The sequence below is a fragment of the Monodelphis domestica genome, chromosome 7 (assembly GCF_027887165.1).
Source record: "Monodelphis domestica isolate mMonDom1 chromosome 7, mMonDom1.pri, whole genome shotgun sequence".
Classification (NCBI taxonomy): Eukaryota; Metazoa; Chordata; class Mammalia; order Didelphimorphia; family Didelphidae; genus Monodelphis; species Monodelphis domestica.
The window spans coordinates 6,595,050-6,665,296 of record NC_077233.1 but is presented as its reverse complement, the minus strand read 5'-3'; the positions used below and the strand labels follow the sequence as shown (position 1 = coordinate 6,665,296).

Genomic DNA, 70,247 nt, shown 5'->3' with positions numbered 1-70,247 from the left:
CATTGTACACAGAGACAAACACACTGTGGTATAATCGAACGTAATGGACTTCTCCATTAGTGGCGGTGTAATGTCCCTGAACAATCTGCAGGGATCTAGGAGAAAAAACACTATTCATAAGCAAAGGATAAACTATGGGAGTAGAAACACCGAGGAAAAGCAACTGCCTGAATACAGTGGTTGAGGGGACATGACAGAGGAGAGACTCTAAATGAACACTCTAATGCAAATATTATCAACATAGCAATGGGTTCAAATCAAAAAAACATGTAATGCCCAGTGGATTTATGCGTCGGCTATATGTCTTTAATGAATAATGCTTGGAAATGATCAAATAAAATATAATTAAAAAAAAATAAAATAAAATAAATTTTTTACCCTCAATTACATGTAGAAACAATTTTTGACTGTGGATCATGAGTCTCTTGTGATTCTCTTTGGAGACTTGCTTTGCTAATAATGGTTGAGTCCTTCACAGTTGATCATCAAATGATGGTTCTATTATTGTATATGTTGTTCTCCTAGTTCTGCTTATTTCACATTGTATCAGTTCATATAAGTCTTTCCAAACTTTTCTGAGTTTCTCCTATTCATCATTCCTTATGGTGTAATAGTCTTCCATTATAGTCATATATGACAACTTATTCAGCCATTCCGTGAGTGATGGACAATCCCTCAGTTTCTAATTCTTTACCACTACGAAGAGATGCTAAAAATATTTCTTGTAAAAGCAGCTCCTTTCTCACTATCTCTAATCTCTTTGGGATACAGACCCAGGACTTGTATTGCTAGGTCAAAGGATCGGCATGGTTTTATGGCTCTTTGGGCTTGTTATTGTAAAAATTAAAAATAAATCTCAAAGAATAAAATATTACATTTTAGGAGATTTATTAGTGATCATTAGAAATCAAGGAATAAAGAGGATATAAAATAAAGACCATGTGCCCATGGCTGATCAGCCATTTCAAAATGCCCACTTTACCACCACCAAGCTCAAGACAGGAAGTAAAAAGGCAAGACCCTCCATGTCCCCACCTAATATCCCCTGTCTACAGGAAGTATGTAATGACAGAAAGTCAGAAGGCTCCCAGGAAATGTAGTTCTATTTTTTGGGTTACAGATTTTCAATTATACATTATGACTAGAATGGTCATATCAGTTCACAGTTCCACCAATAGTGCATCAATACCCCAATTTTCCAAAATTACCTCCAACATTTATCACTTTCCTTTTCGGTCACATTAGCCAATCAGAATAGGGGTGAGGTGGTACCTCGGTTGTTTTCACTTGTATATATCTAATAAATAGTGATTTAGAAAGTGTTTTCATCTGACTAGAGATAGTCTTAATTTCTTTATCTGAGAACTGCCTATTTATATCCATTGACCATTTAGCAATTAGGAAATGCTTTATATTTTTATGAATTTGGCTCAATTCTCTATGTATTTGGGAAAAAAGATCTTTGTCAGAGACATTTGCTATAAAAATTTTTTTCCCCAATTTTTTGGTTCTGTGCAGGAGGAAAATTTGCCACACCTGAGCTACATTCCCAGCATCCTTTTAAGTTACATCCTCATTTTACATAAGGAGACTTGGGAGATAAATTTGACTGAGACCCATGCTGCAGGGCTCTTTTTGAACCCCGGACCTCCCATCTCTGGGCCTGACTCTCAATCCACTGAACTACCCAGCTGCCCCCTATTTATTCCTTTTTTAATCTCACAGTTCCCTTCTAATCTTGATTGTATTGGTTTTGTTTGTACAGAAACTTTAGTTTAATTAGTGATTCCTCCTTCCTTACATAAAGTACATTTCCAAAGGTAGAAATCAGGCAGAAACTATAGGAAAAAGAGGACTTCTTATTTTCAATTCCTGATAATATAATCCCAGAGAGGTTTAGGAGAGGATGAATTATCTAAATTATTTTCTCAATTTTCTACTGTACCGTGATTGTACCAGTGGATTTAGCAACGTTTGCTCTCACTTTTACATGGGTAAACTACAAGCAGCTGGGAAACAAGGGCCTCCTGGTCCAAAACACTAGGTGTCATTAACTAAAGGCATAAATTAGGAGAAGCCCTGTGGAACTGCAGGTACGATTCGGTACTCAGCTTCAGGAAACTATAGGTTAGATCACCCTGCCAACACTTCCTATTTGTGGGGTCATGGGCAGGTTACTTAGTCTGTCCCAGCCTCAATTTCCTCATCTGTAAAATAGGGATAAAACACCCCAGGCTGTTGAGGCTCAGAAGAGATAATGTTACTACTAAGGAGTTAATGCTATTTTAAAAAAGTAATAATAATGAATATTAAAGCTGAAAATTATGTTCCCTTAAATTCACTTATAAAAAACACATTTGGTTAACTTTTTTTTTTTACCAATTATATGTAATAACAAATTTCCACATTAGTTTTCCAAAGTTATAGGATCCAAATTGTCTCTCTCCCTTCACCCTTTCCTCCTCCCAGAGCTGGCAATCAATTCAATCTGACATACATATATTGTCATGCAAAACATTTCCATATTGATTGTTTTTATAAGTGAATAATCTTGTAAAACCAAAATCCCAAAACATGGACCCAAATAAACAAGTGAAAAATCATCTGCATTCCTACTCCAGTAGTTCTTTTCGGGATAGCATTCTTTGTCCTGAGCCCCTCAGAGTTGTCCTGGATCATTGTGTTGCTGGGAGTAGTGGAGTCTCTCACAGTTGATCATTCTGCAATTTTGCTATTACCGAGTACAATGTTTTCCTGGTTCTGCTTACTTCACTCTGCATCAGTTCATGGAGGTCTTTCCAGCTTTTTCTGGAATCTTCCTGTTCATCATTCCTCATAGCACAAGAATCTAGACCACAATGTGTTCAGCCTTTCCCCAATTGATGGAAATCCCTTTAGTTTCCAATTCTTTGCCACCACAAAGAGAGCAGCTATAAATATTTTTGTACAAACAGGTCCTTTCCCATTTCCTGACTGGATCAAAGGGTGTGCACAGTTTTGTAGCCCTTTGGGCAAAGTTCCAAATTGCCCTCCAGAATGGTTAGTTCCATTCGCAACTCCACCAACAATGCATTAGTGTCCCAATAAGAAACACAACATTTTGTTTAAACAACAATGAAGCATGTTTGTAAGATTTAACATTTTAATGGTATCCTTTTAATTCAGATTTCAGGAAGTAGAAACAATAAGAACACTAGAAACTCCAGGAAGGTGTCTGTGCTCTGACTCACTCTGCTCTCACCCCCTGAGTACTTGACTACCTTGTGTAGTGCAGTACAGGAACCTATAAGTGCTTTACAAACGCTACTGTTACCTCCAAATTATTTTTAGTTTGACTGACTCTCTTTTCAGCATTACATGTGCCCCCTCCCAAAGAGACCCCCTTCTTACAGAGCAGTGGATAGGAGGCCAGAGCTGTCCAGCGTCCTCAGGCCAGCCTCTGGCTCCCAGAGCAGATTGCTGCCCAACCGTCAGAGCTCTGTGGCTGGGGCGTTGGCGGGTGTGTGGCCTTTGGTCTTTGGCACATGGGTCTCTGGGCCACTCTCCCAGGATGAAAGCACCTGCAGCAACCTTTCATTTGGTCTCAGCCGCTTGAGCTGGATGGTTATGGACTTTCACCTGAAGGCAAATATTCTGGGGAATCAATCCACTTTGCAGGAGAGATTAGGAGCCAGGGACAGGTGGGTGGCTCAGTGGATAGAGAGCCGGGTCTAGAGAGGGAGGAAGTCCTGGGTTCAAATGTGACCTCAGATACTTCCTAGCTGTGTGACCCCGGGCAAGGCACCTTACTTCTCTTCTGCCTTAGAACCAACACACAACATCGATTCTAAGATGGAAAGTAAGGGATAAAGAATCATGACTTGTCCCCCCATGAGCCTGGTGAGAAATTAAACCATGTCTTTATTTGCAGCGAGCTGTCCTTCCACTATGAACGCAGGCAACAAAACATTTTTCAAGATGGGGTCGTCGTCCTGCCGACGGGCTTATGACCCAGACACAAACTTAAGAGCCCAAGCTTAGCCTCCAGAAGGAGCGTAAGACATGGCCATAGATAACTCTTACGGTCACACTGGATGTTTTAAAATGTATTCATCTTTTCTATTGTTAATAGCAGCATTTCCAAATATATTCCTCTTTCCTGTGGTGGCTCAGCAGAGGTAAGGAGACCTGAGTTCGAATTCACCTCAAGACACTTACTAGTTGTGTGACCCCCCTGGGCAAGCCACTCTGCCTCCGTTTCTTTCCTTCCTCTAGTCCTTAAGAGAAGAAGAATATTAGGAGAAAATGGGGATTTTGCTTGTTATTCTACCCTTAAGAATCTTCTTAATTAAGTCCTGGGACCCCAGAATAGTAAGAGAGCCACGAGTGTTCCCATGGCACCTGCTTAGCTTGTCAGGGAGTGCAGGCAGAGAACAGGGATCCAGGGTCTGCGTAAAAGAGCTGGCATCAGGGAGAGAAAGGGCCAGTCAGGCGAGCCCAGTTCTTCTGCCCGCAAGGGGTGCGAGTGGCAGCAGGGAAGAGGCTAGAACATGAGCGGGTTCTCTTGTACCAGATTCGGCTGAGTTTCTGTGCTCTCTGGGATCCCTTCATAGCTGCAGTGGGTCCAGGGCTGGATGGTGCTTATGTATCATCTAACCAGGAAAGGCACACACAGAAGACAGCTGGGGCTGGGTCGGGGCAGGACTCTTGTGGGTACCATTTTGTTCTGCCCAGTTGAGACCAAGAAGGGGAGCGAGTTAACTACAAGCCCGCCTCCTGGCCTCTCTACAGGAAGGCTTTGGGGGCCCCCAGCGCTCTGGTCCAGGGCAAAGAGACCGGGTGTCCAGGGATGAGTCAGGGGCGCAGACGGGAGCTGAGCCGCTGGCCCCGGAGCGCCACCTCACTCCGTCAAGCTGAAGCCAAGCAGGGCTCCGGCCGGCGCTCTAAATTCCGATTCTGGCTTTGGGGTTCCGGCCAGTCCTCCGGGCCTCGAGGGATGGGGCTGCTCCCTTTGGAGCATCTGGAAGGCCAGAGAGCCAAGTGGACGACCGGCCCGAGGTCACACCTAGCCTAGGTGAGCAGGCCCCGTGCTGGGCCTGGAGCTCAGCAGCTGGCCGCAGGGAGAGCCGCTCCGGTAGCTCCACAACATGCTCTTCGTAAGGACGGCCCGGCGCGGGTCTGCGCTCAGGGGCTCCCTGAGAAACCCTGAGAGAGGCTACACAGGCAAAGCCGCGGCTGAGCCCCCTTCGCAGCCTCACTTCAGAAGGCCGCTTTCTGTAAGTCATGAATGCTCCGGCCCCTGCGTGGGGCTCCGTAACATGCCCGACCCCAGAGGAAACCTCGCGTTGGGGCCATCGGAGCCCAGGGCGCCGGAGCTTCTCCTTTAGGGCTTTTCGGGGGCTCCGGCCTATCCCGTTCCCACATTTGACCCCTGAACCCCCCAGAAAGGGGGAGACCTGTGAGAGCAGCTTTGGGTGGTTTCTCTCCGGGGACTTCCGAGGCGAGGGAAGCTGCTTTCAGCATCTGCGCTGAATTTTCAGGGGCCGCATCAGCGAGTCCTCTCGCCCTCCGTGAGGCCCTCCTCACTGGCCCTCTCAAGGGCCCCCTTCCACAGGCACTCAGCCGTTCAGCTTCAGCCGGGCCTTCCCCAGAACTTCCATCTCCCTGGATCGCCAGCTTCCCAGGCCGCCCTCTCGCTCCTCACCTGACGGGTGACACTCCGCGGTGACCGCCAGGCTCTCCTCTTCCTCCATCACTCAGCCACGCATTCAGGTCGTAACACAATTGTCATCTTCTGAGCCTCCTTCCCCAAGAGGAAGCCGGTGGCTCAGTGTCTTTCTCTGCCCCCGTATGAGGGAACTTCAGCAGACGTGCGATCGTCTGCTCGAGGCTCTGCCCTCCCAACACCCAGGCCTGCCCATTTCCCCTGGGCCGGCTCCCCTGCCCCACCCCAGCCACCCATGGAGGCTCCGAGGCTCCCGGGACCTTTCATGTTGCTCCTACCCACACGCGATGCTTCCAGGCCTTTGGCTTCAGATCTGGGGTCCCTCCCTGCCTTGGTTCCCCTCACCCTTGGGTTCTCCCTCCCAGAGGGTGAGGGCAGAGGTGGGAGAGGCTGTTCCCTCGGCCCCAGGGCCTGCCCAGGCCATCCCTCCACCGCCGCCTGCGCCCTCCTTCCTTCTCCGCCTTGACCAGCAGCTGACCCAGTTGGGCTCCTCACGGTTGTCTCTTGTTCATCTTATCCCAACAAGGCTCTCGCCCTGCCAAGCGTCTGCTGCCTTTGCTCTCATTCCCGTATTCCTGAAGGAAGCGGGAGGAGGCTTTACACGCTCTCCTCAGTTCACTCCATCACTCGGCACCCACCATGGCTTTTCCTATCTTTTCCACTCCTCCAACCAAAATTTCATTTTTCAAGTATGAAATTTCCCAATGGTGAAATTTCCAACATTTATAAGTCTAAGAAATTTTGAGGTTTACACATATTCATTCATTCTTCCTTCCTTCCTTCCTTCCTTCCTTCCTTCCTTCCTTCCTTCCTTTTTCTTTCTTTCACTCTTTCTCTCTTTCTTTCACTCTTTCTCTCTCTTCCTTCCTTCCTTCCTTCCTTTCTTTCTCTTTCTTTCTTTCACTCTTTCTCTCTCTCTCTTTCTTTCTTTCTTTCTCTCTCTTCCTTCCTTCCTTTCTTTCTCTTTCTTTCTTTCACTCTTTCTCTCTCTCTTTCTTTCACTCTTTCTCTTTCTTTCTCTCTTTCTTTCACTCTCTCTCTCTCTTTCTTTCACTCTTTCTCTCTCTTTCTTCCTCTCTTTCTTTCACTCTTTCTCTCTCTCTCTTTCTTTCTTTCTCTTTCTCTCTTTCCTTCTTTCTTTCTCTCTCTCTTCCTTCTTTACTTCCTTTTGCATACAATAACAATTTTAATAGAAACTTTCAGAACTATAAAATGAGCAATAACAGACTTTGAGCATATTCTAGAGGAAAACCACACAATATTAATGAAACATGTCGGTCGCCCTAAGGCAGCTCTACAAAGAGGAATCCTTCTTTACTGAAAAGGAAGAAGAGAAGATGGAAACATTCTCAGAAACAAGATGGTTCCGCATCCTCTCATCGAGTGATCTCAGCCACTTCCATGGTCTCGATGCTCTTCTCCATGCTGATGACTTTTAGATGTATTTGTCTAGCCTTAAGCTCTCCCGGCCTCTAATCTCAAGCTGGGTGTCCCACAGACATCTTAAACTCAACGTGTCTAAAACGGAATTCATCATTTTTCCTCTTCCTCCCTCGTCCTCGCTTCTCTGTCCCTGTTGACGGCGCCACCCTCTTTCGGACTAGGCTCTTGCTCAGGTTCCTCCAGAAAGAAAGACTGGGCTGAGGTTTCCGCGCACTCATGGCTGGTTCTACTCGGGCTGCCGCGCCGTCATCATTCTTGAGCCTCTCGGGGGGCCGGAAGGTGGTTCTATGAGCCCTGGGCAGGCTGGCAGCTGGGGGTGCAGGACGGCTGGGCCCTGCACATGGCTGTAGGCGCCAGTGACCCCGAGCGCCCCCCGAGCGCCCCTGGGTCTCCCCGAGGCTACCATAGCAGCGGCGCCAGGGCTTTCGGGGACAGAAGCAGGCGGCTCTTCCTGCCGCAGCACGGACCACCTGGCTTGTAGGCAGTTCGTGGGTGGGCGCTACCCTGAGTCGGAGGCCAAGGCCTGGCAGAGGAGAAAGAGGTTCAGGATGGCCCTCATGAAGACGGACAGATGAGGCCGGGGAGGCTCTCTGGCCGGTCCCTCAGCCCCTCCCCAACCCCGAGGCCCAGCTACATCATCTGAGCCGGCACCACAATGAGGATTCTGTTTCCCTGCTCACGGGATGCTGTGGCCCACACAGTGGAGCCTCCCTTCGATGCCTCCTTCCCTGGCCAGGCCATTGCTGCGGCACCCCTGAGGTCACTGCGGTCCTTGAATAGGCCGAAGGCACGCCGGCCACCGGCACAGGTAGCGAAGGACGCGAGGACCGTCCTGCATTGGGCATCTGACCCGAAGCACGATCGTCGCAAACTGATGGGGCTCCACACGCTGCTCGTGTTTGGCCTGCTGCACCTCTCTTGGATGGGCAAGCGCGGGGATAGAGCGGAACCGGCTGCTCTGCCAGCCTCTCCTTGCCTCCACCAGCAATAAATTAAGTTTCTCAGTGTGTAACACACGCACACACACACACACACACACACACGTGCACACACACGTACACACACGCACACATATACGCGCGTGCACACACAACACATACACACGCAAACACATGCATGCACGCACACATGTACGCACATGCACACATACATATATGCACACACGTGCACACACATACACACATGCATACACACACACAGCGTTTATTAAAGACTTCCTGGGTCCCCAAGTGTTGGGAGTACAAGCACAAAAGCCACTGAGAAACCTCCCCAAACAACGCACAGGTGAGGAGGCGACTCTCTCCCACCGAGAAGAGCCAAGTGAATCCGGGCTCTGGTCCTCACACGGGAAGGTGACAGGCTTCGGGCCCTGGGACAAACCGGAGCAGAGAGCAGGCTCCTCGGACACTCGGGTCCACCGCCGGCAGCGCTCCTCCTTTCCTCTGAGCCGAGCGGGCGTGCACGCCGCCAGAGGGAGGCAGGAAGGCCTGGCCTCTGTTCCTGCAGAGGAGCTCCTTGTCCTCCTCCATGGAGCATCTGTAAGGGCTGTCGGAGCTCCTCCTGGATGTCCTGGGCAGAGGCGGCTCTCCGGGCTCAGACAAGAAAGGCCCGGCGGCACCATCAAGCCTGTTCACGTGGGACGGGGGTGCCTTAGCATCCTTCTGCTCGCCGTCTCCGGGCCCAGGGGGCGGCCGGTGAAGGACAGGCCACGGGAGGCAGCGGCTCGGCGCTCTGTCTGACCCTGGTCCCCGGGGTGAAAAGGCCGCAGCACAGAGTCAAGGAGGCCCTTTGACCTCTCCTCGGCCTCGTGGAAGCGGTCCTGGCGAGAGGCAGCTGCCGAAATCTCGTGCTGTGGCGGCGCCGTCTCCAGTGGGAAGGCGAAGAGTCGCCCAATGGAGCGGACGCAGGACGTCGTCCTGTCTCGTCCCCGTAGCCAGGCCGTGTCCGAGCCCGGCTGTTTGCCTTGGTGGCATCTCTTCCCCGTGCTTTTCACTCACGAGTCACCGCTTCTGGCCTAATTCTGCCAGGCGGCTGCCCTCAGCCGTCCAGTTGGTCCCCCCGTCCGGCGCTCTGTGACCTCGGGGATGCACCCACAGGCCTCAGCTCTGAGCCCTTCCAGGCTGCGCCTCGTGGTCCGTCCCCAGCTCCACCGTCTGGTTCTCTGCCTCCTGCAGAGTCGGCTCCCAGAAGCCTTTCCCACAAGGCCGTCTGTGGGAGAGCCTGCTTCGCCGGGGCTGCTGCTTGAGCCCAGCACTCGGCCCCACTTGAGGAGATGCCCGCTGACCACAGGCCTCGGCCTGAGCAGACGCGCCCCGAGTCACGAGGGCCAGGACAGCTCCCTTCTGCCCAGTGCCGAGGCCGCTTCTCCCCTTTCCACCACGTGGCCCTGCCCACACTGCTGGGGAGAGGGAGAGCCCCCAGGGCCGGGAAAAGGGGCCGAGGTCGTGTGTTGGGTCCGTGGGGACCGGAAGGGTCACGGGAGGCTGTCCGGGAGCTGCCTAGAGAAGTCCAGGGCTGAGGAGCCACAGATTTCAGGCGTCTTAGAGCCAAACAACTCCCTCCCCAAAGGCTCTGCGGACTGCCAGGAACTCTCCTCGTCCCTGACAGCAGCTCCCTCGTCTGCGTGGATTCTCCCATTAGAACAGAAACTCCATGAGAGCAGACACACAGCATTTGTCCTAGGCAGCACCTAAGGTGATCAATTCTTTCATTCCATTGTCTCAGTTTGGAGAAAAGCCAGGCAGATCTCTTGGTTCAAGGCCCTGCTCACAGTCCCCTACTCTTCTCCCCTCTCTCTTCAAGAACATCCCAAATCAGGGTACACTTGGGGGGAAAAAGCCCTGATCTTTTGTCTTAGAACCAATACTATGGATCAGGAAATGGGGGCCAAACGACTTGCCCAGGGTCATACAGCTAGGATGTGTCAAGGTTAGATTTGAACCCAGGACCTCCCCTCCCAAGGCTAGTCCTTTATTCACTGAGCCACTGTAAGAATTTAAATTTAGGTTTTAGGCTAAATATGAGAACTCTAAAGTAATATTGTGGTCGCTGATGTAAAAACATTACAGCTTAAGTCAAAATGACGTTGAGCAGATTATTTGCAAAGGCGTGGAAAGAGTGAAAGTGGGGCATTTTGAGGTCTTGATTTGTTTCCCCACCAATGGACAAGCGGCCAGCTCATCCCCTCTTCACAGCCTGCTGGCTGTCCTGTGTGCCGGTCCTCACCCAGACAGGCAGCACACGCACAGAGGGCACTTCCGGCCCTCTTAACCCCGCTCTGCTCCTCCATTTTGAGCCCCGCCTCCCGGAGCGGTGGTAGGAGGCCACCGAGAGTCCGGGGCTGAAGCCCCCACTGGAGGCACCATCCATCTTCCGGGAGGAAAGACTTTGCCTTGCTCTGTGCAGCCCTGGAGGGGGGGGCTGGGAGTAGCGGGTCTACGTCCGCCCTTGTTTCTGGTCAGGTTTCCTGCCTTTCTCTTGAGTTCCGATAGGATGCGGGGGGACAGGAAGGCCAATAAAGGGACAGAGAGAAGAGGGCGAGCGGGCGGGCGAGCTCCAGGGAGGCTTCCGAGCAGGCAGGGCTCGTCCGCCTTTTGTGGCAGCAGGTCTGGCGCGCCTTCTCGGGACCCAACCGCGCAGGAGCCGACAGACCGACCCCCTGATATTCAAAGAGTGTTCACCATGTGAAACGTCCCCAGGGGCCAGGTGAACCCCCGCCTTAGTGTGGCCGTTCAGCCCGCGGTAGGCTTTGGGGATTCAGACTTCGAGCATTCGCCCAGAGTGTCCTCTTTTTAGCCACTAAGAGCGCATTGAAAATGTCAGGAGTGGGGCAGCGAGGTGGCCCATTGGCTGCCCCCCCAGGCTTCGGGGCGAGGACCCGCGTCCCGTTGTTTGCCGAGCCCTCGCCCTTCTGTCTTGAGGCGTCACTCAGAATGTAAGAGTTAAAAAAAGACAATGCCAATAACTCCGTCTGTCCTTCCGTCTGTATTTAGTTTGTACTACCAGAAGTTGGGAGGTGGCAGGGCCTTCCTGTCTCCCCTATTTATGGCATAGGCTAGCTTAGGCAAAAGGGACCAAAGAAAGGGGGTGCAGAGCCCCAGAGATGATTTCTGCCCTGGTGCGTGAGGGTGGGGGAAAGGGGAAGTGGTAGGACAGGGACACGGATACGCCCAGTTGCTCTACTGGTCCACCCTCAAGGTGTCTGCAGAGCCAGACTGTAGTACCCTGACCTTAAAGCGGAACTGTTCTGCAGAATCCAAATCTAAGACAACTGAGAAGTATCTGCTTAGCAAAAAAGCAAATCTGCCCAGCACTGGGTACGCCATATTTATCGATGCGTGTTCCATTTTTTTATCAAGTGCAACGGCAATAGACTTCATGATGGGCACCTTTACTTAGGGTTGGCTCTCCCACTTCTTCCAACTGGGGCCTTTCAGGGCTCACTTCCATTCTCATCGGAGATATTAGTGTATCTTTTTGTGCCCAGGAGCCTTTGAGCTGCTCATTGAAACAAGGAGCTTCCAACCCTGGGATTTCTGGAAAACCCTGAGGTGTTCCTACCCTCCGGTTAGCTTTCCCTTTATTCCTCAGCCTTATCTGCTTTCTCAAAGTGATATATTCTCTGGCGGCTGAGATCTCCATCTTTTTTCCCCTTTGTCTTTCCTCTGCATTGAAATGAGAAATGCTTATCTCCTGGCCAAGTCCAAGAACCTTCCCATTTTCCTTGACTACCGCTCTTAGCAAAGGAAGAAGAAAGAAGAAAGAAGAAATCTGCCCACCTGATAACAGAACCTAGACATTCAGAGGAAAGAAAAGAGCCAGCCAGAAAGTCCTTATCTCCTGGCTCGCCAAACCCCCTGAAGTGGGGTTGGGAGATTATCCAGAGGGAGGGCTACAAATGAGTAGAGAGTAAGAACAGCATCTAGCTTGGGAAGCTAGAAAGGGGGAAATCCCAGTTGTATAGGCCAGGAGAGCAGCCTCACAGATGAGGAAGGGGAGGCTTGGGGCAATGGAGACACCATTGGATTAAGCAATTAATTCAAAAATCTCCCCTAAATCTTGGGAAATGAAACCTCAGGGTGGGTGGCCTCAGGTTACGGATTGGGTGTTGAGGAAGTGGAGATGATTCTGAGCGTCTGACAGAGATGGTGAAAGAGCAGAGATAAAGGACAACTGCTGGAGGAACCAGCAAGGTCAAGTGAAGGGTTTTGTCTTTTAAAGGCTAATTCCATTTGACCCTGTTTAGGGAGTGGAGAAGGAGGCAGGAAACTGGGAGAGACTGAAAGTGAGACATGAATAAGCATTTGTTAAGCACCAAGTGTATGCCAGGTAGAGCCTTCCTTAGTGGCTGCAAGTGAAGACTTGATATTGTCTTGGCACCTAAGAGAGAAAGAGACAGAGATAGAGACTAGTACTAAGTACATGCCTAGAAGGGCTGGCCCTGACAAGGTCACCCTTCCTAGCATCCTGTGTCGTGTGTGTGTGTGTGTGTGTGTGTGTGTGTGTGTGTGTGTGTGTGTGTGTGTGTGTGTGTGTGGTTCGGTCTCACTTCCAAAGAATTTGTCACTCCAGCTCTGTCCATCTCAGACCAAGCTTTTATTGGGGTTACTGGGGAGAAGTGGTGCTGGCTGGTAGTGATGGAGCTACCCTCTCCCAAGCAGTGAGGAATCGGACTTTTATAGAGGAAAAAGTCAAGGTCCCTATGCCCGCCTCTCTAGGCTGGGCTTCGAGAGATGGTCAAGGGGTCCTGTGGAGTTCTACACAGGTAGGAACTAGCTGAATTTCCCCCCATAGCTGTTCCAGTGTCCTGATAAGCATCCTTGGGCTTGGACCTGGGGTTGAGCTGATGTCATTTGTAGCTCAAGGGTTAGAGCCCTCATAAACTCTCCTGGTCTTGGATGTGTGCAGGAGACTGGACCAGGGTCTAGTAGAATATCATTTTGTAAAATGGAGATTTGAACCCCAGACTTCAATTCTAAGCCCATGCGGCTCTCTACCTAACAGGCAAGATGTAGAAGAAGTGGTTGTGAATGGGCTCTGGGCCTAGGCATGTGTTTTTCTTATTTCGTATTTTCTTTATTTCTTAATTCTAATAATCTTTAATAAACCTCTAAAAAATAATACTTTTAGCAGAGAAACTAATTTTAACTGTCACAATTTGGGGCCTGTATCAAAAATTTAGAGGTTCCACCGCTCCTCCCCATAAGCATCCTTGGTCTTGGATATGTGCAGACGCCTAGTCCAGGGCCTAGTCTGATGCCATCCCAGCCCCATCACTTGGGCACCGCTGTGAGAAAGGCTAAGTCTGCTTGTAGATGAAATGGGGAGAGATGTAGGAGTTCCCAGTGGATGGTCTTTTTTTCTCACTAAAGTAGGAGAGGTCAAGGCGAGGGGGGAAGGTGAAAGCTCTGGGGACTTTCAGAAAAAGGAAAACGTTTCCAAGTGATGTCTGGAGAGCAGGATCAGATCACTCCAGAAAGTCTAACGTATGGCCACTTCACAGAGAAGGCATTGTTGACGGTAGCTGACCTCAGTTTATGGTGGATCCAATCAGAATGACTGTGGTAATCTATCCTTTAATGTTCAACTCAAGTAGGGGGTATTAAGAGAAGGCAGATGGTGGAGGTGAAGGTTAGTGAAGGGCCTGGGGCCAAAAAAGTGAAAGGTACAGGAAGATGCAGCCCTGAATTTGTTAACTAGTCAAGAAAGTGGTGGCAGGAAAGTGAGACCACAGTAGGGGACTAGACCAGCTCAGCAAGCTGGGGCTGAGGAGTGGGGTTGCAGGGAGGATGGAGAATAGGGTTAGGAGGAATCAGATGGAGAGATGAATAGAAATTCTAGAGGAATTAAAAGGAATGGAAGAATTTGGAGAGTATCAATGCGGAAGTGAAATCTCTACTTTTTAGAAATGTAATTTTGCCATCCTACATCAGCCACCTGCTCCTCCACTTGTGGAGAAAGTTGTCTGGGACAATGAAAAGTTCAAGGAGGGGCCCAGTGTCATCAGATAGAGTAAGTCAGAGGCGGATGTGAACCTGCTCTTCCGGAAGCCAAGGCTGCCTCTCTCAAATCATTTTCTTTGGGAGGTAAAAATGCGTGTGGATAATAAGTTCTGAGCATTCTTCAGTCAATTCAATTCTTTGTTATTTTTTGACATTTTATGTTGTTCTATACTGATATGCATAGTACTTTTATTATCATTTAAAAATATTCTTTAGAATCCTTTAACAACATTCTTTTCTTAAAAAAAAAATGCTGGGTGGGTAGCTTGTAGGTGGCTCAGTGGACAAAGAGCCGGGCCTGGAGAGACCAGAGGTCCTGGGTTCAAATGTGAACTCAAACACAATCTAGTTGTGTGACCCTGGACAAGTCATTTAACCCCATTTACCTAGCCCTTACTGTTCTTCTTAGAATTGATACTAAGACAGAAGGTAAGGGTTTTAAAAAAAAAGATATTATAGGGAAGGAAACGAGCATTTATTAGGCACCTACTATATGTCAGGCACTGTGCTAATAATGAGCATTTTACAAATCCTAAAAGTTTTTAGACTAGTGTCTTAAGAATTTTTTGGAAATGCATACTTTGATAATTGTATTTCAATAGAATTGGTTTCCTTTGTAATTCTATGGTTTTGATTTTATACAGTTAAAAATTCCCCTGAGAAGGGGCCCAGGGGCTTCATCAGACTGTTGCCCTAGACAGGTAGACCTAAAAAGGGTCAGAATTCCCACTGTAGACTCTCAATGTCAAAACAAGTCTGACATGCAAATGCTTTCAAATAAGCATATGGTAGCCTGGATAGTATTGAAATTACACTTCTCTCTTTTGGCCAAACCTACATTTACTAATAAGCTATGGTGGGACACCAAATATAAGCAAAGCTAAATGCATCAGAAGATCCAACGAATATGATTTTTAACAGAAGTCTTGTAAGGCTTTTCTTTTGGTAAATGACCAAATTCAGGCCTGTTCCAGGGGATTAGTGCTCCTTGTTCATAATACGCTCTTTAATTAATACCTTTCATCCAAGCACCTCCAAGAGCTTTTCAGGCACTAATTTGTTGTGCCTCCTAACATGCCCTATGAGGCAGGGTGGTAGAGACTTATTATCATCTCAGTTGCAACAGGAGAATTTGGGGCCCAGAAAGGTTTTGCCTTCATTGGGGTCCCGAAGGGTGCCAGGGGGAGGCGGAGTGTGGACAAGCTCTAAGTTTTATTTTCTCATTTCCTGTACAGTGGGGGCAGGCATTACAGTAAAGATAACTTGGTATGTGTGTGATCATTTAGAAGGGCTCCACTCCAGGAAAATTACTTGAAAAAGAAAATCGATGGTCTATTTGTAGATTCTTGAGGAGGGAGGGAAAAGGTAAGCAGGGAGCCAAGTAGCAGCCTTTCTGCAGGGCATACAGGGGACAGATGGTTTGCTGCTGAACTCTCATTTATAGGCATTTTTGCTGTCATGTGGCTTTTTATGAAGCCTTTGCTAAAAAAAGGATGAGCTTGATCTGGGGAAATCCATCATCGAGTTTCCTTGAAGTTGTGTCACCGTCTTCTCTTGGATTACTCATCGTCTCTTGAGGCCATCCCACCTGGCTCCCTAGGGGCCACAGACTTGGTCAGCATGCTGTCATCAAGGCACCAAGGTGTCCGCAGTTAGCAGACTGCAAGGACTAAAACTGCCATGAGTGAGGCCATTCCATGGCTCGGAGTTCACATCCAATGAATGAATTCCCAACGGGTTAAGAGCTACAGTGCATGTCCAGAGGTTGGCTGGAATGGATGCATTCAGTGAAAACAGCCTCTGGACTTGGCCAAAGTGCTGCATGGCTCATTCATTTTCATCCAGGCAAAGTGACTGGTTAAAAAAAAAAAAGACAAGAAGGCCTCTGGAAAGAGGCCGAGCCTCAGTCCGGAAGACCTGAACCCCCCAACTCTGGGGGGGCTTTATTCCATGAGATGGGGAGCTATTCTCTTAGGGGGGAGGGGCGATGTTCCTTCCTCACGGGCACACCGGAGGGTGATGGCTTCGCAGACCCCCCTCCTTTCCCTTAGGGTCTGTTTTAAGGGACCAGAGTTTCCTGACTTGGAGGAAGGTGGGAGGGTCCTCGGCTACCTTGGAGTCCAGCCCTTAAAGGCCAGGGGCAGGCAGGGGCCTCTGGGAGTGATAGGGCAGGCTTCACATCTTCCGCTGGTCCCTTATTCCCTCCCGTGCCTTAGGGCCCCACCCCTAGTCCCGGCCCAGCTCTTCGGCTGGTGGCCCTTGGGGCGGGGCGGGCCTGCGTCTAGATGGATAAGGATGGGAGGCAGAGGACAGATACGGAGGAGGTCGTCCTTTATGCCTCAAGCTGGAGGACAAGCCCTGACTGGCGGCCTCTCGACGCCCAAAATGGTGACAGCCCCGGAGGGAGCACGAGCCCGACGCAGCCGGAGACTTGTGGGCGTCGGTGACGTCAGCATCCGGGAATCTCGGCTGGGAGTCTAGCATCCCGATCGAGGCGGGGGACAGTGCTGACGTCACCACGGCGCAGAGGGCGGTGCTGCCCAAGGGGCCGGGGCGCTTGCACCTGCGCAGACGGGGCCGGCGCTCCCCGCCGCGGGCGGGGCCAAGAGCAGGGTTCCCGTCATTGTTCTCCGGTAGGGCGCGGGTCCTGGTCCTGGTCCTGGTCCGGGCTGTGCGCTCCGCCGGAAGTCGCTCCCGAGCTGGGGGCCCCCTCCTTGGGCGGTGCGACCCCGGCCCCCGCGCTCCGGAAGTGATCGGCGGCGGCATCGGCGGCGGCGGCGGCAGCTGCTGCCTGAAGGATCCCTCGGCGGTCCAGCCCCGATTCCGGCCCCGAAGCAGCGGCGGTGGCGGCGGCGGCAGCAGTAGCAGCGGTGGCCTCAGCCTCGCCCCGGCCGGCCGTGCGTGCGCGTGTGCCAGTCTCCGCTGCGCTCCGCTCGGGGCCAGCTGCAGGTGAGCGCGGGCTCGCGACCGTGCGGGAGGGCGGTGGGTGTGTCCGGGCCCGACCAGGCCGCGGGAACGCGGCCCGAAGGTCACCCCGCTCGCGCGCTCCCGCCTGTGCACCCACTAGGCGCCTGCTGTATGCCAGACGAGCGGGACGAGAGAGAACCGCACCGCCATCTAGTAGGCGCCTGCTGTGTGCCGACCCCTTGAGGAGTAAAGGGGCGCCCCTGGGGGGGAGCGGGGCGGGGGAACTCATTGCGTCCATCCCGTAGACGTCTGTTGTGTGCCAGACTCTGAGGGGACTGTAGAGGAAAGGGACACTCCTGGGGAGGAGGGGCTGCAGTGGCCATCCATTAGACGCCTGCTTTATGCCGATCCCTGAGGAGGAAAGGAGCACCCTCCCAGGGAGGGGGAGAGCTGCAGCACCCACCCAGTAGGTGCCTGTCATGTGCCAGCCTCTGGAGGGACCGCGAAGGAAAGGGGCGCCGCTTGGGGGAAGAGCCGCAGCCTCCATCTAGTGGGCGCCTGCTGTGTGCCAACCCCCGAAGAGGAAAGGGGCGCTCCCCTCGCCTGCGCCCTAGGAGGTTGGGGGCCCTGGGGAAGGATCTCCCAGGGAGGAGGGTAAAGAACAGGGTGCCACCTCTGCTGTCTTTATCTTGCGCCTACTGTGTGCGTGCGAGCCCCCGCCGGCCCCCCCCCCCCTCCCGTGCGTGTTCCATTCATCAGAGAGCATCTATTAACCGCCCAGGGCTCTGTGACCCTGAGCCAGCTCTGGGTCGGGCGCCAGAGCCCCCTCCTAAAGGATCCTGGGTCCGTGGCGTAGCCTGAGCGCTGGGAATCACCCGATTAAGAGACATCCCACAGCCCCGACGTCCAGTGGGGAAATGGGGAGGGGACGGTTTGGGGCCAAAATGCGGGTGAGTGAGGAGGGGGAGGCCGGCCCGCAGAATCCAGCCTTCTGCCAGGATTTTCTGGTTTGGGTGTGGAGCCGCTGCCGCTCTGCCCCGATTTGGAAGAAATGGGGGGGTTGGGGGAGAAGGCAGCCACCTGAACCTTGGCGGGGAGCTCCCCGCCCTGATAGGATCGGCGGATGGGGTTGATGAGGGCTCTGGCCAAGGCGGGGGCAGGCGGGCTCCTCCCAGCTCGGCTCCTGCTTTCACCCTTTGGCCTCAGTTTCCTTGTCTGCCAAAGGCCAGACTGAGGCTGGAGAATCATCTTCTGTCCCAGGCGAATCCCTTCAGGACAGAAAACCTGCATTTCCCTATGGAGCTCCTGCTCTGTCTGCTCCAGGGCCACACCCTGCTTAGACCGAAAACCCAATTGGTTCCGGTCTGTTAACCACCCGGGGGTGACAAGGGGGCTTTGTTGGGGGCCGAGCCTTGAAGGCTAGCGACTAGGGGGAAATTGACGGGAGATTATTTTATTGGAACCGGGCTGCCGGTAGATTTCAGTGTTGAAAGGCGATGGGGGTGGGGAATCTGGTCTAGTGAATCTGGCTAGATTCCGGTCAGGAAAACCCAAGTTCGAATCCGGAGAGGAACTTTCCCAGGCCTCAGTTTTCTAGTTTCTAAAATGGGATGATGAGGTGTGGAGTAGACTTACCTCTGGGGATGCTTCAGTCAGTATAATCTAGGAGCCCTTTGTAGGCAGTTATCATTAAAGTCACTTAAGGAGGTGCCACTCTAGAATCTCCTTGGGGAAGGAGCCGGGTTCTAGTTCAGGTTGGGATTTGTGTCCTTTGTTCATCATGAAACCCAATGAAGTTGAGTATGCAGGACCTGGCTGGGATGCCCCCCAGCCAGGGAGGGGCTCCTTGGTACCTGCCAACAGCCCTTCCCTTCCCTGAGTGAACTGTGACCAGCTGGAGGTGTGGAGGAGGGAGGGGTCCTCCTTTGGGCCTTCAGCCTACCCAGGAGGAAAGAAATGGAGCTTTTTTCCATTTCAGGCAGAGCCTTCGGAGATCCTTGGCTTCCTAGTTAGTGATGGAGGTCCATATTGGATGGGACCTGGAAGACCTCGGGCTCTCTTTACAGAGCCTTCTCCCGCCTCCCGGGCAGAGACCCTGGAGGCCACGAGCCAAGTGACTTCTCCAGGGTCCCCCAAGTCCAGGCAAGACCATCCCTGTCTCTGCTGCATCCGCTGCCTCACCAACAGCCAGGACGGGCCACACAGAATAGGGGTTTTAGGGCCGTGGGTTAAGATAGGGGGATGGCGGGCCCTTTCCTAGGGATAGTATGTAGCTGGCAAATGCTACTAAAAGGTTTTATCAACTGTTGTGAGCGAAATAGAAGAGAAGGTGCAGCGAGACAGCCTGGAGCATAGGGTAGGGAGAGACAGCTCAGCCCCCTGCCTGCCCCTGGCGGGTAAGAGGAGCCCAGAGTGAAGATGCTGGCTTGCCTGACCCTTCCTGCTAGGCTCTGAGGCCCCGGCCTAACCCCCGGGGGGGGGGCAGAGTGAGCAGCTCCGTTAAGCTGCTTGACTTCTGAAGAAATAGGATGTCTCAAAGCAGTGACACAGGGACAAGAGCTGGGAAGCCTGGTGGAAAGCTTTGGGGGTACAGAGAAAGGGCACTAGAGACCACCTGGGTAGGAGGAAGAAATGGGGGGAACAGGAGGCCTGATACAGCAATAGCCCATCAGCTAGCACTTATACAACACCCTTTGAAGCGCTGTGAGAGAGGCTGGGCTGGGGATTCAGACAAGCAAACCAGGCCTCCTGGTGCAGAAAGCAACTGATGATTTTGGGGGGGGGAGGAGGAGGAGCTTACATGGGCTGGGGAGTGTGAGCTGAGCTTTGAGGGCTATTAGGAATTCTTCGAGGAAGAAGAGTAGAGGAGGGAGGACATTGTAGACCTGGACAAAGGCACCGAGAGGGGAGATGAGGAAATACCATGTTGGAAGGATCCCCCAAATCAGTTTGGCTGGAACTGGAACCTCAAAAGCGTGAGGCATAGGCCTGGAAGGTCAAGGGAGCAAGGGCGGGAAGGCCTTGGGCCACCAGACAGAGGAGGACCCAGCATTTGATCCTAGAGGAGAGAGGGGGTACAGTTATTCCATATACTAGTAGAACCGCCGCTTCTGAGGTTGCACAAAAGGTTCTTGCCCCCAGAGTCCTGGTCCAGCCCAGAAAAGTGACATGATCTCATCCGTGCAAATGCCCATTTAAAGAAGATACACTCCCAACTGCTCTGTCTGAGCATCATCATCTTTCCCGCTCGCTTGCAGCTAAAACTGGTGTGTTAGCTCTCTTGGAGACTGGAAGCAACTCTCAAAAGAGATCGTTTCTGTTGGCGAGTTAGCATTTCGTGTCTTTTTCATGGTGCAGAACCTCATCTAGACACCTGAATTCTTCCTTTGCCAATATAACAAGAGGTGATGAATGATTGTCTTCCCTCAATGATGGCATCCTTCTGGTGCTTTAGAAAGGGAGTAGAGAGTCCTGACTGGAATTCTGACCAAGAAGAGGCTGATTATGGAGGCAGAAACTGAGACCTTCGTGGAGAAGTGACTGTTTTTAGTTCCTTGATAGCAAGGGAGGGAAAATCTGGACGGAGGTCCCCATACACCCTGGATTTGGAAAGAGCAGGTTTCAGGGGTGTTCAGAGGAAAGGTGCCTGAGCTCCTCGAAGGGGACATAACCCATTGAGGAAAAGGATGGAGCTCCCAGAAATGAGATTCAGAAGGGAGAAAGTGAAGTAATTCAGGTGATGATCTCTCAGGAATTCATCCACCAACTTGGATTTGATTGGATTTGTTACTTGCCCTTTTTTAGGATTAGCTACTAGACCTGTGATGTCACTGCAGAAAGTCAGAAGTGTCAAACACCTGAACGAGATTAAAATGTAATCCAAAGGGCAGCTAGGTGGATAGAGAGGCAGACTTGGAGACAGGAGGGCCTGGGTTCAAATGTGGCCTCTTCTAACTGTGATCCCAGGCAAGTCATGTAACCCCAGCCCTTATTGCTCTTCTGCCTTGGAACTAATATTTAGTATCTTTTCTAAGACAGGAGGTAAGGGTTTTAAAAAATATGTAATTTGGAAATGGTTGACATATTTGATATTAATTTAGGATTTGCTAAATCATTTGCACAGCTGCCTTTCTCTTTGAGTTTGAGGTCCCTGGTATGGGTAATGCCTGGGTGGGGAAACTCCCCTGTCGGTGCAGCTTCAACGCTTAGAGAATTTCTTTGAGAGCCTGAGGGACTTGTCCAGCGTCATTCTCTGCCTCCTCTGCATCCGTTCTTTCCTACGTACCTTTCTTCCCTCCATCCACCTAATGAGATGAAGCTATTGGGTCTGACGGTATACACAGTATTCTATGCCTGTAGTCTTCTGACCCCTAATGAGAAAAGGAACAGAAGTTTCCTTATTCCTTCTCAGGTCAATAATGAAAGTTACAGTTACTTACAACTTCTTGAGTTCAAATCTGGCCTCAGGCACTTACTAGTTGCCATTTCGCTGTTTTTCATCCATAAAATGAGCAGACCTCGGACACAACTGAAAAATGATGGAAAGACAACCTTTGGTGTGCATGGTTCCACTTTACACCTCTGTGTCCCACTTTGTATGAGTTGTTTCCGTCTTCCTTGTGCTCATCCTTTCTTATGGCGGTCCTTCAGTTGTTTCCATTGGCATTTTTGCATGCGGGGTTCGGTGCAATCTCTCCGATGACTGTGGGCATCTGTTTTTAAATCAGTCGTGTCCTTGACCACTCCTGTATTGGGCCTGCTTTGGCCATGACAGGATAAGCCCATCACAGACATACAGGCAGGCACTGGAGAGCCAAGAAGGTTCTGAATGAGACCAATGGGTTGCTTGGTGTGAGAGAAGAGGGCAAGGAAGGCACTATGTACGAGGCGAAGACACTCATCGTAAGGCTGCTTCTGCTTTCTCTGCCTAAAGGAGAAGAGTGATTCTGGGTTGGAAAGAAACTCCTAGCCCTGAGTGAGTGCCTAAGAAACGTTTGGTCTCCTTTTAAAATGACTTCAGGAGAAGCTGAAGTAGAGTCTTCCTGCTGTAGGTTATTTCCTTTTTCTTCGGAGTAGAATGTGTTTGGATACAGTTGTTTGCATGTTATCTCCCCCATTAGGCTGGGAGTTCCTTGAGAGCAGAGACTGTCCTGTCTTTCTTTGCATCTCTAGCACTTAGCACAATGCCTGGCATAGTATTCACTTAATAAATGCATCCGACTAGGACCTTGGTGCATCCTGTCATCCTGTGTAGACTGGCTCTGCCTCAGGGGATTCCTGAGCTGCTGCCATTTTGGAGAAAGATGGTAGAGACTGGAGAGGTGCTTGTAGGCCTGAAGAGTGGCAGATAGCTCAGAATCTGTATGACCTGAGGCCTAGGAAGCCTGACCTAGATTCCTAGGGAAACTCTCTAGCTTATTATTAAAGGAAGGATAAATGAACATGCCAGAAAAGAAAGCCTTGATCCCAGTGAGCCAGCCAGCTTCATCCAACGCAGGTTTGGCCGCCCCTCGCCTCATTTCCTTTTTTGAAGAGAGTAGAAGTTCCGTTGTGTGTGGACCCAGCACTGGGCCTTGTGTCAAGAGGTTTCCCGTGGTGTGCCCTTGCTATATGTGCCCTGTACTGTTTAACATTCTTTTATCCATGACTTCCATTTCAATCTTGACTTCATTTCCTGCTGCTCTGCTTGGAACGTCCCGCCTCCCTCAGGACACAGGATAAGCTCATCATCACACAGGTAGATTCAGCCTTGGTGCCCAACACCTCATTGCTTTTGGTTGCCTTTCCCTTCTGATTGGAGGGTGAAACCATAAGCTCTTCCCAAAGCTTGCCTTTATAGAGGGCTCAGAATTTTCCAGCTAACTTCATTTCCCATCGCCTAAGCTTGGCTTCAACTCTGCAAACAGCACTGGATGCTCCCTGCTCCCTTTTCAGCATCTCCAACACTGCACAGTGCCTAGAATGGACTCTTAACCAATGTTTATTGATCCTCAGTGGCTTCCAAATTGGTGGATTCCCATACTTTTCCCCCAGTTGTTCTTCCAGGTGGGGTGGAGAGAAGGTGATTTCCCAGGGTGGTACTTGTTGCAGTTGCCAGGGTGCGTGTTAAATTATTCCTTCCTTTGTTTACTGGTCCTGGTGAGATCACATCTAGCATATGGTGTCCAGTTCTGGGTACCAGTTTTGGAAAGGCATTAATGAACTAGAAATGTTCAGGGGACAACAACGAGGATAGTGAGAGACCTGGATTTCATGTCATATGAGGATTGCTTGACAGAACGGAGGAAATTCAGCCTGAAAAAGGTCTGGGGAATTTTTATTTTATAGCTATCAAATATTTGGAGAAGTATCATGTGCAACAAGGATGAGACTTTTATTTTTCAAACTCTTACCTTCTGTTTTAGTATCAGTTCTAAGACAGAAGAGTGGCAAGGACTACACAGAGTTAAGTGACTTGCCTAGGATCATACAGCTAGGAAGTATCTGAGGTTAGATTTGAACCCAGATCCTCTCAACAGAATTATCTTTTTTTTAAATTTCATTTATTTAATTAATTTAGAGTATTTTTCCATGGTTACAAGATTCATGTTCTTTCCCTCCCCTCTTCCCATAACTGACACAATTCCAGTGGGTTTTACATGAGTGATCAAGCCCCATTTCCATATTGAGTATTTGTATTAGAGTGATCATTTAGAGTCTACATCCCCAATCATGTCCCCATCGACCATGTGATCAAGCAGTTATTTCTCTTCTCTATGTCTGCTCCCACAGTGTTTCCTCTGGATGTGAGAGCATCTTCCTCGTAGACCCCTCCGAGTTGTTCAGGGTCACTGCATTACCACTAAGGGAGAGGTCCATTACGTTTGGTTGTACCACAGTGTATCAGCCTCTGCACAGTGTTTGTACAGGCGGTGATGCCATTTGCTGCTCTCTTGCCCTTTTTCACAGAAGAAAGTGTGTAGAGACAAACTTCACCATTCCTGGTAAGCCCCTGGTAAGCCCCTAACGTACCAGTCGGAACAGATGTCCACTTCTGAAATTTTGTTAAAGTAGAACCGACTGTGTAATCGAATGGGAAAGATTCTGGGTTCAGACTGAGGATCCGGGTTCAAATCCCTGGCTCAGCCATTTGCTGCCTGTGGCCAGAAGCACACGCTGAACTGCTCTTCCAATACGGGCCTTGACTGAGATTACCGTGCAGCAGGGTCCTTCCTGGTGCTCCGTGTGGGACCTTTGATTCTGGGAACTGGAGCTACGGTGAGCAGTGGGAGTGGACCACTTTGTAGACCGTGGTCTCCGTCAGGGATCAGCTGGTTTCGGTGGGCTGGGAAACCCTTCCGGCACCGAGGTTCTGGTGACATTTGATAGCAGTGATGTTGGGTTCTCAAAAGGTTGTGTCTTTGAAAAGAAGGCAGGAAATGTGCATAGGCGCCTACTGTGCGCTGGGCCCTGTGCTAAACACTTGCAAATGGTATCTCAAGGGATCCTCACAACAGCCCAAGGAGGTAAAGGCTATTCGTATCCCCATTTTGTAATTGAGTAAACTTCTGAAGCTGGATTTGAACTTGGGACCAGTGACTCTGGGCCCAGGTGCCAGCCATTAGTGGCTAAAAACACTGACTATATGCACACCTGTATAGAGAGGAGATGTGTCTAGCTGCACAGCATGGGCACGTGACCACTAAGTATTGGCTCTGTTAATCCCCCGCAAGCACAGGCTTGTCTGTAGGAGGAATCGGGTCATGCTTGATCTGGAGCTCAGGCCTTGCCCTTCTTGGGCTCTGCCCTCACGCTCCAGCGCCTTCGGAGTTGGTTCTCCCTTCGCCAGACGCGCGAGGGCTGGGACGAGCTCTGGTTTGGAAAAGTGAACTCCTGTGGCAGCGAGCCCTCAGCCCAGGCAACGGAAGCCGGCTCGCGTGCCCCTGACGCCGGGCCCTCCAGGCCTTTTTCTGTGGAGATGTTGCGACTGCAGCGCTGCTTTCTCCCTATTCTGGCTTGAAGGAAATCGCTGGACCCAGTCGGTCCGGATTCTGCGGGGAGGTGCCACGGTGCCAGCGTTGCCTCCCTCCAGCCCCCTGCACAAGGGAATTAGGACTAGATGGGCTGAGGCAGAAGCGTGAGTCTAGCCAAGGCCCCAGCTGCCCATTGGCTTGGCAAGTTGCAGGCGCTCTGGAGAAATCCTTGGAACTTTGGCTTCCGCACTGCCGCTCTGTGTCCCAGGCACCCCGAGCCCGGTCAGACCGCTTTGGTACCCTTCTCTTTAACTGCTCCTCTTGAGCAGGGAGATTGCAGGCAGAGCCCTGCCCTCGCCTGACTGCGCGAGATTTACGACACCTTTGGCTTTCGGATTCATCGGGAGCTCTCAAAATGGCGGCACGCCACGAGATGGGGGCAAAAGGGGCAGAGAACAATGCAGCGCAACGCAGGGCGTTCAGACAGCTTGGAGGAGATGGCTGGGATTTGCATTTCATGGACCTAATGGTTCTCAGAAGAGACTCATAAAATGGCGGAAACCCACCTGCAATAGAAAGAAAACTACGTAGACATAGCGGGCCAAACTTTGCTCATTGCTTCTGGAGCGTCTGAGAGTGGCCTCGAGACCCTCGAGTTCAGAGGATCGATCCCTCCTCCAGTGTCAACATTGGGGAGTCCAACGTGCCTGCACCTGGCCTTTGATCAGAGAGCCGCTGCCCTCCTGGCTAGCACAAACCCAATTTCCGTCTGCTGGCCTCTGTGCCTTTCACATGTTTGGAAACATTCTGAAAAGGGGCGCACAGCACAGACTTGTTAGATGCAGGGCCAGAAAAGGCTGGGAGCCCCTGCTGCCTCCGTTGGCCTTTTTGCAGTGTTTACCCTTTGAGCCGCTTTAGTGCTTCTTTCACTTGAGCCACGTTTACACATTTGACAGGAGTTGAGGGCTGGAGCCCTTTCCCTCCCTCCAAAGTCTTCTCTTCTCCCAGGGGTCCAGAGTCACTTCAGTTTGTCAGGCAGTTACCACATACGGGCTCAAGGCCCTCCAACCATTCAAGTTGCCCTCTCGGAAAATACTTTTTAAAAGCTCTGAACAAATACAGAGAACGTAGAATATACAAAGTAGGATAGAAAAAAGAGGTTTGTACATGAAGCCGTACATCTCTCAGGTCCAGCTTTTCCTTTTAGGCACAATAACCCCAGCTTCATTGCATTTCTCCTTTATCCCCCTCCAACATTTATGTCATAAATGAACGGCATCGATGGCATGCTCATCATAGGGGCAGAAGGATGGAGAGCTAAAGCTTGGGGTCCAGAGGCGGGACCCAAGAGATCTGGGCAGAAGAAAGCCCAAACCAGTGAGATCATTTGGGGAAAATATTCTGGAAGCCTTACCTTTGAGTTCCAGAAGTCACCTGGCATTGAGATCCAGGGTTAGTGCATGGCGCATTCCCTGAGTCAGCCTTCTGATGACACCATCGATTGTGGAGTTGGGAGACATGCTGGGGAGGGTCCTTCCCCCTGCTTTTGCCAGCACTTTATGGAGGGGGCCCTTGAGACCCAAAGAAGAACAAGAAGGGGCCTCAGGGCTGGGCCGTTGGTCTTTGTCCCAGCTGCCTTGCAGAGGAGAGAAGGAATCTGAGGGCCCGAGAGGCCTTAAAGGTGGTCTGGTCCCTTCCCTCTTACTTGATAGAGGAGGACACCAAAGCTCAGAGAAGAGAATGAGCTGTTGAATCAGAGGCTGCCGAAAAGTCCAGGAGGATAAGAACTGAGAAGGGACCGTTGGATGTGGTCACTTGGAAGAGAGCAGCAAGACATCGCCAAGCCCACTCGAGGGTGGCAGCATTCATTTCAGTAAAAGGATGACGTCGATTGGCCAGAGCTGGGGATCCGCAGGACATGGTAGCCGAGGGTTGAGGAATTCTTTTGCAGTAGTGATCATCTCATTGGAATGGCTGGCTTTGAGGTCCCAGCTGAGCCGGGGGCAAAACACAACAGAACCGCGTGATGGGTCAAGCGGAATGAAGATTAAACAGGTTCAGTAGGCCTAAAGAAGGGGAGAGAAAAGAGGCCTGGAGATGGCGGCCAGAGATGGGGAGCTCTCCGGCTTGAGCAAGAAAGAGAAGGCACAGAGGAGACACGACGCAGAGAGGAGTGAGGCTCAGGAGTGCCAACAGCCTCCGAGGACCAGAGTGGGGCCTCCGGGCCGTGGAGCTTCTCCTTGTACATGTGAAGGACCTGAGCGGAGGTTACGCTCTCCTAGGGAGTGAGGAGCAGAGACTCCATCCGGCCCTCTTGCCGCTGCTCTGCCCTGCCCTGAGCCCCTGCTGGAGTGGTCCCGTTTTGCTCATTCTTTCTCCGTCATCTCCAGCTGGTCCCCTCTCCCAGAGCTGCGTATTCCTCCCCTTGAACGGAACTCCTAGCATGGCTTTCTCGTTGGCCCGCTTTGCTTTCAGACGCTGCCCCTTCCAGCCACTGCCAGAGAAATCTGGCTCGCAACGCCTTGGTCTGACCATGCACGAGCCTTCTGCTCCTGCCGGGACTTGTGAGCGGTCCTCCTTTGGGATTCCATCTCCGCCTGGTATTAGGGCAGAGCAATAGGGACCGAGCTGGGCATCTGCACCTTTGGGGTCTGCCGGGAGGGCCCGAGCAGGCCAGTGAGGATGCTCTTTCCCTTGTCTCAGGCTCTGTGGAAACAGCAGCGGGTGCCCACGTGTATGCCTGGGGGTCATTTAGGCACAAGAGACTGAAGTTGGTTTCAAAACAAGGCAGACGGCAGCTAGCTCAGGAAGCGATGACTTGTGTGTTCTGTCCCCATTCGCACTCAGACCCCTGAGCTCCCGGGTCCCTGCTCTCTTGTAACTCCTCCTGCTTCTGAGAAAGCTCACGTGACAGCATCGGAAGGGATCGCCCCGATCATTTCCGACTGTATCCAGCCCACAGGGAAGGAAGCCTGTCCTAGGAGCTCAGTGCGACTGTGGCGCCTAGATCAGCAGGGCTGCAGAGGACACCACTCGGAGGGTCCTGGATAGCCTGCCCTAACTGTTGCCCTTCTCCACGGACTCATTCCCATGTGCAGGGGCGCGTTATTAGTTATGAGGCACCTTGTAACCAAGGGAGCCGCCATTTGGGCATCAGTAATGCAGATGCGAAGGAAATGAGGGTCTGTCTCCCTGGATTGCTGCCCTGATGGGAGGAGCACCTTTGGGTCCTGGCTCTGCCTTGCATGGCCTGCCTTTGGGACCTCGGGCTTCCCTTTCTGTTCATAGTTCATTTGTGAAGTGAGGGGGCTCTGTGAGGGAGGGATGCCCTTTGGTAACAGGGTTGTTTGGTTATGTGTGGAAGCCTCCTGGAAGCTGCCCAGTGTTCTATGAATGTGAGCTGTACTTGGTATTGGTAACGCTGTTGCGACTCAGACTTATAGCCAAAGGAGAACAAAAATGGCGTTTTTCTCCTCCGCCCCCTTTTTTTGACCCAATTTGTTATTTCATTGCTATAGGAAATTTCCAGGCAGGAACTCCCACTGCCAATGCACACCCACACTGTCTCCTGGGGCACTTGAGCTCAAATGACTTCCCCAGGATGTGTTAAAAGTGGGACTCTGAGGCTCATTCATTACTCTAAGCTGCCTGAATCCTACTTTTTCCTTCCTTCCTTCCTTCCTTCCTTCCTTCCTTCCTTCCTTCCTTCCTTCCTTCCTTCCTTCCTTCCTTCCTTCCTTCCTTCTTTCTTTTTCTTTCTTTCTTTCTTTCTTTCTTTCTTTCTTTCTTTCTTTCTTTCTTTCTTTCTTTCTTTCTTTCTTTCTTTCTTTCTTTCTTTCTTTCTTTCTTTCTTTCTTTCTTTCTTTCTTTCTTTCTTTCTTTCTTTCTTTCTTTCTTTCTTTCTCTCTTTCTCTCTCTTTCTCTTTCTCTCATTCTTTCTTTCTTTCTTTCTTTCTTCCTTTCTTTCTCTCTTTCTCTTTCTCTCTCTCTCTCTTTCTTCCTTCCTTCCTTCCTTCCTTCCTTCCTTCCTTCCTTCCTTCCTTCCTTCCTTCCTTTCTTTCTTTCTTTCTTTCTTTCTTTCTTTCTTTCTTTCTTTCTTTCTTTCTTTCTTTCTTTCTTTCTTTCTTTCTTTCTTTCTTCTTCCTTCCTTCCTTCCTTCCTTCCTTCCTTCCTTCCTTCCTTCCTTCCTTCCTTCCTTCCTTCCTTCCTTCCTTCCTTTCTTCCTTCCTTCCTTCCTTCCTTCCTTCCTTCCTTTTTTCTTTGTTTCTTTCTTTCTCTCTCTCTTTCTCTCTCTCTCCCTCCCTCCCTCCCTTTTTTCCTTCTCTCTCTGTCCTCTTCCTCTCTTCCTCTTCCTCCCTCCTTCCCTCCCTCCTTCTTAGAATCAATAGTATGTATCAGTTCCCAGGAAGAACAGCAGTAGGGACTAGACAATGTAGGTTAAGTGACTTGCCCAGGGTCACACAGCTAGGAAGTATCTGCATCCAGATTTGAACCCCAAACCTCCTGTCTCAAGGCTTGGCACCTAGCTGCTCCCAGTTCTACATTTTTCTAACACGTTTTACTGGGAGGATACACAGTAATGAGGGATTAGATTTTGAACAATTTTATGATGATATGTAGTCATTAAGTTGTTAGGTGCTGAGCACTATGTGTTAGGCACTAAACTAGGTGCTGGGGATACAAAGAGGGTAAGGAACCGTCCTTGACTTGAACAAACTTGGGACCTATCAGTAGTTGAAACAACATGCACCAGAAATATGGATGTGTATGGGAATGGCTCTGTATTTTGATATCAGACATTGCTAGCAATGAAGCCCCAATTCCCCTCCTCTCCCAAACCTGAGAGTTGTTCTTTGTTTTTCCTTATTGTTCCCTGTTCTTCCCTGAAGGACTTCGAGAACCTCCTAGAGGCCTTGTTAGTGGATGGTATTCTATATGGAGTATTCTGCTGTTCCCCGAGCATTTTGACATCTTGGTTATCTCTGCAGCACCTCTGGAGGCAAGTCCTTTGTTTGTCCCCACTTTCCAGCCAGGAAAATTGACCTTTCTTCCACAAGAGGTTTTCACTACTCTGGCAATCAATTCCCATTTCTTATCACAGAATATTAACTTTGCTTCAAATCAGATGTCAAACACAAATTTGGCCTTTTATCAAGCTAGAGCATGGTTAGTTGATACAGTCTCTCCTGATGTTTCATCTGTTTGTGTGGATGTGGATGTGTCTTAACATTGAAACAAGAAAATACCAGGTGAGCCTAGGCAAGTCACAGCTCCTGTTGCTGGGCCCTTACTGCTCTTTGGCCTTGGAACCAATACACAGTGATGGTTCTAAGAGAGAAGGGAAGGGGGGAAAAAAGAAAGGAAGGAAGGAAGAACTAAAGGAAGGAAGGAAGGAAGGAAGGAAGGAAGGAAGGAAGGAAGGAAGGAAGGAAGGAAGGAAGGAAGGAAGGAAGGAAGGAAGGAAGGAAGGAAGGAGAGAGAGAGAGAGAGAAAGAAAGAAAGAAAGAAAGAAAGAAAGAAAGAAAGAAAGAAAGAAAGAAAGAAAGAAAGAAAGAAAGAACAATGAAATAAATGATTGCCAATTCTTAATAGTCTGACTGTATTACTTCCTTTTCTGCTCTTTTCTTGTATTTTTTTATTGGTGCCACAAATTTTGATTCTAAGGTTTTCCTAATTTGCCCTGGCAAAATTAAGGCTCAAATCTCTGGGTAACAGCATCTCCACCATCTATCCACAGCTTGGCAACATGCTCTACCTATAATAGATAGCCAGTTTTTAAAAAATCATAGATAATGACTTCTGTCTTTAAGTAAAAGAATCTGTTCCCTTGGGAATTTCCAGGAGCAGCGATAGGTACCACACACAGTACAGTCTGATCTTCCCACTAGAAGGGACAACCATTATTATTAGGTTTTAGCTTAGCAATGGATTTGGTTTTGTGCTCATCCTATTCTACGGTCTCCCAGTATGAGACTATATTTAGATTGTTTTACCAGATTAATATTGATTTAGTTGTAGTATATGGCATTCTTTTACTTCAGAAATCTACTTGAGTCCTCTCATTGCTATAGATAGAAGATTAAAATACACTCACAGATTGGCAAAGATGCCTAAAGAATGGTGAGGGGAGAGAGAGGGAGAGAGAGATTCTACAGAACTTGAGAAGAGCCTCCAAATTGACATGATTTGGTGACTTTAATGCATAAGAGGAAAAAAGTAAGGATGGAGAGAAATATGTGGGAAAGAAAGAAACAAGAGGCTCCAAGCATGTAGATGATGCAGAAGCCCCCCACTTGCTTTGAAAAAAAAATTGGTAGGCTCTGCACATGAGAAGCACACCACACACTGTATTTTTACAGATAGAAAGAGAGTTGTCATTAATATCAGATTTATCCTTGAGTCAGCTGTCTACGTACCATCAGATTGTCAGCTCATGAGGGTTAAGAACAGAATTTTTTTTTTAAGGAATGACTGAGGATAGTGAAGTGAGCAGAAACAGGAGAACATACACAGGAACCACGATACTTACTGTATGATGAACAGTTGTGAATGACTTGGCTCTTCTTAGCATTACAGTGATCTAAGACAGTCCCCAAGGACTCAGCATGGAAACTGCCATCTGTCTCCAGAGAACGAGCTGAGGTAGTCTGGATGTAGACTGAGCATACTCTATTTCACTTTCTTTCTTCCTTTTTTTAAAGTTCTATTCTCTTCCACATAATTATTAATGCAGAAAGATGTTTTACATTATTGCACATGTAAAATCTGTTATCAGATTGCTTGCTGTCTCAGGAGTTGGGGTTCAGCTCAAACTTTTAAAAAATGAAGGTTAAAAGTTGTTTATTTCATGTAATTGAGGGAGAAATAAAATATTTAAAAATAATGAGAAGTAGATACGGCATATCATTGAACCAATAATATAAGCAATTAAAAGAAAATAAAAAATGAGAAATGAACAATAGAAATGACATCAACACCAACCATAGTATTTTGGGGCAGAAGTTAAGTTTAACCAATATAAATCAATTGCTACAAGGAGACCAAGAAATCCTAGGAAGTATCTTATTCAGCAAACATCTGATTGGCCACCTGGGGTGAGAGAGAGAGCTGCCAAAGGCAGCACTGGGTTAGGATATAAGCTTATTTGAATATCTTACAAAGAAGGATGGTTATGAAAGATACCTGTCTATAAAGAAGAAGTAGGGGAGAGTAAGACCCTTGGGACACTTAAAGCTGGAAATCGAAGCACCTTCAATGAAGAAAAGGGAAAAGATTTGCAAATATGATTTTAATAAACTGTTCTTCATTGAGTACAATGGAACTACCATACTTGGACCCTCCCATGACATCCCCAGATGTCCTTATAGAGAAGAAAAAAATAACATTGAAGAGAACAAAGATGGAAAATATTGTAGTTTTATCATATGGACTCTAGAAGAGAAATACTGAAGACAACATTGTGAGGGTGTCAAGAGATATGGGGAAAATCAACTCTTGTGAGAGCCCCCCAAAAAGGTGATGATAGTATTCAGTAACTACTAATGATATGCCTACTTTCCATCTATGTGAATTTTTTTTATGTGAATCATCTGTACACAAATTTAGGGTATCATTGATGAAAACATTAGTAAATAACAAGCAGACTTTTTACAAATGATATTCAATGGGGAACCATATCTTTGCCATTTCACAATTGGCTGAAAGATGTAGAGAACCTAAAATCTTCTTGTGCCTATTGCTTATAAAAAAGAATTTGTCAGTTTTTTTAAAAAAGACATTATGAACTTTTACATCAAGGTCAAAATACATCAAAATCATGCAAAATTTCTTGGAAGCTGTAAGAATGGAAACAGCCTTACTCAACAATCTTCTGAAAATAAACACCAGCCAAAGCATAAAATAGAAATGTGTGCTTGCCAAAGGTATTCACCACTGATCGAGAAGCTCCATCATTGAGTCAGAGTTGAAGAGGGATTCCCTGTGTATGGTGAATAGGTGATATTATGCTGAAGAGATATCCAGGAAGAGATCTGTTTGACCCTTTCTGTCTACACAGGACAGATAAGGAAATGACATTAAATATGATATCACCATTGAGTAGGATTGTTTTAACCTGAGGCCCAAGATAATTGTATATTCCTTTGAAATATAATATGCTTTATTTTGGGGACTTAACAACATCTTAGGAATGTCCTAGGTTTCCTCAAACTGCCCAAGAGGTCTGGGACACCCAAATGATTAAGAATGATTAAACTGGCGGGGAGGGCTACTCCATATGCTGGCTACAAGGGTAGGAGGTGAGTGACTAGGGTAGGTGGGTCTCCCATGGGGGAGAGGAGGAGGAGCACATGCATGGAAGGAGCATACATGGACAGGTAGGCTGGTAGGTAGCAGCTGCTGCTCTCCCAATACCCCCTGGCCAGCTGGCTGGGGAGGGGGCGGGGCCAGGCCAGCAGAAGACTGGGCAGGGCTCCAGCCCACATGCAATGGAGGAGTGCCTGGAATTCATTACCAGACACTTTTAGCACCCTGAAAAATATAGCAATGGCTTTACTCACAATTTATCCCTCTATGTACTTTTGTGAGACCTTATTCTCAGCATTAAATAATATCAAAACCAACAAAAGAAACAGGCTGACAAATGAAGTTAGTAGTGGGCTTAAAGTATACAAAACACCAACCCTCAATTAAAGATTTGACCAATGAAATTCAGCAACAAAAAAGTCACGAATAGGCAGGTTAATGAAAGAATTCCCCCTCTCCCTCACTTATCTTAATTTACAGCACCCCACACAAGTTAAGTAATATCAAGACCAGCAAAAGAAACTGAATGACAGATGAACAAAGAAGTCACTAAGCAGGTAAGTTAAATAATTAGCTTTTGGTTTATTAAATACAGTTATATATTACAATTATACATTTTTGTTATTTAAGCTATAAATATCACAAAATTTTGCTTTTTTTCCTCAAAGTGACACACCAAGCTCAAAAGGTTGCCTATCACTGTTCTAGAGTTATTAAGAGCAAAAGGAGAAAATATATGTAGTAAAGGGATTTACAGAACTTAAAGCATCACATCAGTGCCAGCTACAACAGAGAGTAATCATAGAAGACATACACTAGGTCTGAGAAGGTTACTAACTTATAACCAGTGGGGAACTCCAAACTAGAGTAAAGGATGTCATCAAGGAATTGTATGATAGAAAGAGAAGACAGGCTGATCCTTTAGCAGGGAGAAGGGGTAACGTGACATTCATTAGATTCATGAGTTCTTTTGGGGCAGGTACTATCTTTTGTCCCCTTTTGTATGCATCCCTAATGCTGAGCACAGTGCCTGGAACATAATAAATGCTTTATACATGTTTACTTATTGGCCAATCTAGATATCTAGTGCGCTCTACCAGTACCTTCTTCATGGCAAGAGAAACTGAGGAAGGTTTCTAGCTCTTTAGATTCACTTCCTTTGGCAGACTTTTGGAGAGGACATAGATAAATATTTCGCAGAATGAGGAAGGCATGGCTAAACTGTAATCTCAATTAGCTCTAAAATAGATGAACTCCCAGATCCATTGAGTTTTGAATAATTTGAATAATTGACAGGCTGTGACTCTTACCTTGATTTGGAACTTAAGAACCTTCCTCCCCACCCCCCATAATACAGACTCTGACTCAATTGTATAGTCATTGATGACCAAGGGATTCAGAGGCCTATGGGAAGACTTGTATTGATAGGCTCAAAGTGAAGTAAGCAGAACCAGAACAGAAGACTCCAATGACTGTAGCAATAAATGTGTTGAGATCGACAAAAGGAAGAAGAACAACCAGAATAGTCAGTGGAGGGCCCAGAGAAAACATGAACTAGTCCCCATAAGCGGCCATGGTGCTGTCGGGATCATGTTACTAGATGATATTGTATATATTGTCAGGGGTAGCCCAATGATTTCCCTTAATTGTTTTTCTCCCTGGCAAGGGATCACTCAGTTGAGGATGCAGCCACCCCAAAATAACGCCACTGATTTTTATTGTCTCTCTTTCCAGCTGGTTACAAGTGCCCCCACCCCCCTTTTAATAAGGTTAAGATATCATGGAATTCCTGCCTACTTTAAGCCTGGTGAAGTCAGCTTTCTTCTAGTTCATTTACTTTTATTATTATTTTGTTTTGGCTAAGTCACAAAACTAGGAGCTAGATCTAAAGGGTAGCTTAGGATGGAGCCATGGGGTGGAGGATCTGATTTGCCCTCTGCTAATGTTCTCATCTCAGTAAATTGGATGGTCTAGACTTGTAGGGAATGAACACAAGTTCTTTTGGGGACCCTTAGATAAAGGGTAGTATTAAGAAGTATGGAGAATGTATAGGCCTAGGGAAAATGGAGGAAGGACTGATTTTTTATAGACTATATGCTTTCATGTAGCTGGTAATGGGATGTAGGTGAAGGGTGAAGAAGGTTCAACTCTAGGTAGAATCTCTGGGTGGAAAGAAGGAAGAATTGTCTTGGTTGCCCAGAAGTCCTTGTCCACCATTTTGGCAAGTAGCAGCATGACCTATAGAGAACCAAGGGACTCTTTGTATAAATATGAAAGACAAGGAGAATATTTGATCATTGGCTTTAGGCCAGATGTTAGAAAAAACCTGTTAACAATGTGAGGGGTCCCAAAGTGGAATGAGCAGCCTTGGGAGATAGTAGCTTCCCTCTCAAGCAAAGCCTGCTGGATCACTTGTTGGGGCTCTTGTGGAGAAGGATACTTTTTCAGGGACAGGACAAATTGGATGGTCTCTGAGGTCCTTTCGAAATCTAGAGGGCTGCAAGTTCTTTGTGTTCTGCAGATAGCAGAGCCTCTGGGTCTGGAGGACCCTACTGCTGAGATCAGAGGCCCAGAGAGAGAGTATGATGACAGGGCAGATGAGAAGGCCTCTTGTATTGAAAGGACTGTAGCTGGTGACTCCCTGCCTGACACAATGCATTGATTTTACATCTCGAATTCATACTTTTTTCTCATCAAGAATGGCTTTTGCTGCCCCATTTTTGTCCAAATTAATTTTGCTGTAATGCCAAACAAAACCCCAGGTGTGGCAGAGGATCTCGTACAGCTAGCTGATAAGGTCGGGAGCCTCCCCAGCCATCCACGTCTCCATCATCCTTTGGGTTTCCTCTGCAAGCATGATGCTTTGGGCACATTCTGTAGGGAAGAGAGAGAAGAAAAAGGCCTCGCTTTACAGACTGAAGCAGAGACTGATGAAGCTAACCCTGGCTTCGTCTGGACGTTGGCTTGCATTCCAATCAAAATCTAAGAAGAATGCACAGAATGATGCCGTCGGCATAGCTTCCACCAAAGAACTCCTCTGGGGTCCCATTGAAGTATGGGGTGTCGAGGTAGTGCCAGGTTCTTGGGGCCACAGGCTGGAGAGGTTTCAGTGACTCAGGGAGACCTTTGTCTTTTGTCTGAGAATGGGCCCCAGGAAGTTTGTGTAGGCTTATTATCCAGAAACCGGACCCAGTCTATGATTTGGAGTTTTGGTTTTTAAAGTTTATTACAAAAATGAATAATGTGGAAAGAGGTATCAAGTGATAATACATGTACAACACGGAGAGAACATGAACCATGGAACCATGGGAAAATAGATTTCAATCAATCAATCAATCATTTTTTAGACTATTCCAAGACCGGCCCCAGGGTGGTGAAAGATTTGGCCTCACTTTGTGAGGTCTTGTGGCCAGATGCTTCATCATCGTAGTCCTGATCTTTGACATGTTCATGACAACCATGAACCTCTTCAGGGTTGTAATCTGTATTAGCAAAGGAAATCCTCCATGCCAACAAGGTCACAGGTCCCCGAATTACACCGTGGCAGCCCCTTTCTGTGTGCCTTAATCAGTTATTTAGGCAGTCACCAAAGTTGGAGACCACATGCTTCCCTCCTGAATGTCCAGGGATGCTGGAAAGTAAGGAAGAATATAGTTCATGATAGCCCTCATTGTGGGTCTTGGGGTGCTAAGAAATTCTCTGTTGTTGCTAGGGAGATGCTGCCATTTTCAACAAGGTGCTTAGAATTTTGCCTTTATGTGAGCCAGGCTGCTCATGTTTTTTACAAAGGCTAGTCCTGGAGGAAAGCTGACTTTTTATTTAATAGAGGGCATGTCTGCCAGCAAGAGGAAAGCGTGATTTCCTCAAGTTGTATTACCTTTAAAAAATGAGACTTGGGCATTATAATGCACGAATAGAATACTTTACTGTATGAGGCTCGATCAGGCCAGCTAGATGTGGGGACGGCTACGGAAGTCCTTTCTCGGCTTGAAGAATGCCATTTTGTAGACATGTTCCCCTTTGCTTATAAAAGACCAGCCATGCTGGTTCTGACTGAAAAGCTCCCACTTTTTAGCTTCTAAATCCATGCAAAAATAAATCCCAAGCAACTCGAGCATTCTTTAGTCCGCCAGTTTATCAGAATTCCTGCTCTGTCTGCTGCGAGGGTACTTCAGGTGACTTCGAGGCCAAGGGAGAAGAAAGAAAAGGGGCAGAAGGATCCAGACTAGCCAAGGAAGGTCTGGTGTGCTGTGGGAGCCAGTGACTACTATATCATGAGAAGGCTACAAAAGGCTTCATGAAGGAGATGGGCCTGGAGCTATGGTGGTGGCCTTAGATAGTGATCGAACACCTGGGCCAAAAGCTGCTGCTGCCCTCTCTTGGGGCCTCCTCTAGAGATTTTAGCCTCGATTAACCTTGTAATTACTGGAAATGCCTGAGGTAAATAAATGCTGAGTTATAGCAACTAATAAATGACTAAATAGGCTTTAAGTAGCTACTAATAAGCTGACTTGGATAATCACACCTGAAGAATGAAGCAATCCCTGCCCTCAAGAAGTTCCTAGTCTTTTGGGGTCTAGCAGGGTCTGGCCTGTTCTAGAAGCCGTGCCAGCTCCTTCTGATTTTCTCATTTCTGCTTCCTTAGTAATGCGTTCTCGAAGTTGACCTGGCACCAGAGTCAAGCCACTAGCCTAGAGTTTACCGATTCATTTCTCTAAATCTTTTTTTTTTTAATTGTGTCCCTGGCATTTTTTCTTAGCTGTCTAGTTCTGCTCCCATTTTCCACTGCCTTTCAGGGGTCACTGACTGTGGCCGTGCAGTCACATCTGCCAGCTTCTCTGACCTGCTAGGATGTCATTCTTCTGCATCTGATCGCTTGTCATCCCTAGGAGCTGGGATGTAGCTTACCATCTCCTTACTTATGTTGGGTTTCGATTCTCTCCTTGTTCTTGGAAAATTGGAGGAGGGAGAGAATATACTTTAAGCTAGACAGAGCCAGAAGGGCTTGGTGGAAGGTATGGCCTCCTGCGAGCCAAGAGGATTTTATTGAGTGGCCATCAGTATATTGTGGTCATCCAGATGGCCTGGGTAAAGAAGAGGAAGCAGGGGACAGCAGGAGTAGGTAGAAAACTCTATATTGGAAAATTGTCTCCTTGGACCAGAATACGGAGTGTGCAAAGTAAGGCTAGGAAAGTGGGGCAAAGGCCTTTAATTCCAGGCAATGGGGTGAATTTTATGTTCTTAAAGCAAGAGGAGGGCACTGCAGATTTTTGGTGAGCAGTGTGTTGATAATAGTCCAGTGATTTCAGCAGGATAAAGAAGATGTGGCAGTTGGAATGAGGAATGGACCCCCAGTTTGGGACTGTAGGGTCACCAGCCCTTGTAGCAAAGAACTGGAAAGAGTGTCAGTCAGTTGAGTAACTGCTGAGCTAATTTTGGTATCTGAATGTCCTGAAATAGTGTAGTACTGAAGAAATGATGAGAGGGTGGTTGCCAAGGAGTCTGAGAAGATTCCCACCCTCAGGGATGTAGTTGTATTTGTCTTGTTGGTTAAAATGCAAGTGAAACGTGGGGAAAAGGGAGTCTTGGCAGTGGGCAAGACTAAAGAGCCTTGAAAACTGGCAGATGATTGGAAGGAATGCGATCAAGAGAGTACATGAGCTTGAGGGTTCAGGTGAAGTAGTAGCCGTGGCAGAAGGATGGTCTTTATCTCTGGGCGGATGAGGACATCGAAAGCTTAGATGTGGGAATTTGATAGGGTTCTTGGCACAGTTTGGAGCTGGAAGGAGTCTTTAGAGGCCCTCGAGTCTGCCCTCTCCAGGTCCAGGTTATCTGCCGAGAGTGAGAGGGGAGGATTGGTAAAGGGCTGCTCGAGGTTAGATCCTATATGTTCCCAGAGGACCCTCAGCTTGGTTTCATGACTTTCTCTGTCCTCCCATACTTTGGAAGCTGCCTCCATCAATGGCTATAGAGTGCTACATGCTACATTACCTCCCTAGTTTTTTTTAAAAATAGTTTTTTAGCGATCAATATTCTTTGTTTTTATATCACTGGGATTCTTCCTGTATCCCTTCCCCTCCCCTCGATTAGCCTTTATAACAATTCTCCTTTAAAATATTAATGGAAAAGAAGTAAGAAGGGGGAAAAAGCAGTAAAAGTCCCCAACATATTGGAAAAGATTTTGATGATATATGCAGTGTCCAACTCCCAACTCAGTCAGAAAGACCCAAGTTCAAAATCTGCCTTGGACACAAGCCCTTGGGAATAACAGAACTTGCGCCAGTACCTGGAGTTACCCTTTAGAGTTCTTGTTGAGATTTCACTGGACGCCATCTTAACAGGCTGGGGCAGTAATATGTAATAACAGAAATGGTTTCTGGAACCCAGAGTGCTTTGATGATGCAGCCATGTAGGAACGTCAGCTGCATTGGGGCTTGCTTAGACAGACAGACATACTACTTCAGCCCTTGCTGAGGCTGTAGCAGTGACAAAAACTTAAATAAATGTTCTTATCTTGTGTGTTGATCCGGATTGTTTTAGACTGAAGAGGATGGGTTCTGTGGTGAGCCGTCTGGAACGTTGTGGTATGTTGTGCATTCACATGGAACCGCCACTTTATACCGGGAAAGCAGGCCTGCCACAGGGGCAGAGCCTGGGGAACCTCCCTCCCTCCTGGTGGCACCTCTGCAGTGTCCCCTCTAGGAAACCAAGAGCCACTCTGTACCCAGAAGGTTCTAGATGGTTGATGTTTCCCTCTGCTTCCCCCTCCCCTCCCCTCCCTCATGAGCAGACCACCATCTGTTACTCAAGGCCACGGTACATCCTTGGGGCCCAGACACTGGCCACAAGCACAGTTGCACCACCATGCCAACCACGCCAGGCCACCCGTCTGGGCGCCAGTTCTGTCTGCCTCGTCTCTCCTTTCCCCTGTTAAGTGAAAGTCAGAACTGATGGCCTATAAAATCCCTTCCAGTCTTAGATCTGGAGTCTTTGCAGTAAGCAGCTTTCCCTCGAGGTTGTTGACCCTTCTCATGGTCTGGAGGTAGAGTGGTCAGTGTCCTTTCCAAATACTCTGAAATTTATACTGCGTTGCCTACCGCTGCTGCTGGGCCAGCAACCCTGGGTTCTTTTGAGTCGTTCCTCAGGAGCCCAGGCTCCCTGCCTGTGCTGGCCAGATTGGTGTCCTCCATCACTGATGTATGTGGAGCTCTTTTCTTCCCTCCTGGTCTCACCTTTACCCTTGCTGGAATCCATTACCCACTGCTTGGCCACTCTGCCCAGCTCTGTCTACTTCAGTGGCAGCTGCCTCCCTCAGTAGTGTGAAATTTAGATTACTCCAACCTACTTAGATCTTACTTTATGGAGAAGATGAAATTGTAATCTCCTGATTGAACAATGAAGGTACTTAGTTCTTACTTTATAGTGAAGCTAGAACTTTAAGCTAAGTCTGTTTTAAGATCTTAATACAAAGAGGTGTTAAGTAACTATAAAGGGTAAATTAATCACAAAAAGGTTAAGTAACTCACAAAAGGTGAACTTAACAAAGAAGTGTTAAGTAACTCAAAAGATATAATCTAATCAAAGAAGATGAGAACTAAAGAATGGGCATTTAGAGGGGACACAAGGGTAAACAGTCTATATATTTGGCTCACTGGCTCTCTCCAGGAGAACCTTCTGGCTCTTTCCCCAGAGAGGTGACTGGCTGATCACTTCCTGTGAGCAGGCCTGGGCGCCAGTTTGATCCTGGAACTCGAGCCTAGAGAAGCTCCCTCAGACAGCTTCCTTGAGACGGTCACGTGGTCAGTGATGAGACTGACTCCCTTTTCCCTTGCCTCTCAGGGGAGGCCCCCTTGGCCAAGGCCTTGAACTCTTTCCTGGCTCAGCCTGAGCCGGAGCAGTTTAAATTAACTCTTTTCCTCCCTCCCTCCCTCTCTCTCTCTCTTTCTCTCTCTCTCTCTTAATATCTTTCTTCTATATTAATTAAAATCACCACAAACTTCCAGCTGACTTGGGTATTTTATTATGGGATTTCCTTGGCGACCAAATTAATTTAGATTTTAAGTCACAATCCTAAAAATATCTTTAACAGCAGCCACATCGGATGCCCCAGCATGCTACAGCCAAACCTTTTCTCTTTGCTCCTCGTCCCTCTTGGTGCCGTTGGGTAACTTTGGCCTGTGTGCCAGGCAGGAGGCCAGACAGAACATTAGTGTAGGCTACCCACGGCCACCTCTTTGTGCTTAGTCACGGGCACCTGCCAGGACTTTTGTGGCTCCGTTGGCAGAAATGACTCAGGACGCTTCACGGGTTTTAGCTTGTGAGTGATTCACTTGAAGTGCTCAGTAGGAGGTGGCCCTTTTTTGGCCTCTTTTTGACCCTGTGAGAGCTGAGTGTCCTGCCTCTGCGATCTTCTTTTTATTTTTGTAATGCCAGGAGCAGAACGGCGTTCAGTGTTCGTTTTGAACAGGAAGAACTGCTTTCTTGTGCTCTTGTGGGCCACCCATGAACAGGAGCCTGATTCCCACCTTGGTGAGCTGGCACCCAGGAATGACAAGGACAGTTGACTTTGACTTGGTGCTAATTAAGGCACGTTTTAAGTCCTTTGAAAGAAGCTAGTTCTCAAAAATGGATCCATTTCAGTATAATATTCAGAAGATGAAAACTCTTAGCTTAGCTTCCACTGGGCTGTTTCATGTATGTATTTGAGTATATTCCTTTCTAAGACTTCTCTGACAGACTGATTTGGGTCGTGATTGCTCACAGACCTCAAGGATGTAAGTTACCTGCTTGGAGTTTGTTTGAAAGGCCTCAAAAGCCCAGGAAAAAAACTCTTAGAAATCACCCTTTTTCGGGTCCAAGTCATTCTTCCTCATGAAAGAGAAGGTTGGTTTCTCTATGCAAAGAGGATCAGGCCAAAGAGAGCATCATGTTTTCCAACTGAAATAGGAAGTTCTCTATGAAATAGAGATGAGGAGGCGAGGAAAACAAGAGAACCGAAATCCCAGTCAGCCGTGACGGGAGCGTATGAGAAGTTGTGAGAAGTTGGAGGCTAATCCGAGACCAGCTCTTGGATAGCAGAGGAACAATGAGGTCTTGAAATAACTTGCATGGGCGGAAGAGCCTTTAAACACATTTTTTTCTTCCTTTGGAGGACCAAGTGGTGCTTCTTCCAGGGCGGGTCACGTAGGACTGGCTTCATTTCATCTGCCACATACAAGAAGTGTGAAAGTTGGACCGGATCTCCTACAAACCAGAAAATCTGCCTGAATTCTCCTTGTTCGTAATACCTGTCACACCTGGCTCTAGAAGAACCAAGCTCCTTTTGTGCTCTTTTGAATGCCTAGCATGGAGGCCATCCTCCACGAAGGAAGCAGACAGGGTTGGGAAGTCAGTATTCAGTCCCAGGTGTTTTAGACACACTTGGCTGAAGGGGTTTGGTGAAGTCAGCGCCCCACTGTGGTGGCTTCTATTTTTGACACTTTATAAAGCATTTACTTTGGCTTTCTTCCAACTACACAATCATCAGAATCCTATAAGATCCCTGGAGACATATGACCGCCGAGACGATACTGGCCACATCCGATCGTTGAGTTGTAAGGCCGCGAGCCCCGAACCCACCAAAGGCATCGGCCCGTGTCCTGGAAGTGTAAAGGGAGCTTTTGTCTGTGGATGACCTGTTGATTGTATCAAACCCGTGATTGTTGGGTCTCCAAATGAGGGACGCGCTTGTTCTGGCTATCCATATAGGACAACCCAAGTGGATAGAGCATGCAGCAGATGGGTTAAGACCGGCAGCTTGGCGTAGTGACCAGAGCGCTGCTTTAAATTCCACCTCCGACGCTCACTGCTAGGCAATGGAGCCTTTTTGCCCTTCTGAAGGTGAGGTGCTATCTATCACCTGCAGCACGGGCTTATGGTGGAAATCTGAGGAAGCGTATGGAAAGCTCTTGGCAACCCTTAAAGCACTCTAAATGTGGCTGCCATCTTGGTGCGGTGGGGATGCTGCTGCTGATTGCACTTGGATGGATGGCCCATGGAGACGGTCGGTCACTTGTAGATTCGGGACAGACACTGTCCTGGAAGATCAGCTGAGCCTCAAATCTAATTGGCTTAAGAAATGAGCAGAATCTCGGGAAATGTTCCTTTTTTAAAGACCTCAAACTTCTCCCTGAAAGCTCAGCTCAGCTTTTCATGATCTTTTTCTAGAGATAGTATGTGGCCTTGAGTCATGGAATCCCAGAGTTCCCAAACAATCAAAGTAAAAGGCCACCCAAAGAGCAGTGGAGGGGCACAAGGTGGCTGGGAGCAGGTTAAGACGTGTCCCGCAAAGAATTGTGTCTAGAATGTCGTCCAGGAGAGCTCTATCGAGGGGGAGGCCGGCGGTGTCCATCTCCAGGGGCCGTTCCCAGCGCCTCGGGCAGGCCACTCTGGCAAGTTTCTGGGAGACCCAGAGAGCACTTGTCGGGAGGAGAAGCATCTGTCGTTGGCGGGAATGCTGCCGTCCAGATCCCAAATCATTCCCTCCAGCAGAAAGCACGCCGCAAGCGCCTACTCCGGGCTTGTCTAGGGAGACAAGGTGCCCACATGGACAGAGAACTGGCTGGCCACGGGCTCATTGTGAGGGAGAGCTGCCGGGAGCTGGAAGGTCGGGGAGCCTTTCCTGAAGGAAGCCTGCTCTGGAGAGAGCGCGGGCAGAGGAGATGGAGGGGACGAGCGCCTGAATTCCAGCCTGTGTGAAGGTGCAGCGAGGGAAAACCAGGGAGGAGACCCCCGTGGGCCAGACCTTGGGACTTGTGAAGGAGAGTAACGAACGGCTCTTTCAGCTCAAAATCGATGATTCTAGGAACCTACTGAAGGACTGAATTAACTCCGCCAGCGTCTCCCTGTCGGAGCAGCGTGACGTGGTGCTGACGGCGGCTCTGACTGCTGGGTTTCTTCAGCATTATTGGGCGAGCCTGAGGGTGCCCGAGTCAGGCGTGGGGAGCGGGAGGCGGGCAGCTCGCTTCGCCCTCAAGTGAGAGAGCAGCTCCGCAGGCACGCCGGGCGGCTCTTCCTGGGCTCTAGCTGCTTCTCTGTGGCTGGATGCAGACTAGACTTGAAGGGAATTTGCCGCTGATGAAGAGGAGGCTTTTCCTGGGGACCTAAAGGTTACGTCTCTCGGTTGTTTCTTGCTATGAGCGTTACCTAGTTTTATTCAAAGCTATTTCACATGAGCCAAGGCAAACCTGAAAATGGATGCCAAGTAGGATCCTGGACCTACTGTGGGGGAAGCCTCGTGTCCACTCAGAAAGCCCTAACAGGGCAAGTCGGGGTTTCCAGAGGCGGCAGCCCTTCTCCCCTCCTTGTCCACGCCATGGGCTTGTTTCCTCTCCCATCCGAGGGTTAATAGCCAGATGGCTTCTCTCAGCAGTCCTTCCTTCCTGCTCACGAGAGACAGCCTAAGAGATTCTGCCTCGGGGGAGGGGACCCCCCACCACCCCCCGGAGTCCCGGTCTCACCATGTGGTCGCCATTCTTCAGACTCAGATGCCTTCTGTTCCATTCAGGACACGTTTCTCAGGTCCTCTGTGTTGGGCCCTGGGAATGTAAGGATGCAAGTCCAAGCTTAGGAGACAGAGGGCTGCCTAATTGGGGAGTGGGAGGACGGGATAAAGAGAGGCTCAATTGGGGGTCCTCCTGGCTCCAGGCCGGGGCTCTATCCGTGGCCGTGCCTAGCTGCCTCTTAAGCACACATGGTGACATCATTGGGGCCAGAGCAGATCCCCACTCCCCACTCCTCTCATCCTGCGGGCTTCCTGACCAGGCCTTTCTGCAGGGAGCCCCTTGACCCCAGGGGCCCCACAGAGCTTCGGGCTATCCCTCCAGGACCTTCGCTCTAGACACAGCCACACCGATACCTGGAGCTTGCCAAGCCCTTTGCAGCCATGGCACAGGCCCAATTGAAGTTTCCAGATCCATCCAGACTGCCGTGCCAGCCCCTTCTCCCTCCCTCCTCTGTTCTCCTTCCGGAAGCCTGTGGGCCAGCCAGGTCTGGATGCTGCCCTTCATCTCCTGCCTCCACGCATGGACATTCACACAAGCCAGGGATTCCTGGGTCCGTCCAGGAAGCCTGCTCTGAAGGGGAAGGCTTCCTGTAGGAGGCGGGATTTTAGTGGGGACCTAGAGGAAGCCAAAGACTGCTGAGGTGAGGGCAGAGGAAGGCAGCCAGAGAGAAGGACTGTAGCCAAGAGGTCGGGGGTCTTGTCCCCGGACCCAAGAACTCATGTTGGATGGCACAGCGTAAGGAGACGAAGAGGAAAGTTCACGAAAGGCTTTGAATGCCGACCAGAGCACTTCTTGGGGTTTGGTCTTATTTCCAGAAGTGTTCTCCTCATTCCTGGATTTTTGTTCAAAAGGAAGGGAAAAAAGACAGGCTAAAGCTCGTGCTCTTCGGTATTCTCCTGCTTGAGCCGTCTGTCTCGTGCCAGGCACTTGGATTGGGGGGGGGGGGGTCGGCATTTTAACAGGAAACATGTCGTTCTCTGGCGATTGCCACTAGCAGGCTTCCTGGAGGAGCCTCAGAGTTGTTTCCTGCTTCCCTGCCCTCGTTCCAGAAGGCAGCTGGAGGCCTCGCAGCCCCTCTATTTCTTCAGTCCAGCGGCCACGGCTGCAGCCCTTTGATTCTTGCCTCTCGGGAACGATGATCTTAGACGAAAGGAAGGACAGATCCAGTGATGGCCAGCTCGGATGGCAGGAGCCGATCCTCCTGCCCGCGCCGGCTTGACAGCTGGCACAGAGCCTCGCCGCTCCCCGACCTCCCCTTTACACAAGGCGAGCTGCTGTTTTAACTCTTCCCTTCCGGCTTGGAATCGGGCCCGACGCTCGGTTCCAGGACGGAGGAGCGGTAAGAGCCAGGCAGTGGGTTGAGAAGAGGCCAAATTGGAACCCGGCACCTCCCGGCTCTCGGCCTGGCTCTCCCCTAGCCACCTCGCTGCCCCTGAACGGCTTTAATCACTTTGGTCCGCCCCACCAGCTCCAGCCTGGACTAGTCGGCTGCCTTTGGGTCTTGGCTTCTCGTTCGTCTTCTGTCGGATGCCTGCTCGGGCCAGAGGGTCCGAGCTAACATCTAGCCGGTCCTGCGCATGTGGGGAGAACCAGCTCCCTCCTGTGCAGAGAAGGGGGCCGGGAGCCGCCGGCGAGGCCAAATCCGGCCCCCCTTCCTCTTCCCTGGGGGGCCCCTGGCAGGCACGTCCCCTGGCCGGGCTTCTTGTCAGACCACGGAGCTCGACTTCCGGGTTTTCCTGGGAGAATGCTGAGGCGGCGTGGCCATTGGCTGCCTACGTCTCCCCCCAGCAGGAGGGGCCTCCCGTTGACCACCCGTCTTAACAGGTCGCATTTCTGGTCCCTTTGAAGGCCATCCCGAGCCGCATCCTCCCCTGGCCGCCTGCCCCAGGCACGGAGCCGGCTTTGTCCACCTGCCCTGCTTCCCCACCAGTAAGATGGCGAGCGGGCCGCTCCCTGCAGGGGCTTCCAGAGAGTTTGATGGTCAGCGATTTCCTGCCTACCACGAGTTGGGCTTCCCAAGAAGGCCGGGGGGGGGGGGGCAGCTTAGCAAAGCCTCTCGTGTTCATGGGGCGAATGCTTTAAGAGCGAGAGTGGACCTTAGGGTGTCACAGGCCTCCCAGGGTGCACCTCGGGGCACCTCTGTCTGGTGGGGCACCAAAGGCTTCCCAGGATGCACCTCTGGTGGGGTGTTGCAGGCTTCCCAGGGTGCACCTCGGGGCACCTCTGTGTGGTGGGGCACCAAAGGCTTCCCAGGATGCACCTCTGGTGGGGTGTTGCAGGCTTCCCAGGGTGCACCTCGGGGCACCTCTGTGTGGTGGGGCACCAAAGGCTTCCCAGGATGCACCTCTGGTGGGGTGTTGCAGGCTTCCCAGGGTGCACCTCGGGGCACCTCTGTCTGGTGGGGCACCAAAGGCTTCCCAGGATGCACCTCTGGTGGGGTGTCGCAGGCTTCCCAGGGTGCACCTTGGGGCACCGATGCCTGAGGCGGGAGTCCTTCATTGGGTCTCCTTTTCACTGACCTTCAGGTTCCCCTGGGAGAATTTGCATTTCTGAGGAGTCCACAGGCCGCCTCCCTTCCTGCAATGTGCCGCCAGCCTAGGCACAGAATTCCTGCCCTTGAGTGGGGCCCGCCAGAAGGGAGGGAGACGAACCTCCGGGTCCTTCTGCTGCAGCGGCCCGGAACTTGCTGACGGTTATTTAGCATTAGAGCGCCGACGCGGCCCGGAGCCTCTGACCGCCCCAGTGGCATGGCAGGAGTGGCCTCGAGGGCCACCCGACGTCCCACCCATCCTCAGAGGGGCTTAGCCAGGGTTCGGTTGAGAAGAGAACAGAAGCCGCCACCCCGGGCCCTGGCGTCCGGGGGGGATGGGACGTCTGGGCCGCCTGGGCCCCCATCTGAGAAATGGGGCAGGGGGGCTGCGGCTCGTTGTCGTCCTCCACAAACCCGGGTCTCATCCGGCCTGGCTCCATGAGAAAAGCTTCTAAAGGGGGCAGCCGGGGGGCTCGGCAGATGGAGAGCCGGGAGGTTCTGGGTTCTGAACTGGCCTCAGACTCTTCCTGGCTGGGTGACCCTGGGCAAGTCACTAGCCGCTCTTCTGCCTCGGAGCCGATGCTTAGCGTTGATTCTAAATTCGTGCCTTCCTGCTGGCTCACAGCCTGGGAGTCGCTCCCCCTGGTCTGCTTCTGCTGGGGCTCAGCTGAGGCCCACTTTCTGGGGGTGGCCCCCGGCTACCCTGCCTGCCGCTGGGCTGGGGCGCCCCTGTGGGGGCCTCCTGCAGGCTTTTCTGTGCCATCGCAGGTCTCTGAAAAACGGGGGGGAGGGGGGGACTGCCAGGAGTCGCCGTCCAGAGGCAGAAGGGCCACTCCAGGTGCCCCGGACCCTTGGGTGGGACCCGACGGAGCCCCCGGCGAGGAAGGGCAGCGGCCCGTTTGTTTGGGAGCAGCTTCCCCGCTGCGGCAGGAGACGGCGTCTCCGGCCGGCCCTGGTGGCCTGGGCCGCTGCCCAGGCAGGTCCCGGGATCCGAGGGGGCGAGTTCAGCCTGGCATGTCGGAGGGTCCCGGCAGAGCCTGAGGAGCCACCGTGGACGCAACCTTTTCTTTTCTTCTTCTCTAGATTCTTCTTTCCTCCCGGGACGCGTCCGTCACCCAAGATGGCAGCGAACAAGCCCAAAGGCCAGAACTCCCTGGCTTTGCACAAGGTGATCATGGTGGGCAGCGGCGGCGTGGGGAAGTCCGCCCTGACCCTGCAGTTCATGTACGACGAGGTGAGTGCGGAGCGGCCGGCCGGAGGCCCCGCTTCTCAGTTCGAAGTCTGTGCGCGGCTCTGCGTGTCTCCCTCCCGCGGCGTTGCCTTGGCTCTTCAGGCCGCCTTCTTTGAGCCTCCTCCGCTGTTCTCGGCCGCTTCCCCGTCCAGGAGGCTCCGATGGCCGGGACGCCGCCAGTCCCTGGGGTTGGGTGGCCGAATGGAGGGCCGGGGGAGGCCTCAGGGGGTCGGCGGGGGACGGAGGCGCCGCCGTAGAAGGAAAGCGGGAAGCTGGGGAAACTCCTTTCTCACCCGGGTGGGCGTCTCACATTGGTCGGCCCGGCAGCAGTCCAGTGAACTTACGGGCGTAAAACCCTGGAACGGTCCTAAGATTATACAGAAAACAGCCAGGGAGAGGGGCTTTCCACACTGGAATTTCCACAGCGAAGGTCAGGGCTCGGACCCCAGGCAGGGATGGAGCCGAGGCCTGGAAGGGCGCTGTGGGGAGGGTGCAGGTGGAGGGAGCGGCTTGCTCGGGGCGTCCATCCCACACGGCTGTTCTCTTCCAGTTCGTGGAGGACTACGAGCCGACCAAAGCCGACAGCTACAGGAAGAAGGTGGTCCTGGATGGGGAGGAGGTCCAGATCGACATTCTGGACACGGCCGGCCAGGAGGACTACGCGGCCATCCGAGACAACTACTTCCGGAGCGGGGAGGGCTTCCTGTGCGTCTTCTCCATAACAGAGCTCGAGTCCTTCGCGGCGACGGCCGACTTCAGGTACGTCCCAGGCAGCCAGGAGGGAGCGTGTGTCCAAGCGTCCCTCTGGGCTCGGGCTCTGGGGCTTCCTCGCTCACCTTTCCTCTTGGGCTCTGCCTAGAATGGGGCTCCTCGAGGGCAGGCCCAGCCGGGCACGTGGCAGCTCCTTGCTAGGCCCAGTTAAATGCTGTTAATAGAATCTCTGGCGTGGACAGGAGAGTCGGGGGGCACCCGGGGCATGAGAGCAGCAAGCAATGGGGCTCTGGCTGTGACCGGCGCCCCTCATTGGGCCACCTTTCCTCTTTCCAGGGAGCAGATCTTGAGGGTCAAGGAGGACGAGAATGTTCCCTTCCTTCTCGTGGGGAACAAATCTGATTTAGAAGATAAAAGACAAGTTTCTATAGAAGATGCAAAAAACAGAGCTGATCAGTGGAACGTCAACTACGTGGAGACCTCAGCCAAGACCCGTGCGAACGTGGATAAGGTAAGAGGGAGCCTGCTTGGGGGCACCAGAGCAGGATTTCAGGGATTCTTGGGGTGCTTCCCCCCCCCCCCCGGGCCTGCCCCTCTCCTAGATCCCTCCAGTTGGGTTTGACTAAAGAGAGAGAGCAGAGGTGGAGTCCTACTTCCTATACCAACTCCTCAGACTTGGGGTTCCCCTTTCAGGATGCCCTCACTTTACAGCTGAGGCTCATGGCCCTGCTGGGAGAGGTTGGGATTTGAACCCAGGTTCTGGGACTCCACATCCAAGGCCCTTTCACAGTCAGCAGTAGCCCTGGGCCATGGCAGCCAGCAGATGGCCCTAATCCAGGCAGGGCCTGTGGTGGCAGTCCCAAGAGCAAGAGCAGACCCTCTCCTGGCCCTCAGGCAGGGTCATGGTTGTTAGGGTCCCCTGGAAGCTGGGTTCCCCAAGCGCCACCCTGCAGGTTCGAGTGCTCCAGATTCTCCTAGGAGCTTGGGCCTCCAGGCGGGCTCTCCCCATTTTCTGACCTGGGCTGCCTCAGGAAGAACTTGGGCCTCCCCATGGGCCTCCGGATGCATCTGGACTTTTTCTTCCTGGAGCTGCCACTTCTTGTAACCTTGGCCTTTGCCGGTGGCTATTTGGGACATCATCAACGCATGCTAGAGAGCTCCAGCTCTCACTGCCCACATGCTTCCCAAGGCAGATTCCTGCCCGATAGCCCCAGGACATCCTCAGGTGGCCTTTCCCAGCCTCCTTCAGGAAACCCCCTGTAGGGCTGATTGAGCTCCGCACATACCCCCAGGAGCCTCGGCACAGGGAGGGGGAGTCCCCCTAGGGCTCTCCCCAAAAGTCAGCATTGCTGGTGATGTGGTGCAGGGTGGAGGGGTGTCCCCAGGCTCCCCAGTATCTGCCGTAAGATCCAGCCTAGCTGGGACATGAGAGCACAGGTGGTTTGGGGATGCTGTAGCCACGGCCCCTTGAGATTGTCGTATGGTAGCAAAAGTCCCAAACCTGAAGTCGGGGACTTAGGTTCAAATCTTGCCTCCAACGTTTGACAACACTGTGGACTTCTATAAGCCATTCTCTGTTTGGGACTCAGTTTCTCCATCTGTGAAATGAGGGGTTAAAGGCCCTTTGAGGCTCTGTGTCTGGTTTCAGCATCTAGTCTGTCCTCACAGGCTGGGTTGAAGGGAGGAGGTTGGCCCGGGGCCCCCCTTTTCTGCCGGCTGGGAGGCCAATGGGGCCCCAGTCACTAATGGTGTCTTGTTTGGTCGTTGCAGGTATTTTTTGATTTGATGAGGGAAATCCGTGCACGGAAGATGGAGGACAGCAAAGAGAAGAACGGAAAGAAGAAGCGGAAAAGCCTGGCCAAGCGGCTGAGGGAGCGCTGCTGCATCTTGTAATGCAAGCACCGCTGTCCTCCTTCTCTTGGCCGCACTAATAAATATAACTTGTAAGCATTGCCGGGGAGGCTCAACGACTGAAATTACTTTCACTTTTTGGAACCGGTCACGTATCCCTCACAGCATGGATTGGAAGCGCCTGAAACGCACTCCCTGAGAGACAATGCTGCGGGCTTCGGCGAGAAGCGCGCGGCCCATTTCATACCCGCCTCCATGATCCCAGCCCTCGAATGCAGAGCCTGTGCGTGCGTGAGCGAGCGAGCGTGTGAGCGAGCGTGCGTGTTGGGGGCGGCCTTTCTGGGCCTGTTCAAATAAAGGAAAGGAAGGATGGGGGGGGCTTGCTTGAGGGGAACAGGGCAGGTTTTCGGGCAGCATCCATTTTCCACGAGTCTCTCCTCCTGCCTTGAGAACGGCCGTTGGCAACACAATCACAAGAAGGAAAATGGGCGTCTGGCAGATTCCGGTGTTGGGAGAGACCCAGAGGACATCGGGACCCCCAAGGACCATCTCTGCAGCCATTTACCAGGAGCGCCATCTGCCACGTGGGGTGCCCGAGAGAAGGAGAGGTGCCAGTGTGCGTGGGGAGACAGAACATGCCTTAATCCAAAATCTGCGCCCTCACCGGCCTCTGCGTCCGTTGTGAACGAACACCTGAAATCGGGAGCTTGCCGACACCTGGCCCGGAACTGTGTGCCAGGTGGGGGTGGGGGGTCCAGAGCCCATCGCCCCTCACCACCAGGCCACCATGATGGACGCAGAAGGCTCAGCCCAGCCCCTCGTAAGAGAAACTCCTTTCCTCCTCTCGGGTTCCGGGTCAGAAACTCGCTTCTGGTCAACGGTGAGCTGCTGCCCTTCACCCTCTGGCCAGCCTGGCTCAGGCCCGGGCCACTCCGGGGACTCCTTTGGGGAGACGGTCCTCCTCGCTGCCGGATTAATGTAGGAGTTTACGCCCACCCGGGGAGCCCAATGGGAACGGCAGAGCTCGTCATGGGGGTCTGAGTGTGTTCTGTGACCGAATATCCTTGGCCCCTTCTCCCCCCACAGTTCATCGAGGAAACCAGTTTCAGCGTCTGCATTCCCGGCTGCCTTGGAGGAAAGACCCAACGTTGGAATGGTGTGGCGCCCCGAGAGACGGCGAGGGAGAGCTCACAGCCCCAGGCTTGCTTTCTGCACCTGCAAACCCATCATCCGAGGCTCAGAACTGTTCGGACCCTCCAGGGAACGAGCAAGCGCGCACACGCCTGCCGCTCCCCAAAGCGCATCTCATTGAAGGCTCTGTGCGCATCTCTCCTTTGGTGGCCATCCCCTGTGCAGAATGGATGCTCCTCTTGTGGCCCTGACCAGGAATGCCTGTTGCCCTTCCGCGTCCTCATCCAGTCCGCTCAGACAGGGAACCTAACCACTAACACAGTGACTTTGCTTTAAGACCTTCTCCTGGGTATGCGGTGCTATGAAGCCCCCGGATGCGGCCCGTGTCCCGGGCTGATGCCATTACCCACTCTTTTACTTGCAATTTGAGCCATTTAAAGACCAATAAACTTCCGTTTTCTAAATCCTTGTGCTGCTCCTTCGTCTTTAGGAAATGCCGATTGACTTCCCTCTCACCCTGGAGCTCCCATGAGCACCCGAATGTCCGTGTTTGCCGCAGCCTTTATGGGCTTGGGGGAGGGGGCACATGTGCCTGGTGATGGCCCGGCTAGTATTTAGAGGAGGGAGCCCCAGGGCATGACTTCCTAGCGTAGCCAGTGGAAGTATGAGCTATTGAAGCTCATAGATTTAGAGCAGGAACCTCTTAGAGGCCGCCTGGCCAAGCTCACTTCCGAGCTGCAAAGAGGCTTCCTATAGAGGTCTCCCCATCCAATGGCAGTGCCAGAACTAGCCCCGGCTTTCCTGATCCCAAATCCAGCCCCTCTTCCTGGCCTCACCTCCTCGGACAACCAGCTTATCCCTCCAGCTCAATGCCAGGAAGCGGCGTCACATGCTGTGTGCTGTCAGCACAGAGGCACTTCCTGGTTCAGAGTTTAGGCTCGGAAGGGACCTCAGGGCCATCCTGGGAGAGGAGTCTTGCCTAGACAAGCTGACAAGGAGGCAGGCTTAAGACTGCATGGGGGCCAGGGGAGGAAGGGGGGGAGGGGGTCCCAGTCTCAGAGCCAGTCCATTTCCTTGAAGGGACCTCTCCATTTCTCAGGACTCCTTTCCTAAGTTCCCAAGTTTTCCTGTGTCCAAGTTCCTCCTGTTACTTCCAGTTCTGTGGCTAAACAGATTAAGGGGAATCCATGAAGTCCCTGAAAACTGCTGTCGTGGCCTTCCTCCATCTTCTCTATGCTAAACCTGCCCCCTTGGTGAAAAGACCACCCAAATGCCCTGCCAGAGCTGACCTCGTCCTTGGGAGAAACGCCCCCCTTCGCAGCCCCTCTTTGCTACCTAATGCCTGCTTGTGAGCCGAGACAGAGATTGGCTAGAGCGATTTTTCGGAGCCCAAATCCCGAAGAGCAGGCTAGTCTGAACTGGGCTCCTTGGAAAAGGGCTGCCCCTTTGGGCGATTGTTCTAAAAGAGCTCTTTGGCCGCACTGGGTCAGCAGGTTTGCTTCCTGCTTCAGACACTCCCCAGTCCACTACCGTGTGGGTGCTGGGCACTCGGGGACCCCCTCCGCATTTTGGGGACATGGCCCGAGATGTCGAAGCTGGCTCCAAAGTAGCTGGGCTGCCCCCCTTTTAAGGAGGGAATAGGCGGCTCCGTGTTTCCACGGCGGGTGACGAAGCCTTTTCCCTTCTCCAGCAGGAACCTCAGCTCTGCCCCTTTAGCCCAGCTTCCTGCTGCTTTACAGCCTTTCCGTTACGGCTTCTCACACCTGGCCATGGAAAATAAGGCCGGCGTCACGATTTACTTTAGTCCAGTTCATTTCCTCTATGGAAAGGAGAGCCAAAAAGAGGGTTGAGAAGTTCCAGGGGTTTCCCCAGAGACAAAAGCACTTCACAATTGTCTAGAAAACCCTTCGGAGATGGCCACAAGAGCTGGATGCCTCCAGAGTGCCGCAAAGGCCAAGGCGGGAGGGCTTAGGCAGGTCTTTGTCAGAACAAACCTAAGTCCCGTGCTGAGGCAGCCTCTGGGGGGAAACACTGTCCTGAGCCTTTAGTCACGGCCTGCCAGGTTCTGGGGAGCACGAAGACGAAAATGAAATGGCCATAGAGAATGAGATTTAAGAGTATTGGCCACTGTGAGACGCGTCCGTCTCCAGGCTCCTGCTATGTGCCGTGCCTCGCGATGGGACGCAATTGAGAAAAGATTTTATTGGAAAACCAGGCGTGGCGCTCATGAAGAGAGAGCGAGGGTGAGATATGGGCTCTGGAAGGTGTGTCGAGCTGCCCACAGAGACCCGTCTAGATTTCCTGGATTTGCGTTTGCAGGGGAGGAATGTGTGCATTGTTCCCCAGCACACATTCATCAGTATTAGTCATCCCAGATTGGCAACTTCCTATAGAAAATTAGCGACCATTCGGTGCCCTTCAGAAGGAGACACGAATTCATGTCTCCTTAGGAAGGCGAGAGAACCCCTCCCCAAGCAGCTTCCTATATATAGTCCTGGACTGCTGCTTTATATATATATATTTATATTTATTTTTATATATTACTTATATATATATATACATATATATATATATCTGTTTGGGGAGGGGGTTTTACATATATATATATATATATATATAAGGGGAGTCCTTGAAGTCCCTGAAAACTGCTGTTGTGGCCCTCCTCCATCTTCTTTAAGCTAAACCTTCCCCCTTGGTGAAAAGACCACCCAAATGCCCTACCAGAGCTGACCTCGTCCTTGGGAGAAACGTCCCCCTTCACGGCCCCTCTTTGCTACCTAATACCTGCTGGGCTCGAGCTCACAAGCCTCCTGTCTGCTCATTTGAGTGGTTTCTGGGGGTGCAAGCTCCCCCCAAATTTCACGTCACACAGGTTCAACTGGGGGGGAGCCTGACCCTAAAAGGAGGGCTTCAAGCTTTTGTCTTACTCTGGTTCACTGTGCCTCTGGGCTGGGGAAATCTCTTAGTTTAGAAAGGACTCACATCGAGGGTCTCCTCTTCCAAAGACTTTGGCTCCACTCATCATCCCTGGACTTTCCAGATTTATGCCCCTCCCTGACTCCCACTTCCCTTTACGCATTGTCTTCCTCCTAGAAGGTGAGGTCCAGGCAGGAGGTGGCCCTGGGCATAGAAAGGAGAGGATGAGCTAATGTCACCATCAGAAGCTGGCTAGATGGCAGGAAAAGGGGAAGGTTTAAGCCTGGGAGAAATGTGGATGACAGCAGAAGGAATTTGGGTAAGCAGGAGAAAGACCATTTTCTGTCAACTTGGATGTGATGGGTTAGGAGCACATCTGCAGAGATGTCCTGTGGTCCCCTGGAAAGGCCCATCTGAAGCAGTAGCCAGTGGGTTTGGCCATATGCATTTGGGAGATTCTCATCCCAACTCCTACATGCACTGCCAAGTCAGGTCAGGAGAAGGCCTCTGGCTACATTTCTCTTGAAGGATTAGAAGTGTTCCTGAGGGACAGTGAGCTTGTGATGCATTGGCTTGAGCTCCCTTTCTGAAGCGTTCTCCACAAGGAACAATCAATCCTCATTAAGTCTCTCTCCTGCCTTGCTGATTGCCTGGGTGACTAGCTCCCCACATCCCCTCGTTCTGAACTAGCTTTTACAAAGAGATAGTTAGCTGCTGTGGGGTGGGCCAGCCTCCCATAGGGGATGGGGTCTTGGAGGTGGGATGGTGTCAGCAGAACAACGGATGGGACACAGCTTTCTGCATTCACAGGTTTCACAGGATAAACTGCTCCACTTTGGCTGAAGCCTGGCTTTATTTTTTTACCCTCATGATCACACATCTACCTGGCACACAGTTTCATTCTCAACATACATGTTTTCATGGAACCTAACAACAGTCAGGAAGCCTAGGGAGATAGTCAACAAAATCCTTGCTAAGGGCAGGATCAGTGTGTAGAATCAACATGACCCAGATATAGTTAGGGAATTCAGAGCACAAATTTGCCAGAAGTTTTTATGCCTAGAAAAGAGGGTCCTTTCTAAGTAGGTATATAAGAATCCTTAGGTTTAATTTTGTAAGTGGGCTCTCTTGGTAATATCCTAGGGGGACAGAGTGGGACATCTGTATTAACCCTGCAAGCGTGTTGCTCTCATCTATTTTTCCTGGGGCCAAGTAAGAATAATAATCATTGCAATTCCAATAATAAGGGAATGTTAATAATGAAAGTCACTTAGGGGGGGTTCAGTGGGTGTTTCCATCCCCCCTGGGGGCTGCTTTGCATTCCCCGGTTTCCTGCTTTGCATTCCCCGGTTTCCACATGGACCGTATCAAACAGTGTGGTCTTTGATGGCTCCCAGCAGTTAGCACTTCCAAGGAGCTAGAGCAACATGGACCCTCCAAAGCATTTCCCCCCAGGACCAGAGGGCGAGCTGTCCCCTGTATTGCCTCAGTCCCAAGAAAGGAAGATTCTGGCTCCAAGCAGACACCAAAAAGCATTTTCTCCTATCAGGTTCACTTCCGAACAGGGTATTGCCAATAGACAAGTCATTCCCTTTCTCAGTGCACATCTCCACGTCAGTTCATCTCCTGGTGATCGTTAGAGGTGATTCTCTGGGGCTGCCCTCCTCATCACTCTTGGCTGCCAGCAAACCCAGGTGTGGACTCATTTCCCAGATGGAGGGCAGCCTGCCCTTCCAACCTTTGGACATGCACATGGTTGCAGCCATCTCCTCTACTCTGGTCTAAGAGCAGGAATGAACAAAATGCAAAGGATGGAGATGTCAGAGATTTACAGCCATGGGTGGGACTGAGTGGGGGAAGTGGGCTGCCAGCCCTAGAGCTACCTCTGACTCCCCAGAAGCTTAGAGCAAGTATTTCCCTGATCACTCGGGAAATTTTGAGGTCAAGTCATTTTGACCTTTGGTTGGGCACTCTCTGCTCTAGTTTGACAGCCAACCCAAAGACTCGTTCTTTACTGTGTAGCAAGCAGACAGGAAACAGAGTATTTGCCTATTTCTCTATCCAGTAGAACCAACAAAGGCAAGCTGGCCCCCCATCTCTCCACCTTCTAAAAATCTACACATCTCTCAAGATCCAAGTCAAGCAATGCCTGCTGTGAAGCTCTTCACATACTCTGCCATGCATATGGTATCTGTTTTATGCTTCTCTCCAAATTCTCAGCCCCCTATGGGCAGGAGCTATAGCTAACTCTAGCACTTCCCCCTTTCCCATCCTCTGCCTTTCATCTTTTTCCTCCTTTTCCATTTTGCAGTTATTGTAGGCCCTCATATGTTTTCTGGTGATGGTGCTTTTCAACTTTGAAGAATCCATCAATAAGAATGTATTAAGCACCTACTATGTGTCAAGAACATTGATTGATACTGGAGATACAAAGACAGAAAGAATGTCTCTATCCTCAGGAAGTTTGTACTCTATTGGAGACCAACAACCAGTCTATTGGGTCCTTATGTGAGCATATGCAGAATCAATACAACACAAATGTACATTAAACACAAAGCACCCAGAGAAGGAAAGGCACCCCTTCCCAAAGGGGACCAGGAGGGGTCAGGAAAGGCTTTCTTGCCAAAGGTGTTTCCAGAGCCGAGTTTTGCTCTGAGGGACCACTTCATACCTATCAGATTGGCCAATAGGCTGGTAAAGGAAAGTGACAGATGTTGGAGACGGTGTGGTAAAATTGGAATACGAATGCATTGCTGGTGGAGTTGTGAATTGGTCCAGCCATTCTGGAGAGCAATTGGGAACTATGCTGAAGGTCTGTATCCCAAAGAGACTTTTTAAAAGGTGGGGAAAGGACTTTCTTGCACAAAAATGTTTATGGAAACCTTTTTTCTTTTCTTTTTTTTTATGGTGGCAAAGAATTGGAAATTGAAGGGATGTCCATCAGCTGGGGAATGGCTGAACACTTTGTGGTCTATGATGATGATGGAACATGGTTGTGCTGTAAGAAACAGTGAACAGGAGGATTTCAGAAAGAGCCAGAAAGACGCCCATGAACGGATGCAGAGTGAAATAAGGAGAACCAGGAGAACATTGTACACAGCAACTGCAATATTGTGGAATGATCAACTGGGATAGGCTTGGCTGCTCTCCGCGATACATGGATCCAGGACAATTCTAGAGAAGAACTGTGGGAGGCAGAATGTAGATCAAAGATACCATTTTTCACTTTATTTGGGGGTTTTGTTTTATACGGTTATTCTAACAAAAATGAACAACATGGAGTTCTGTTTTGCATGATGATGCACCTCTAACCCAAATCAAATTGCTTGCCAGCTCTGAGGGGGGAGGGAAGAAGAGAGGGAGACAATTGGGATTATGTGACCTCGGAAAACTTACGTGGAAATTTGTCGTTACAGGTAATTGGGAAATAAAACCTCTTTACAGAGCGGAGTTTGGAAGGAAATGGAGATTCTGAGATGGCGGTGAGGAAACAGCCTCTAGGCATTGGGGGTGTCCAGGACGAAGGCAGAGTGAGAGGTGGCAGGCTCTATGTGAGGAACAGAAACGTCGATTTCTATGCCAAGCATTTTTTAACAGATTGGGTCACACTTTCCTTGTGGGCTAATGACGATGGCAGCCCACATGGCAACGTTTTTACCTCTGAGAAGTTTAGGTTACTAAAAACGGTCCTGGAAATGAGACGGTTTTATTCAATTCACTTTGGCTTGGCCCTGAGCTCTGAATCGACCACGTAGGGAAGCAGCAAATGATGAAAAAGAGGCCCAAAGGAAATGCGTTGGATTGGAAGGCGCTTCCATAGCCTGCCCGTCTGTGGAGATGGATGACAGCTAGGTGCCAAGTCCATGCAAAGGGTTTCAGGGGCTGGAAGACGAGCGCTGGGAAAAAACCTTTTCTTCTTCTTGCTGTCCTCATCCTAGCTTGGCTGATGGCATCTAGAATTCAGGAACGTCTTCTGCGCGGACATTCGAGCCTCTCCACAACCTCGTGGCTTCCAGATTCTTAAGGAGGATTCCCAGGTCCTTTCGGGGCTGTCATCTGTCCCCATGTAGATCACTAGGGAGGACAACAGGGAGAGGCAGAGGCCGTCCTTTTAATAGATAAGAGTAGCCTGTGTCTCCTGGCCTGGATGTGTCCCCTGGGAAGACCTCGGAGAATAGAGCTTGGCTCAGTTAAACAGACATTTAGGAGCTTCCTGCGGTGTGCCGGGCTTTAGACTTTGGGATAAAGACAGAAATAAACCATCTCTGGACTCAGGGAGCCTACAGCCTCTGGGGGATGGGAGGATGGGGAGAGGAACTGGTGCAGCACCACGGATAGCTGGCAGTAAATAGCACCCCTTTCCACAAGGAATACCCAGCCACCCCACTCTTGCCTTCCTGCAGTAGCTAATGCATGACCTTTCAATGATGGTACCAATGAGTTCACACCATCCTTTTTTGGAGTGCAAGAAGCCACTTTCTGCTAAGACATTCCTCTTGCCTTCCCTGCCCCCCCTTGTCCACCAGTCCCCCCAGAACATAGAAAGAGCTTCTTCCCTATGGCGTAGATCCAAGTTCTCCCTGGTCCGTCATTCCTTCCTTCTTTCTGTTCCTCCTGATCCAGGGCACAATCCCCGGTTCTCCTTAGGGTCCTCTTTCTTCTTCCTCTCCCCTAAAACTTCTCCAGTTACTAGGTAGTCACAGTGAGAGCTTCCATAGCATTTTACGGTTAGGGTCTCACTTGTGCATTCTCCCAACCTGGAGCTGGGAGTCGCCTTCCTCCAGTCCCTTCGCTCGTGTTTGAGGATGGACAATCCATTCGAACCACATTACTGGATGCCATGAGACATGCAGGCTGGGCACCACTTCCCAGACTCCTCCCTGATGAGCAGCAGGTCCTCAGGCTTTTGCCCTCCAGGGGTAACTCTTCTAAGGAACCCTTGTGGCTAACAGTGCGGGGCAAACTGTCCATGGGCCGGTCTGCTCAGGTGCTGGCTGCAGGCTGGAGGCTTCCAGAGACGTCCCTTTCAAGGGTGTCTCTCCCTTTCCTAGAGTCGAGAAGATTCAAGGATTCACCTGCCTACCATAGTCTGTTGGCAGATGATTGTGCCAGTCCAAAAGGGAAGCGAGCCCCAAAAGGGAAGCTGAGTGAAAGCAGGATGGACTCGATTCAGCTGGGCTTCTGGAGCAGGTACAGAAAAGGGACCTTGAAGGTCGGGTGGTCCAGCTCTCTCATTTCTCGAAACAGGAAAAGAAGGAGCCCAGAGGCTTGCCGAGCCCTCGGGAGGTCCCTGGGCTACAGGGCGGGGAATGTGTGTCCTTCCTCTCCACAGCCTCTCTTTGTATCCTCTTGTGAGCAACACGAGGAAGAACAAGAACGGATACAGGAAGTAACCTTCAGGAGAAGGGCTGAGCCGGGCAGGAAGGGAGAACGACTGGGCTTACGAAGCCCCTCAGGCAAAACAGAGAAGGAAGCGAAGGGGAGGCTGCATGCACGTGGACATGTTGAGTTTGAGACCTGGGAGGCTGGATGTGAGGAGAGACACACTGTGAGCAGGAATCCCCTGCAGAGGTGATGGTGGAATTCATGGGGACGTAGGAAGAGAACGGAGAGAGATTGTGACTAATGACCGTCTGTCTGCCGCAGCAGGAGCAACAGGAGCCACCGAAGAGGCAGAGAAAACTGGAGGTGCCAAAGCCGCCCATCTGCCACTTTTCTGCCAGCCGGCAGCCTGGCAAGAGGCTGGACGTGCTCCCCACGCTCCCCAGGCTCCCACCGTGCCCTCAGGAGGGTCTCGCCCTCCCCCTGGGCCTGGCACTGCGTTTAGGACTCGGTTATGAATGGACGGTCCAGAGGGCAGAGGCCGCTCGGCTTCATCTCCGCATCCCCAGTGCCTCGCACAGAGTAGGCGCTAAGGAAGGGCTGATTGCCTTGGACGAGGCGATGAGAGCTCTGCAGAGCAGCCATCTAGCCTCCCTTTGGCTGTGGGGCAGCCCTGCAGAGAGCCAAGAAGGGCATCTTCCTGGTGTCGGGGAAGGGGCCTCGGGCCCCACCAAGCCTGTCTTTTCTCTGCAGAGTATTGGCAGGGCTTTGGTCCCTGCTGGCAGGATGCTTTGCGCCCTCTGCTGACCACTGAGAGAGAAGGACCTCTGCTGGCCTCCCTCCCTTCCTCCTTCCCGCCCTCTTTCTGGGGCGGAGGGAGCCCAGTTTGGTGGCCTCTGCTAATGAGATCCTCATAATCCTGCCAGTTCAGTGTGCCAGGCTCCCTGGGCCCTGGGAAGCCGTCCCTGCCCTCCAGCTTGCAGCGCACCCAGGACTAGGGAGAGGAGCGGGACAACCAGTCCACAGATGTGCAGATAGACCAGCGGCCTCCTCCGGAGCCCATCTGGGCCTCCTTTTCTGCATCATCGGTCCAGACCTTCCCGCTAAGGTCAGGGTGGCCACATGAGTGTGCACGCACGAGGGAGGGGTCTGGCGAGACTCCTCGGAGGACCAGCTCGGCGCAGCTCAGGAGGAGACTCATGCCCAGGCTGGCAGGAGGAAGGCCACTCGCTGGGGGGAGCTGGGGGGACTCTGAGTGGAGTGAGACAAGCACAGACGACAGCACCCACCTCTCTAGTGTCTGTCTTTCTCGTTTCTGTGCAGTCGTATCCAATTCTTCACTTAGGGTTTTCTTGGCAGAAACGGGAGTGAGTTGCCATTTCCTTTTCCAGCTCAATTTATAGATGAGGAAACTGAGGCAAACAGGATTCAGTGGTTCGTCCAGGATCGCACAACTAGTGTCTGAGACTGGATTTGAACTCAGGTCTTCCTGACTCCAGGCCGGGCAGTTTATCCACGGTGACTTCTGGAGTCTCTCCTCCTTTCCTATTATTTGGGTGAGGATATGGTTTTGCTTCTTAGAATCTGGGAACTGCTTGCTAGAGAACAGATACAGACATACCCACATTTTCCAGCTCTGTGTGAGTCAAGTCCACGAGCCCTTTAATGCAGCACCCAGCATCCTGCTCCAGTCCCCGGGCTGGCTGGTGGGAACAGAGACGTCCTAAAGGAAACAGCCGCCGCTCCTGGAAATACGCCCTCCATTCCCTCCACAGCCGCTGGGGACGGGAAGTGGGTTTCCTCCTCCCCTCTGCAGGCTGAGCTGGAATGTGGTGGCCAAAGAAGGGCTCAGGGCTCAAGCCCCGAGTTGGAGGGGGTGGCTGAGCAATAGCCACACGAGCCACGCCACGGGCAGGACCGTGGGACGTGGAAGCGAGCCTTGGCCAGGAGAGATGAGGAACTTTCCTCCCAGAGTAAGGAAGCTGCGTGGAGAAGACCAGCCAAGCTCGGCTGGAGTTCCCATCCTGATGCCCCAAAGCACGGCAGCATTTTCTCCCAGAAAGAGGCAGCAGCCCCCAGAGCTCAGAGCCTCAGAGACGGGCTGGTTCACTCCTGCTCTTGCCTCGACGCCCCTGGATCTGCGTTTGAAGAGCTCCACACAAAGCCGTCCTCCATCTCTGGCCTCTTCTGCGCCTCTCCAGCCTCCTCCCATTCTGCTGGCCGCCTCTGCCTAAAGAGCTGTGCAAGCGACTGAAGGATGGGGCAGGTCCAAGGCAGCCCCGGAGGCGTGCCAGGGCCCTCCCTGGTCTCCACACCGTCACCAGGCAGGCGGCCCAGGGCTCAGCGCTCCCCTCTCACCTGTGACCCGACTCGCCACCCAGCAGACCAATACACCGTCCCTCCATTTGGGGCAATTCAACAGCTGTTAAGTCAGCCACAAACAAAGCACGGTGCCAACTGCTGGTGATATAGAAAGGGGCACGAAGTGTCCCTGCCCTCAGCGAGCTTACATTCCCCATGGGGAGAGGGTACCCCAAAACTGAATAGTCTACGAGGTGCATATGTGTGTCTGTACACACACACACACACACACACACACGTAGGAAAGGCAGAGCAATATGGCGGACCAAGAGCTGTCCTTGGAGTTCAGAAAATCCAGGTTCAACTTCCGCCTCTGACAGACTGGCTATAGGACCTTGGACAAGTCACTTGTCTTGGTATATAGTCAGCGCTTATTTAATGTTTATTGACTTCTTTATCCAACCTCTTAGTGCCCCAGACAACTAAGAAGACTGCAGAGCCTACACCAGCCTGCAACGGCAAAGGGAGGATCCTCTCCTGGGGCTCCCTTTCTTTACTAATGGAATCACAGGTCTCATCCCCACCTCCCCCCGCCAAGTCCCCCAGACCTGTCTTGAGCCAACCCCCATTTTGCATCAATCCTGTGTTGCCTTTTTCTAACCAGCTCACCCACCACGATTGGTCCTCCATTATTTGTTTGGAGGAGACAAGGGATGGTTTCAAGGCTTCCCTAAGCCCTACCCAAGCCATGGTTCTTCCATTATACATCCCAATGGGGCAGAAGGAGATGGGCATAGCAGTGTTCTCCATGAAGCAAGCTGGCGATCCCAGAACCAAACGAAAGGGAATGAGCAGTCCAGAGGCACCCCAGCATTCCAGGAGAAATGGAACTCTGTGGCTGCAAGGGAGGACGGGAGCAGCCCATCGTGTGTGGGCGTCATGATTAATTAAATCAGTCTCAATGACACCATGCCAGCCAAGCAAAGGGCCCCCAGACCTCACCGGGGAGGGAGTCGTCAGGTACATGCTTGTTCCCATTGACTGAATGGCTGGGAATCTTGGGAAGACGACTGGCCAATGGACGCGTGTAAAGCTCCGGAGAGGGGAAGGCTCCAAGGACGGACCCAGCGTGTCTGCGGAGGAGGCCCAGCATTGCTCACTGCCCGTGGGCTGACCATCTGCTGAGGAATAGTTCTGACCACATCAACTCATTAAGAAACCCACGAAGGCGTGGCAGCCCAAATGAGCTAAGTGTGCACACAGGGGGCTCCCTGAGCCAATGAGCCGCCCACCCCAGCCTTCCCATCTGCTGCAGAGGACTATTTGCACCATTAGCCATGTGGACCGTTCATGGAGGTTTGTTTTTGTTTGGTTTCTCATGATGTATTTTGCCATTTGGCTGCAGGGTGAATTGGGGTAATTAGAATTTTCAGATATGATCTAAATGCATTCTAACGGAGGAGAACCCCCCGCCGACGTTCTGGTGGGCAGATGCCTTTGTGCTCCTTGCACCAAGCCCCAGAACATATTGGGGGATGGCCTCATGATCCAGGGGAGAAAAACTGGCCCATGGCTGACTTCCGACCGCATCCCTCCACTGAAGTTGGTGTCCCCAAGGACAAAAGGGTTGCATGGGGGCGTCAGCTCCTGAAGGGTCTGGCAGACACCCCCAGACCCCGCATGAGACCGTGAGGTGTGGAGCTGGCTTTGGAGGTACTCAGAGGGCACTCGCCATGGTATTAGCCGAGTCCAGTGACACCTCCCGGAGGAGGACTCCAAGAATTTCCTGGATTGGTTTCCATCGCCTGGGGCTGTCTCCAAGATGGCGGGCAGGAGGCGGACTGCAGGGAGGTGACAGTGATTGAGGTAAAAATGATCAGTGCTGAGTTCCAGAAAAGCCAATCGCCTGGAAGGCAGAGAGCAGCAGAAAGGGCCACAGTTTTGAGCTCCATCACATAGGTGCTCCAAAGGATGAGGCGTCCATGAGTTACTCCCATCAGTCAATAGCAATGAAGGCTCCTCGATGTCAAGAGATTTAACAACAAGGAGGCACTTTCTCTTGACTTTTCAGGTTCTTTATTCAATAGCAAACGCCTCTTCCAAAGAGTGAGTCTAGGGTAACCCTGCCTCTCCCTGGGCAGAGGGATGAGGTGGAGTTTGGGGAAGAAGAAAATCTACACACAAGACACTCAGATGTCCAAAAGAAATCTGTCAAAGGAGAGTTTTCAAGCCTGGCTAGAGAGAGGAATGAGATACTACTGCAGGCCTCCAAATTAGCATTCAGGTTGTGGCATGATGGGGCAGCTCCCTAGGCAGAAATGATGTGGTGGCTTCCCCGCATGTCCTTTTGTTCAGGGAAGGTCCTCCATCTAAGATGTTAGAGATGTCCCTTCCAGAATAGTAGCCAGGGTGAAGCAAGATGCTATTTGTGGAACGCTCTCTTGAGGGCCACTCCCCCCTCTTCCACCTGGACCAGTGGGCTGGGGGCACAGACGGAGTAATCTACCAAAGGCCCAGGTCAGGCTGAGGTTTTGTCTCTCACAAGCCCCCACTGCTGTTCTCTCCATTGACTATTAGCCTAATAACCAGATTATAGAAAAGATATTTACCAAAGAGGTAGAGGAAGGATGGTTGTTACAACAACAAGCCCTCTGTCCCAGGAATATTCTCTCCCTTGCACTCACAAGATCCCTGGGGTTAGTGGGCTCAGATTTAAGTACAGGGACTCTGAGGAACATATGTGGCAAAGGGGTAAGGACTGGCTTCTAATCCCTGTAGTTTCAATTACTTTGTAAAGTCCTCATTGGGTTTTCTGCTGAGCACCAGCACCATTGAGGCCTTTCTAGAAACCATGGTTCATGCTTCCCTCTTCTTTGAGGTATCAGGCTACCCACAATGCCTGTCCTTGCTGTATCCTTTGGTCTCCGTGTGCCCCAGTGAAGATGTTATCATTGGCCTTTGGTGCTCTGGGGTCCTGGCCACAGGCTTCAGGTAGACAGTGATGGGAACATAGATCTTTAACTTTTGAAAGTTTTAATGGGGAAACAGGGACTGAGAGACAGAGAATGTATATGAGTATCTTTGTTCTTCCTCTTTTTAAAAAAATGTGACTTTTTAATTTTTTTCAATTACAGTTAGAAATGCTTGCTAGGGATTGTACCAGGAATTTACACTTATATGAGTGAGGGACTGAAGTCCTCAACCTTAAAATGGCTATCTCTGGTCAGATCTATATTTTTTCTTTGTATTTCTATCCCCAGAACTTAGAGCAACATCTGGCTTAATAACTGCTTGCTTGCTCCCTTTCTTTCCTTCTCTCTTCCTCCTTTCCTCCCTCTCTTCTTTCCTTCCCTCCTTCCTTGTTGCTTTCTAGAACTTTTCGTATACTTAGTTTAATATTAATGAGAGTATGAGAACGGAATGCTCCCTGATTTACCCAAGGCTAACTACACAAAGGGATATGGAGGGTTTTATCTATGATGACACATTCTATGGGGCCATCAAAAGGAACGTGGTCAATTTGTCTAAAAAGTTATCACTGAGCAAGGAGGAGACCATCTCATATGGTTTTATGGGCAAAAGCAAAAATCAAGGGATAATGAACACTTCTAGGGTGTGGGTCAATTACTGGGCAGAACAGCCTAGGATTATTTCATTATGTAAGGAATATAAGACCATATAGAGATGTTTATATTGTCAAGATGGCACAGTACAGGCATTCCAATGTTCTCCTCCAAAAATCTTTAAAATAACACTTCAAGTCAACTTCTGGAGCAAGAGATCCAATGAAAGGTTGGAGTGAGACATTTTTCCATCCCAAGACAACTTAGGAGGTAGACAGGAGATGTCTGTGACATTGTGGTGTTCACCAATCCAGAGCACAGTGCACACTCCTGCAATACCAACCATAGACCTGTAAAGGATTAAATTTAATGGTTGGACTTAAAATTATACAAAATAACATGATTGCCAAAATTGTTGTATCTTAAGTCAGAAGTTTATTTGCCAAAATAGAGGGGAAACAATAAAGTAGAGAAATGTGAAAAAGCTTAGAGAAAATACCTATACTAGTCCTCAGTCAAGAGGGCCAAGATGAAAACTAGTCTCTCCTGAAACTAAGAAAGGAGTCAGCCCTTTTCACTCACTCAGGAAGCAGTTCAGGAGTCTGAACCAAGTTGAAGCCAAGATCCAAGCTGAAGTCTACAGAGAAGCTCCCTCAAAGACTATCTTCAGAAGGCAATCCTCAGAAAACAATCTCTACCAGACTGCTTCCACAATACCAGTCTCAAGCCAAAGGATTCAATGGCTTTTATGGTGACCTCTTGTCCTGTCCCCTCTTCACAGGGTCAATCACAGTTTCCAAATTGTCTAGCACTGCCCCCGGGGCAATGTCTGATGGATCCACTTATCTACCCTCTGGAGGTGTAAATTCTTATCAAAAGGATTCACAGAATTCTAGCTGATTGGGTTTCTGAGCATGTGAATTCTCATTTCCTGGCTGATTGAGTTGAAAGGGTGAAGCTCCCTAAAAGGTTTATGAGCTCCTCTACCTAGTGCTAAGTAGGGAGTTCAAGCTTTTGTTGATTCAATTCAAAAGTAGACAAAGGAGAGTTAATCCTGTCTTCACAATCTAGTTAGGTACTAAGTAAGGACTTAAGTTATTGTTAACCATGTGTTAACTTAAAATAGACAAAGGGAATAAAGGATTCCCTTTCACCAGTGTATACTCAGAATATACAAAGAGAACAAAGAATTCCCTTTTCACAGACCTTAAAGGTATCTGTAACTGTAGCAGTAGCAGCTTTGGGAACTTTCAGCCCATAGATGATAAGGAATCAGAAAACTGCCCAGAACTTCTCCACTAGCAGCAATGCAATGACACAAGACATTTCAGAGAGACTTATGAGAAAGAACATAATACATATCCAAAGAAAGAACTGTGGGAGTAGAAACACAGAAGAAAAACAACTGCTTGATCACATGGGTCAATGGGGATATGATTGGGGAAATAGATTCTAAAGATCAGCCTAGTGCAAATGTCAATAACATGGAAATAGGTCTGGATCAATGTTACATGTAAAACCCAGTGACATTCCTCGTTGGCTATGGGAGGGGGATGGGATGAGGAGAGGGAAAGAACATGAATCATGTAACTATGGGAAAATGTTTTAAATTAATTAAATAAATACATAAACTTTAAGAAAAATCAGCCAGAAAGAGGTTACAAGGTACCCTTTTCTGGCACTGAGTGCTGAACTATTGCATTGCCCATGCACAGTTCTAGATAACAGTTGAAGGTGTAAAAAATAGACTCGAATACAGGACTACAATCCCCACGAGCCTTTGCTCCACTTCCCCAGAATGCCTTGTAATCTCACCTGGGCCGAGATCGAGAAGGTATTTAAGCTGATTCAAAGGCTTTTGAGAGAGTTGGCTCTTGGCTCTTTTGGACTTCCGTTTTGGAGGAGGCACGTCTCTTGCGTGATGTGAGGTTATTTTGTCTAGGCCTCTGGCCTATAGGCACATGTTTCTTACTTGTATATTCTTTAATCTTTAACCTTTAATAAACCTCTAAAAATATAATACTTCTTGCAGAGAGAAACTAATTTCTACCTGCCTCAGTCTCCCCATCTCCCCTAAATTTTAACTGTTACAAAGGGCAAAAAAGAGAACTAGAATTTGTGGCCAAAGGAAGTAAGGAAGTATTGTCATAATTCCAGAGTGAAAAAAAGGGTTTATGATCACTGATAAGGGAGTAGTAACCCTGGTCTCAGTTCCAAGGCAGAAAGGAGAACTAATAATTGCAGCTACAGGAAAGCATGAGGAGCCAACGGGAGTAATTTCATTTGTGGCTTCAGAGAACACGGTTCTTTACTTAACTTGCTCTGAAAACAACAACATGAAAAATTGGAAGCTCCAGACAGTGCTCTCTCCACCCCAGGAGCAGAGCCCAAATTTAACATGAAGTTTTCAAGAAAAAAGTTGGGGAAATGAACAAACAGCAATAACAAAAAAAATGACCAGACCATCCAAATCTACTATGGTGACAAGGAAAAACAAGACACAGACATAGGAGAAGACAATGATATAAAAACAGCCACAGGCAATACCTTAAAGAAAAAAATGTGATTTGAAGGCATTTAGCAATAATTCCTGAAAAACTCAGAAAAGATTTTCAAAATCAAAGAGGTAAAAGAAAAGGTGGGAAAAGAAATGAGTGGTATAAGAAAATTGTGAAAGGAGAATTAGTAAAAGGGGCACAAAAATCCTGAAGAAAATAACATCTTAAAAAACCAAATTGATCAAGTGGTAAAAGAGGCACTGAAGACAAGAGCTCCATAAAAACTAAAATGGCTAAATGGAAAAAGAGGTACACAAGTTCACTGAAGAAAATAATTTTTTAAAAATAGAATTGGGTAAGTGGAAGCTAAAGACTTCATGAGACATCAAGAAACAATAAAACAAAATTTAAAAAATATAAAATATCTCATTGGAAAAACAACTGACTAGGAAAATAGTTAAAGGAGAAGTAATTATTGGACCACCTGAACACCACAGTCAAAGAAAGAGCCTGACACCATAGCTCAAAAAATTGTCAAGGTAAATAGCCCTGATATCCTAGAACCATGAGAGCTAATTTAAGAATTACTGGAATACCTTAAAGCCATGAATAACAACAACAACAAAAAGTCTAGGAAACATTTTAAGAAATTGTCAAGGAAAACTTCTCTACTATCCTAGAATCAGAGTGTAAAATAGAAATGAAAAGAATCCATTGATCATTTCCTGAAAGAGATCCCATTTCTTAAGAATTGTGCCATTATGAAGGCATTTAGAAAGACTATGCACAGAGGGGACAGGTGTGAGTTGACTGGGAGAAGGGGGAAGAGAATGATAGAGTGGGGGAAATGGGTAGACTTAAAGAGTGAGATCATAAGCAAATTAGAGGAGCCTTGAAAATTTTACCTGCCAGATCCATGGATAAGGGAAGAATTTATGAGCAAACAAGAGATTATGGAATGTAAAGTACATAATTGTGATTAAATTACATTTTTTAAAGTTTTATGCAAACAAAACCAGTAATGTGACCAAAATATGATGGAAAGCAGGAAAATGGGGAAACAAATTTTACAATCACTTGCTCTGATAAAGGTCTCTTTTCTCAAACATGTAGAGAATTGAGTAAAATTTATTAGAATATGAGTCATTTGTTAACTCAATTGATAAATGGTCAAAGGATATGAAGAGGCATTTTTCAGAAAAAGAAATCAAGGGGGCAGCTGGGTAGCTCAGTGGATTGAGATCCAGCCCTAGAGACGGGAGGTCCTAGGTTCAAATCCAGCCTCAGCCACTTCCTAGCTGTGTGACCCTGGGCAAGTCACTTGACCCCCATTGCCTAC

At 50.1% G+C, this 70,247-nt stretch overlaps 1 protein-coding gene across 3 annotated transcripts; it reads left to right on the top strand.

Moving 5' to 3' along the window:
• Positions 1 to 16,352: 16,352 nt before the first annotated feature.
• Positions 16,353 to 52,772, top strand: RALA (RAS like proto-oncogene A). Of its 3 annotated transcripts, XR_008913299.1 has the most exons (6): positions 16,353 to 17,097; positions 48,468 to 48,618; positions 49,166 to 49,374; positions 49,663 to 49,837; positions 51,097 to 52,057; positions 52,264 to 52,772. XR_008913299.1 is itself a non-coding variant. In XM_001362507.4 (5 exons), exons 2-5 carry the CDS (start codon positions 48,505 to 48,507, stop codon positions 51,217 to 51,219), a joined length of 621 nt encoding a protein of 206 aa, XP_001362544.1. In that variant the 5' UTR covers positions 16,353 to 17,097; positions 48,468 to 48,504; the 3' UTR covers positions 51,220 to 52,772. The 3 variants fall into 3 exon arrangements, 2 of the variants coding, with proteins under 2 accessions (XP_001362544.1, XP_056660113.1); XM_001362507.4 differs by having other exon boundaries at positions 51,097 to 52,772; XM_056804135.1 differs by lacking the exons at positions 16,353 to 17,097; positions 48,468 to 48,618; positions 49,166 to 49,374; positions 49,663 to 49,837 and having other exon boundaries at positions 51,230 to 52,057.
• Positions 52,773 to 70,247: the final 17,475 nt, after the last annotated feature.

Excerpts from the sequence above, each read along its gene's own strand:
- RALA (XM_056804135.1), top strand. The coding sequence starts at position 51,547 with ATGGGGGGGGCTTGCTTGAGGGGAACAGGGCAGGTTTTCGGGCAGCAT. Across the intron at positions 52,058-52,263 it reads AAACTCGCTTCTGGTCAACG|TTCATCGAGGAAACCAGTTT; the intron begins GTGAGCTGCTGC and ends CTCCCCCCACAG.